This window comes from Callospermophilus lateralis, chromosome 14, assembly GCF_048772815.1.
Source record: "Callospermophilus lateralis isolate mCalLat2 chromosome 14, mCalLat2.hap1, whole genome shotgun sequence".
In the NCBI taxonomy this organism is placed as follows: Eukaryota; Metazoa; Chordata; class Mammalia; order Rodentia; family Sciuridae; genus Callospermophilus; species Callospermophilus lateralis.
Genome location: NC_135318.1, coordinates 86349659 through 86421747, shown reverse-complemented (window position 1 = coordinate 86421747; position 72089 = coordinate 86349659). Strand labels below are relative to the sequence as shown.

Sequence of the window (72089 nt, the reverse complement as noted above, 5' to 3'; positions counted from 1 at the left end):
TGGCAAAGTGATTAACACACATCCAAGTCACGAAAATTCCATGATGAGCAGACAGTGTTCATTTTCTCAGGTCAGTGTTTTGATAAAAACTTAACTCCCATAATATGATTTGAAACAAAAACTCTAAGGTTTATCTCCTGTAAACAGAAGTAACTGGGAGCAAAATTATCCACAGGTACTAAAAAGTTGAAAACTACTAGATGCAGAGAGCAGGGAAAGCGGCATCAAATAGAAGCTGAACAAAGTTCAGCTAAACTTTGATATAGAATGCTGCAAATCCTCCTCAGCAAATATTGCCCTACTAAGTGCAATAATATAAAAAGCAGAATACCAAAATGGGTAACTCCAGTCTAAGCTTGCCAGAGACTCAGTGTCATGACAGGACAATATATGCCAAGGATTCAAGTTCACCAGACACATGATTTCATGTAATCCTGAGAACCACTCTAAAAGGTAGATAGTATTTAAAAATGAACCCCCCCCCAGCATCACTGGAGATTAAAGTACCTGGCCCAAAGTTACACAGTGGTAGAACTTATATTAAAATATAGTGGTGTGATTCCAAACATGACATTCTTCCTTAAAAAAAACTCTATGCTGCCTTTCAGTTATTGGAAAAAAAGTTAAGAATACGTAACAATGGAGAATAAAAAGATAAGCCATGAATTAATATCTTTATGAAAAAAATGTTTTTCTTTAGGAATAGCACTAGATTAAAAGTTTACAAAATGATGAAATCTTGATAATTGGACTCATTCTTGCAATAATTTCTTTTAATTGTCATTCTTGTAAAAAGAGGTTTTCTAAAGCAAAATAAATAAATAAATAAATAAACTGTTCATTTTACTTTAAATAAGATAGCTTGATGTACCTGGGCCACATAACAGTATTTGACTTTTCTCAAAAAATAAAATCAGAATTCATTTAATTTCATGATGAAGTCACACACAGTTTCCTCTGAAATATGGAGGATGAATTTCTATTGAAAACGTTCTACTTTCATCAAAGCCTGAAACTCAATTCTTACCAGGGAATGGGGAAAGATGGACAGGGAGCAGGCATCCATGTGTTTTCAATGGTTAAGTGTTCATGACAACAGGAAAAAATAATGCCACAGCAGTGTGAGCAACACTGTTAGCAGACTCAAAGAGATCAGGAATAGAATTAGTCTAGTGATCAATCTCCTCTTTCTTTTCCTTCTTCCAGACTCATTCTGAGCAGAATGAGGAGGCATTTCAGAAAGCACAGAACCGCCTCCACATCACATTTTATATTTGTTCCTGCACTAATGGGTGGCTGTGTTCTCAGTGCTGATGCTATTCAACAATCCAACACTTTAAATATTTCCTTGAATTTCAGAAACAACTTATTAAAAAGTTCCCAGGAACACACGAATGAGTAAAAATATAAATTTGCATGCTAAGAATGAATACGCAGAAGCAAACCATTACAATGAAATGTTTCTAATTACAAGAAGGAGTTTTACCTTGATTTTATTTCAATACAATTTCTTTAGGAAAGAAACAAATTAACAGTAAGAAATACATTTATTCCTGAATAGCTTTGCTAATTTTTATTATGTCCCTTTTTGTCATTAAACTGAGAAATTACTAAATACTAGGAGGACAATCAACACCCAAAAAATGGCAATAAGAGAGGTGTAATTAGAATATTTGAAATACTAAACCACTAATAAGTATTTTCCATTAGTGTATGTATTTTTATATTATACTATTACATTTTAATTTTGAAATTTTTTTTATAATATGGATATTGGAACAAAATTAGATGAAATTATAGTTAGAATAATTGAGTTTTTTTCTGTTTATACCCAGATAAGGTTTTCTGCTTTTTTAATAACCAATATTAGAGCATAGGAATTACTGGAATAGTACTTTCTTAATTTACTATAAGATTATTCTGGGTTAGAGATTCCTTGGTAATTCCATGATTAACCTGCCTGAGATGATGTCTAAGGAGCTCTATTTGATACTGAGAACTACTTTTTATGTACTGGTATTACAACCAGCATATTTATACTGAGGACCCACCATTACACTCCCAGATCATTTATAGTGAGGAAACTTTGCTGACTTCTGTTCCTTTTTTTTAATATTGAAAATAAAAAGATAAGCCACCCTGCTTGAAAACATGAAATCATCGATTCACTCAACAATGACAAATTCAGAATCTACGACATGCCAGGCACTGTTATAATCAATAGTGATGCAGTAGTAAGTAGAAAAAATAAATATCTGAATAAAAATTTATTTTTAAAAGTATGAGCAGTATTTGCAATGAAAAAACAAATCATCCCAGGTAACCAAGGACTTGAAAAGACAGTGTTGTCCTTCTCTGAAATAGAGTATGAGTCTTTCTTCAATTTATAAAATAAAGGGACTTCATTGTATTCCATTAAAAAATAATAACACTCAGAGTAACTGCTTCTAGTAGGAAACTGGGCTTGACACAGGAAGAAAAGAGCTCCTTCCTTCCAACGAGACAAATTGTGAATAACTTGGCTTTAGGTGTGGTGCCAAAGAGCTGATGATGGGACATGTATGGATGAGGGCACCTTTGCTCTTCTGTGGTTGAGGACAGAGAATTCATCATTCTCATTCACTCCAAACTTAATAGCCTTTCCTCACAAAATAAGCACACCACCAGCACCATTCTTATCATCATCACCTTTGAAAATATAATTTTCATCCCAAGTTAACAAATAAAGATAAAAGAAAGGATTTTTCTAAGGTCCACATTTGGACACAAGTGACAATCACAACTGCCTGGTGCATCCAAGAATGGTCTCCTTCAGGTGCATTCCATCTCTGGGCTGGCTTCCAATCTACGCCTCATCTTTCTCAGCCTCTAGGACTTTTGAACAGAGTTAATCAAAGACAGCAACCTGTTGGTAGCCCTGTTATTTTGCCAGTTTTACCTTGGAGGGGAAATTGTACAAACTGCTCCAGTTCTTCACTATTAACTTTTTACTTTCTTCTTCTAAAAATTGTCCTGATATTCTATCAATAAACAATCCCCTTTGCTTAGTTGGGTTCTGTTCTTTGCAACTGAAAGACCAGGACCAGATGGATATATAGCTGAGTTTTATAAGACTTTTAAAGAATAACTAATATCAACATTCTTCAATCTATTTTAGAAAATAGAAAAAAAGGGAGTATTTCCAAATTCATTCTACAATTCCAATATCACCCCGATTCCAAAACCAGACAAAGACACTTTAAAGAAAAAAAATAACTTCAGACCAATATCTCTAATGAACACAGATGCAAAAATTCTCAATAAATTTCTGGTAAATCAAATACAAAAAACATATCAACAATACAGTTCACCATGATCAAGTGGGGTTCATCCCAGGGTTGCAAGGTTAGCTCAACATATGGAAATCATGAAATGTAATTCATCATATCAATTGACTTAAAGATAAGAACCATATGATCATCTCAATAGATGCAAAAAAAGCATTCAAGAATATACAACACCCCTTTATGTTCAAAACACTAGAAAAACTAGGGGTATCAGGAACATATGTCAACATTGTAAAAGCTATCTATGCTAAGCTCCAGACCAACATCATTCTACATTGAGAAAAATTGAAAGCATTCCCTCTAAAAACTGGAACAAGACAGGGATGCCTTCTCTCACCACTTGTATTTAACATAGTTCTTGAAAAACTGGCCAGAGCAATTAGATGAAATAACTTAAATGGATACAGATAGGAAAAGAAGAACTCAAATTAGCACTATTTGCAGACAATATGATTCTATAACTAGAAACCCCAAAAGATTCCACCAGAAAACTAGAACTAGTAAATGAATTCAGCAAAGTAGCAGGACACAAAATCAACACTCATAAATCAAAGGCATTTCTGTATATCAGTGACAAATACTCTGAAAGGGAAATAAGGAAAACTACCCCATTTACAATAGCCTCAAAAAATACTTTGAAAGCAATCTAACAAAAGAAGTGAAAGACAATTTTACAACAAAAACTACAGAATGCTAAAGAAAAAAATTAAAGAAGATTTTATAAGATGGAAAGACTTCCCTTGTTCTTGGATAGGTAGTATTAATATTGTCAAAATAACCATACTTCCAAAAGCATTATACAGATTTAATGCAATTACAATCAAAATCCCAATGACATTTTTTATAGAAATAGAAAAAGTTGTCATGAAATTCATCTGGAAAAATAAGAGACCCATAATAGCTAAAGCAATCCTTAGCAAGAATAATGAAGCAGGTGGTATCACTATACCAGACCTTAAACTATACTATAGAGCAATAGTAACAAAAACAGCATGGTATTGGCACCAAAATAGACTGGTAGACCAATGGTACAGAATAAAGGACACAGAGACTAACCCACATAATTATAGTTATCTTATGTTAGACAAAAGTGCCAAAAACATACATTGGAGAAAAGATAGCCTCTTCAACAAATGGTGCTTGGAAAACTAGAAATCCATATGCAACAAAATGAAATTAAACCCCTATCTCTCAGCATACACAAAACTCATTAAACATGAGACCCTGTGTCTAATAGAAGAAAAAGTAGGCCCAAATCTCCATCATATCAGTTTAGGCCTCCACTTCCTTAATAAGACTCCTATAGTGCAAAAATTAAAATGAAGAATTTTAATAAATAAGATGGATTCAAACTAAAAAGCTGCTTCTCAGCAAAAGAGAGAGCACTAATAGATAGAGCTCTAATCTCTAGGGTACATAAAGAACTCAAAAAGCCAAACACCAAAAATCAAATAACCCAATCAATAAGTAGAACAAGGAATTGAACAGACACTTCTTAGAAGGTGATATACTTTCAATCAACAAATATATAAAAACATGTTCAGCATCTCAAGCAATTAGAGAAATGCAAATCCAAACTTCTTTAAGATTTCACCTCACTCCAGTCAGAAAGGCAACTATTAATACCACAAACCATAAGTGTTGGTGAGGATGTGTGGAAAAAGGCACACTCATACATTGCTGGTGAGACTGCAAATTGGTGCAGCCAATCTGGAAGTAGTATGGAGATTCCTTGGAAAATGGGAATGGAACCACCATTTGACACAGCTATCCCACTCCTGGGTCTATACCCAAAGAACTTAAAAACAGCATACTACAGGAACACAGCCACATCAGTGTTTATAGCAGCACAATTCACAATAGCTAAACTGTGAAACCAACCTAGATGCCCTTCAGTAGATGAACGGATAAAGAAAATGTACTATATATACACAATGGAATATTACTCAGCAATAAAAGAATAAAATCATGACATTTGCAGGTAAATATAAAGACTTGGAGAAGATAATGCTAAGTAAAGTCAGCCAACCTCCAAAAAAACCAATGCCAAATGTTTTCTCTGATATAAGAAAGCTAAATCATAGTGGGGTTGGGAGGGAGAGCTTAGGAAGATTAGTGAACTCTAGAAAGGGCAAAGGGGAAGGAGGAGAAAGGAGGAGGCAAGGGTTGTAAAAATGATGGTGGAATGAGATGGACATCATTACCCTAAGTTCATATATGAAGACATGAATGGTGTAAATACACTTTGTATACAACCAGAGATATGAAAAATTGTTCTCTATATGTGTAATATGAATTGTAATGCATTCTGATGTCATATATAACAAATTAGAACAAAATTTTTTTAAAAAAAGTATTAGGGCTGGGGATATAGCTCAGTGGTAGGGCATTTGCTTAGCATGAGCAAAGCCATGAGGAGGAGAAAGATGTAACAGGGATAGAAAGAGGAGGAAGAAGAGGTAGAAGAAGGATGAGAAGGAGGAGGGAGTAAAGAAGAAGAAGAGGGAGAAGAAAGAGGAGAAAAGCTATCATAATGTGCTGGGTGGAAAAAGATGTTACATTCCCATCATGGTTCTTTATCATTTCAACCAAAACCACAACCAAAGTTATATCATGAGAGCAAAAATACAATTAAATATTTGTCTTACCAATTGTAAAATAGGTAGGTACAAATAGTAAATGTAAACAGCTTTTAGAGGATATTCCAATTGACCAAGAAAGCTCATAAAAATGCAACTATAGGGCACTGGTGTTGTGGCTCTTGCCTATCATGTGTGAGGCACTGGGTTCGATTCTTAGCACCTACTGACCACTAAGAAAATATTAAAAAAAAAAAATGCAACTCGGCTGGGGATGTGGCTTAAGCGGTAGCGCACTCACCTTGCATGCATGCGGCCCAGGTTCGATCCTCAGCACCACATACAAACAAAGATGCTGTGTCCGCCGAAAAATAAAAAATAAATATTAAAAATTCTCTCTCTTTATAAAAAATGCAACTCTACTGTGTCTAAAATAATATACTAGCTATATTAATAATAAACATTGAATTGGTTATAACTTAGCTTATCTTTTTTGTCAGGAGGGCTTTTATGGAATTCATAGTCAATATATTTTTAAAAGTATATCCAATGAACTCTGAACTAAAACATTACTCTTTCTACATTTTTTATTTGTATTCGTGTAGCATGCAGCAAATTATTAAAGATCATACAACCAATAAGATGAAATCATTTCTTTTAAAAATAGATTCAGGCCAGGCACAGTGCTACACGCCCATAATCCCTATAACTCAGGAGGCTGAGTAGGAAGATTGCAAGTTCATAGCCAGCCTCAGCAGATTAGCAAGGCACTTAGCAACTGAGCAAGACCCTGTCTCTAAAATATAAAAAAGGCACCCTTGGGTTCAAGCCTCAGTACCAAATACATACATATATACACATACAGATATATATACATACATATTTATATATACATACATATATGTACATATATGTGTGTGTGTGTGTGTGTGTGTATATATATATATATATATATATATATATATATATAGTATGTATGTACGTACATACATACGTACATATATATGTATGTGTATACACACAGACACACACACACACACACACACACACACACACACACACACATGTATGGGTTGAGGATGTAGCTCAGGGATTAAGCCCTCCTGGATTCAATCCTTGTACCAATAAAATAAAATAAAATAGGCTTAGTAGTATGTAAGACACTAAGAACCTAAGTTAAAATTTAGTTTTCACTTTTAAGTTTCTTAATTATAGATCCTCTCATTCTCACTATAATGGTTATCTTTGGTATTTCTGCCCTCAATCCCAGAAACAATAGAGAACAGGAGATAGAAGGAGATGACACAAAACATAACTGAAATTGTGGGTAAGTAAGTGGAAGAAGAGGAAGGGCAACACTCTTTATGTTTGGTGATAGATTTGCAAATTTCTTGTGTGTTGTTATGTAAACAAGAGATATCAAAGCTTTTAATTTTTTTTTGTTCTTCAAATTGACCAAATTATATTGTTATATTGTGCACATGTAAAAATATGTAACAATAAATCCCACTATTGTGTATAATTATAATACACCAATATGTTTTTTTTTTTTTTAATTCATTCTGACATCTCCCTGACTGACTTCCCAAGGACAGCAGTTTGGGACTCTACTATAAAAAGACATAGACTCTAAAAGACCAAATAAAAATTAATTAATTAAGTTTCTTAAAAAGACACACCAAAAAAAGACATGGTAAAAGCAGCGAGAATAGGAAGATACAGGTGGTTTTAGCTGCAAAGCATAAGTTCTCATTAGATCCTGTTGAAGGATTACAACAGTGAGATGTTAAGCATTTAAAAGTATGTATTATCTTTATTTGACCTGTACATCACACTATATTAACAATAAATTAACTTCTGAACTTACTTTTACCCAATTCCATTCAGCAATTATCTCCACAGACCAAGAAGGATAAAGTTCTTCCTTAATAAAAAGTAGGTGCTTTTGTTGGTTGGTCACCCAAGTAACAACAAGACAATTTGGAGCAGCCAGCTTTGGAATAGGTATTTGCTTTATTTGCAGTGGTGATAAATAACTGTACCTAAAAATACACAGAAAAAATATGACCAAAATTCACAGCAAAAAAGAAAAGCAGAGAAAGACCTAGATAACATTGTCCCCATTACAAGCCTAGTCTAGCTATTTATTTGTGTAGCTAAATATGAAGCCAGAGTGCCACCTGGTGGGCATATTATTACCCAAAAGTAAAAACTGACTTCATTTTTCTTTGACAAATTTGCCAGACAGTATTGTTTTTTAATCATTTCCAATCACACAATATAACCCAAAAGCCCTGCACAAAATGCTGAGCCCTCTGGTCACCTATCTTCTCACACAACCTCATCTCCTTTCCACTATATTTTAAATCCCCAATTGATCATCCTGTTTTTTTTCTTCCTTTCCAATCAATTCCACTGATCTCTGTGAAGCCTTCAGACTTTCATTTTAAAAGGAATTCATTGTCGTGGAACCTACTGCCATTAAAAGTAGAAAGTCTAGTTTGTATTGACAGAACACTACTAGCTGTATGATACCCAATCAAGTGAATATGCCCCCTTCTGCAACATTCAACACACTCAACAGGAGGGGAAAAATCAGTATCCTAATTCATGGTTACCTCTAGCCCCTATCGCACCCTTCTCTTTGAGACACATGCTATCCACCTCTGCTACACTAATGCTCCTTACTGAATCCATTTTATCCTCACTCTCCATATTCAGTGATTATTTAAGCTCTGAGATCCTTCTACCTCACCATGACATTATCCTAGACAATTTCAGAGCATAGCCCATATCATGTACATGCCTCAACTATATCTAAACAAACAGAATTGTATTTACCTTACTTCAGTAGTCTACTGTGATGCAATAACCTGGACTTTACCATGACACTTGCTTCATCTCTAAAACCAATCACATTAATCTCTTTCCTCCTATCATTTATCTATTTTTTGACCTTAATCAAAGAATCCAGTGCCCTGTACCTCCCCTTTCAGTTTCTTCCTGGCCGTACTTCATCTTCCACAGACTACCAATCACTTCATTACCTTTTCTCTTGTAACCTCAACTCCCATCCCCACCCACTCTACCCTTCAACCTCACAGTTCCTGCAAACCTTCTATCTTATCTCTCTACCACATTGTAATACAGTTTTTTCATACAGGGAAAATCATATAAAGACAAATATAGAAATTGGGTCACTAAAATTCTCAGTTTCTCAAAACTATTAATAATTCTACTAATTATCTTTCATCAAGTACTATAGACCCCCAACACTTTTCAGATTTGTCAAAACTTACTCTTGGCAGATGAAGCTAATTCATAAAACAATAAAAATAAAAATCTTTAGGTTCCTTCAACTGCCCAATCCTCTCTCCTTCCTTTTTATGCCTTTATTTAACTTTATTTATTTTTATGCCTTTATTTAACTATAGAATGACTTCACTTATGAAATTTATGAACCTCCAGATGGGTTCACTTATTCCCATATTTTAGTATCTTGTCAGACCAGATATCCCCTCCTTCTGTATTTCAATATCTCTACTAATTCTTTTCTATTAATCTATAAATATACTTAAATTATTCAATTTAGAAAGAAGAAAGAATAGAGAAGAGGGAAGCCAAAGAGAGGAAGAAAAGCAAAGGAAAAAGAAGCGGGGAAGTGGGAAAGGAAGGATGGAGTAAAGAAAAAAAAAATTCCCTTAATTCATCTCCTTCTGTTTTAGCTAATAACTTATTTTCACTTAGTCTTTCCACACTTCCTCCTTTTACTCCTCAATCAGCTCCAATAAGGCTTCTGCTGCTTTTTCTGCTCTGAAAAAGCTAACCGGCCTCCCAACTGCAAATGCAATGAACATTGGAATCTAGCTCTAATGCAAGGCAACTGTACAAGGTAAAGAATAATCAATGGTTCTAAAATAAAAAAGTCAATGAATGAAAGAATTCCAACCCCAAGCATCCAAGTCTCCTGCCATTAAGAGCAGTTACCTTCCAGAAAACTAATATTTCCCATAATCAAAGTAATGATTTTAGGTGGGGTTTTTTGGGGGGGGGTTGTCTTTTATTTTTTGGAGCTGGGGATCAAACTCAAGGCTTTGTGCATGCAAAGCAAGAGCTTTACCACTCAGCTACAGCCCAGCCCCAAATTAACAATTTTAAGTTACTAATTTTAGCCAGGTACCATGGCATACAACTATAATCCTAGCAAGTTGGGAGGTTGAAGGAGGAGGATCACCAAGTGCAAGCAAGGCCACCTGGACATAGCAAGATCCTGTCTCAAAATTTAAAAAAAATAAAATAAAAAAAGACTGGGGATGTAGCTCAGTGGTAAAGCACCCTTGGGTTCAATTCCTAGTACAATAAATAAACAAATAAATCACAAATTTTGTCACAGTATGAAGACTGTCCAGTCAAAAATTTCAAGTGATGTGGTTTCAATAATTGCAAATGTCTTGATTGCCTTGATTTTATTTAATCGATGGAGGGAGAATATATTCATATTCTTTCCCTAGCTCCAATCTCAAAGCAAAATATCACTGAGCAATATGAGTCCTGTTATGATAGGAAATATGCAACATCACCTACTCTTCAAAGGAAACCCATGTATATATCTTCATGACTTTAGTTTAGGCAAAGATTTCTTAAGTACATCACCAAAAGCACAATTAACAAAAGAAGAAATAGGTAAATTGAACTATATTAAAAATAAAACATTATGCTTCAAAGACCATAATGACAAAGGGGAAAACACAACTCAGAAAATGGAAGAAAATATTTGCAAATTATGTGTCTCATACATAAAGAACTCATACAAATCAACAATTTAAAACACATAATTTTAAAATGTGCAAATAATTTAAAAAGACATTTTTCACAGAATATATACAGATGATCAATATGGGCATGAAAAAATATTCAACATCATTAGATGATGCAAAAAAGCTGTGATACCACTTCATACTAAGTAGAATGGCTTTAATTAAAAAAAAATAGGAAAATAAGTGCTGATAAAAATGTGGAAAAATGAAAACCCTCATTGTTAGAGGGAATGTAAATGGTACAGCCACTGTGGAAAATAGTATGATTTTCAAAATTTAAAGGTGGAATTACCATAGGGCATAGCAATTCTACTCCCAGGTATGTACCCAAGAGAATCAAAAACTGTAAGGGTCTGTCGAAGTGTTGGAGGAAGAGACCACAAGAGACTGGCTTCATGCAATAAGCATAGGGGGATTTTTATTTAGGATCCTGATTCAGCACGCTGAGGCTCCAGGTTCACTCAGGAGGATAGAGCAGCCCAGAGCCCAGAGCAGGGGTTGAACAATGCTTAAGTACACTTTTTGGGGGAGGGTGGGGGACTTTGCATACAGCAGAACAAATCATTATGAGGCGCAGGAAAATTGAACAACAACTCTGAGACATGATTAGCACATTCATTGGTGGGAACAGATTGGGCGGGGGTGATTGGTTACTCCTAAGCAGGGTACACATTCAAACAGATTGGTTCAGGCCCTGTATGCTTAGTGACAAGCTTCACAGGGCCCTACGCTAAATGGCCAGTAGGGTGTTGTCTTAACTGCCTCAGGAATTTCAGGTTCTGGGTGTAGCAGAGGAATTTAACAACAAAATGCCCAGTCTTTTACATTTTAACTCAGGCAGTGCAGCTTAGAAGCAGCTTAGAAATTTTACCCTTTCAAAACATATTGCCCAGAGTTAGCCAAATTATCAAATTTGAAAGTATAAGTCCCTAAGATTGACCTCACCTCTAAAACCAATTGTAATTCTGGTGGTTTCAAAAACTACCTTCAGCCAGGTGCAGTGGCACATGTCTGTAAACTCAGTGGCTCTGAAGGCTAAGACAGGAGGATCCTGAGTTCAAAGCCAGCCTCAGCAAACTTAGCAAGACCCTAAGCAACTCAGTGAGACTCTACCTCTAAACAAAATATAAAAAAAAGGACTGAGGATGTGACTCAGTGGTTGAGTGCCCCTGACTTCAATCCCTGGTACCAAAAAAAAAAAAAAAAAATTAAAATAAGTCAAAGAGTTAAAGACAAATGACAACTAAATGTAATGGATAATCTAGGATTTTATTTTGCTGCAAAGGGTATTTCTGGAATTATTGGGGAAACCTGAATAAGTAACAGTAACATACCAATAACTGCATCAATGTTAATTACCTATTTTGATAATACAATATGATTATGGAATACAATACCTATATTCTTAGAAATATACACTAAAATATTTAAGAGTAACTTTCTCTTAAATTGTAATGCTCGAATTCGGGACCCCCAAAAGACCACCAGAGACCAAGATTGATGTAAACCGCAAAGAGGTGTTTATTGCAAGCTAGCTCGGTCCTCTGCACACACACGCACGCACACACAGCAACTGGTGACACTGAGAGGCCCCAAGCCCAGGGTTTGCAGCAGGTTTATACATTCTTTGGAGAAGGCAGGGACCTCCCCATACATCATAGCATTTCTTAGCAAATCATCACACACCGAGAGAAAATCAAATAACAACTCTAAAACATAATTAGCACATTCACTGGTGGGAACAAGTTGGGTAGGGGTGATTTGTCAGTACCAAAAGGGTATTCATTTGAATTGATTGATTTAAGCCAAGAGGGGTGTATGCGCTGAACTACATGGTTTCTCAACATGTTATCAACCACCATAAACTACTGGGAGGGTCATCTGGCATCCCAGGTATTTCCTGGTCTCCTGCTGATTGATGGCTGCAAGGCGGTTGCTATGAATCCAAAACTAGCCTGACTGAGTCAGGGACACCTGGCACAGGAGATCTCTCTGGTTATTTGTAGATAAACAACTTAGCAGGGTTGGAATGTGCCTAGGAGTGCTCTGTGGGTCATTCCACAGACAAAGGTGATGTCCATTCTTTGAAAAGGCTTTGCTCTGAGGTAGAGGCTGGTTTTTCAAAATAACTCATTCATCCTCAAGTAAAAAAGAGAGATATTGACACAGATAAACACAGGGAGATTTTAAAAAGTGGAAGGCAAAAAAATATTGTTCTGCTCGAATTTGGGACCCCAAAGACCACCAGAGACCAAGATTGATGTAAACCGCAAAGAGGTGTTTATTGCGAGCTAGCTCGGTTCTCTGCACACGTGCGCACGCACACACAGCAACTGGTGACACTGAGAGGCCCCGAGCCCAGGGTTTGCAGCAATTTTATACATTTTTTGGAGAAGGCAGGGACTTCACATACATCATAGCATCCCTTAGCAAATCATCATACACCATAGGAAAATCAAATAACAACTCTAAAACATGATTAGCACATTCATTGGCAGGAACAAGTTGGGTAGGGGTGAGTGGTCAGTACAAAAGGGGTATTTGTTTGAACTGATTGGTTTGAGCCAAGAGGGGTGTACGTGCTGAACTACATGGTTTCCCAACTTGTTATCAACCACCATAAACCACTGGCATCCCAGGTATTTCCCTGTCTCATGCTGATTGGATCCCCACCTAGACTGACTGAGTCAGGGACACCTGGCGCAGCAGATCTCTTCTGTTATTTGTAGATAAACAACTCAGCAGGGTGGGAATGAGCCTAGGAGTGCTCTCTGGGTCTTTCCAAGGACTAAGGTCATGTCCCTTCCTTGGACAGGATTTGCTCTGTGATAGGGCAAATATATATAGAACAGACAAAAATTCTTTGCCTTGTACCTTTTTTTAAGATTTTTTTAGTTGTAGATGGACACAATACTTTTATTTTATTTATTTATTTTTATGTGGTGCTGAGGATCGAACCCAGGGCTAGGTAAGCACTCTAACACTGAGCCACATCTCCAGCCTTGTGTCTTGCACCTTTAAAAGAAAAATATCCTGTTCTCACAGTTCATCAACAAGAAGCATGAGGAAGGGAAGATAACTATGAAGAGTATAAAATTTCAGATAAAATTTAAGTCAAACTAGGAATTGTTTAATCAAGAAAACTGAAGAGTTGGAGGAAACACAAGTAAATACATTCACTAGAACTAAAGGGAAGAATTCTTAAAAGTTTTTAAAACACTACTAAAAGGAAAGATTATCTTAGTAACTAACTGAATGTACCATCACAAGAGGAAACAAAAACTAAAAATGCATCATAAATTAAAAATATAAACAAATATAAGATTCAATTTGCAAAATTTATTCATAGCAGGTTATTGAGGAAAACTGGAAATATTATGCACATATTTTTAAATTTTAGAATCAGATACAGAAGAAGGCAAAAAGTTTTGTCCTGTGACAATACTGCCCAGGGTTATAGAAATAATCCTGAGCTTTACAATAAGTAAAAATTATATATATAGTTTGTTTGTTTTGTCTCTTGGTACTAGGGATTGAATCCAGGGGCATTTTGCCACTGAGCCACATCCTTTTTATTTATTTTTTTTTATTTTGAAATAGGTTCTCACTAATAGGGTCTTGCTAAATTGCTGAGGCTGGTCTTTACCTTACAATCCTCCGGCCTGAATCTCTCTCTCAAGTGACTGGGATTACAGGTATGCACCACTACACCCAGCAAAATACATTACTTTAAACATTCCAGTGCAGTTCAAGAGAATCATCTAATTAAGGAAGTTAAAACTTAAAAATTACTTAAAAGCATTTTAGTAGTTACAGGTTACCTGTATCATAATGTTTATAGTATATTAAATTAGAATGTAAAAAGGACTATAGTTTTTTAAATATTTTTTTAGTTATTTTGTTTTTTTTATTTTTATGTGGTGCTGAGGATTGGAACCCAGGGTCTCACACATGCAAGGTGAGCGATCTACTGCTGAGCCACAACCCCAGACCATATAGTTTTTTTTTTTTGTTTTTTTTTTAATATTTATTTAGTTTTTGGTGATGGAATGTAGGTGGGAAGTGTTGGGACACAGGTTGGCCAAAGAAGAAATCTGGGCACTTACAAGTCAAGTTTGCTGTTCATTAACATTTCTTTGGGATGGGCTATCTCCAAATCTGTTGGGGGCCATTTCTTGGGCTTAATTAACATTTCTTTGGGATGGGCTGTCTTCAAATCTGTTGCTGCCTGTTTCCTGGGCTTTGTTAACATTCCAAGAGTTTCTCAACTTTTCCAGAAATTCATTCTCAACCTGGTCTCCATTTTAGATTTCCCACAATATTAGACCCAATTTACCTAACTACACTGACTACCTAATTGTAAATCTGGCTTCAACAGTACAGGCAACAATACCATTTAGACTCAAATTTCTATCAAAGTGAATTACTTGATCTCACTGAGATCAATTATATAATTAAATGAGTGAGATCAATTACTTGATCTCACTCATTTAATTATATAAACTGAGACATTATAAAAATTATCATTTTTATAATGTCTCAGTTTATATAATTAAATGAGATAATCTATATGAAATGTTGTGCACAAGGCCTGACATACAGCTTGCATAATTACTGATAATATTGGTGATAGGGATCCTTTTGATCTTGGTTCCCCCTTGATAGTCACCATGTGTGAGGAAGGAGGTGGTTGCTAGTAAGATATAGAAATTTAGAAAAGAAAACCGAAACACTGTGCAGCTAAATAGCAGTCATGAAAGACACATCCTTCAGGGGAAAGGAAAAAAAAATTTTTTCTAAGACTCAATGGGCGCCGCCATGTTTCTGTAGGGAAAACATTTCCACAGTGCCCCAGAGCACTCAGCCTATTCCTTGTGGCACAGGACCTTGGGTCTTTAGAGATAACTTTGATGGTCAATCCAGACCTGGTAGAAGAAGCTTCTGAGTGCTCGGAAGGCGGAGAGGCGTCATCAGCACGTAGAGTTCCAGCAAAGAAGAGCAGCGCCTAAGAATTGAGTTGCGCGCTATGTAATGCGTGATGACGTCAACTCCTCCAGTGGAGATTTTAAAATTCAAACCTTCTGGGTGGGCAGAGGCAGAAGCTCTTGTTTTAATGTGTAGTGAAGAGTAATTGCACAAATTACAGAAATTCGCCCGTTGAGCCTTGTCAGGAAACTGGAAGAAAGGTAACTAATAACATTCAGTTCTTTGTTAGTGCGAAACTATTCTGGAGGGAGAAAGTGATGGAGAGGGGCAATCTGTTAGTATTTGCTGCCATGAGAGGCCTAGGTTGAATCTAAGTTCAATAAATTTAAACTAGCAACGATTTTCCCAGGAAGGAGGGAAGACACTAGGGGACTCTGTAGAGAATAGAGACTGGAGGGAGGACAAGAGAGGAACTGTGGAATGTGGGCCCAGAAAAGTAATAAGATCACTATGAATGTACACTTTCCTGGATGCCAGGGCAGGATCTGAGAAGGCTAGTCAGGGTTAATTTTCAGGAATTTTGCTACCATGAATATTCTTGTGAAGGCAAGGATCAGACATTATTCTTTGTATTTCGTGTGTTACCTGACACACTCCCTTGTACATGGTAAGGCAGTTACTAAATTGTGTGTAGAATATTTTAAAATTAACTTAAATAGGTATTCTTTACAGACCTCAGTGTACAGGAACAAGAAAGGGAAAAATTATCTTGATCATGAACCTAGTTGCTTTTATATTTGAGGATAAAGATATTAGTTATTGCCTAGTCTACTTTTGTTCTAAATCTGAAACATTTTTATAATACTGAATTCATGATTGTAGTTCATAAGCATGAAGCGCAGTTCATTTCCCACTGCTGGTGCTGGCTGCCTCTCTATGCAAGAATCAAGATCTCAGGACATGAATAAACAAGGCTTTCATACTCCTCAAACGTAAGTGCTGCCATCTGTGGTCCTAATCTGTATTTTTTTTTTTTTGTCTTGAAAGACCCCAGCCCAGCAACCTTAGGCTTAGTTACAAAATTATTAGGGCACGTCACAAACCTGCAGACAATGTGTTTTTCAGATAATCAGTTAAGTGTGACCGATTGAAAAGGGAAAAACAGGTTGGTTGGGAAAGAGCAGAAAAACAGATTCCAGGGCATGCCTGAATAAACAGGGGCTAATAAGCAGGAACAGAAAAATCAGAGTGCTCATATGTAACTGTCATGTGGTGTAATTCCAGGAACATAAAATAAAAAATAACTTTACCCTTTAGGTAACCTATATGCTGGGTTCAAAATAGCCAATAAGAAACCTGTTGCTTACCGCGCGCGCGAAACCTGCCCCTTGACCCTATAAAAAACCTGTACCCCAAAGCCCGGTGTGCCAGCTCACCGAAGCTCCGGCTGAGGTTTCGCTGAGCACCCACAGGCGTCTGTGTCTGAATAAACCTCATGCGTTTGCAGCCAGTGCCTCGTGCGTCTTTCCTGGACAGGGAATCGGTGGGTCTTTCATTTGGCGAGCCAGCCAGGAGAACTCCTGTAACCCCGTCCGGATCCCTGCCCGAGGAACACCCGATAACCACTGGGAGGTAAGCTGGCCAGTTCGTGTCATTGTGTGTCTCTGTCTATGTCTGATTGTTATCTGTTCATGCGCAGCGTCTGTACAATTACGCGTAATTGCTCTGTATCTGGGCAGCTTGAGAAGGAGTTGACGAACTCAGACTTCTCCCCTGCCACCCTGGGAGACGTCCCAGGGACTCAGGGAGGCCCATCTGGGGGGGCCTCCAATGTTCTGTAGAGTACACTGTACTCGTGGGTGACGGAGGTGACGGTATCCCTCCTCTCCCTAATCCGTTCGGTTTGTGCTCCAGCCGCGCAGCGTTCTCTGTGTCCAGTCTGATATTTGTGTCTGTCTTCTTGCCTTTGTACTTTCTCATTCCATCTAAGACTAACATGGGACCTTAAAACCAGTAGATATCCCTTAACACTTAGGTGGCTTCTTTAGTCTACAGATCCACCATGAGGAGAAAAAGAGTCAAGAGAGAAATTTGAGCTGATCAAAGTACATACCCTCTTCCCCCTTTAAGACCTAAGACAGATAAAAACTGACTCTACTGGAAAGTTAGGAGATATGCCAGATTGCCTGAAATTGGGTCTCTCCAAAGAAGTTAATCCTGTAAGTAAAGGAGAGACTGAGAAACTCCCAGCAGCTGCCAGAGCCATCTTCGCTCTGGGGAATTTTCTCATTCTTTCCCTGCACTGCAAGGATTACTCCACTTGAATGCAGTAAAGTCAGTCACACTGAGACCCTTGATTTTACACCTATAGTTGCCCCTATGTAAAAACATCTGGTCCACTCGAAGGAAAATCTATGGTGCCACTGATAGGAGTCATAATTAAATGAAAGTCCAAAACCTGGAAAGATATTTTCTTATCTAGTTGTCTGATTGTTTCTTGGGGATAATCTAGGTTAAATGTGTGTCTAAAAGATAATTTTTTTGTAACAATCTGGTACCTAAATAAGTTTGAAGCATTGTATAATCTTGCAGTTAAAAGTTGGGGTTAGGTAATTGTGTAGTTTGTGATTTCAGATAATTCATGCCAGAGAACTTAGATACTTAAGATAAAAAAATTTAAAAGAACTCTACTTCCAAGTTGGCAAGTAACTCCCAATCATTCAGTTTTATTTTTTCCATTAATTTTGAACTGGGTAGCCTAAAAAGATTTCACTAGGTGTACCAGTGCATTAATTTGGGCAAGGATAGTAAATTATGATTTGGTATCTGTTCCACTTAGTGTGTAAGATTCAGAAAAAAAAAAAAAAGTTAAATTAAAATGTTGGTCTGGCTTATTAAAATAACATTAAATAGCAACAGTCTTGGAAATATTTAAAGCTTAATTTTGGATATACATGGTAGTGTGTGGTTCTTTTTTAAGATTTTTTTTTTTCCAGGTGATTTAATGTAACTTAGTACTACTTAAAAAACTTCAGAACAAAGAAAGTGGCTTAATGATCCTGAAGGGATCTCTTCTGATGATAGCTTTATATTATTAAGTAAATTCCTATTTTCAGTTTTGTGTGAGCAAGTTTTTCTAGTATAAAAAAAAAATAGTAAAAGTCTTTTTATGGGAACTCAAACTAGATTAAACCAGAGGGTAAATTATATGGCATTTACTAATTACTGACCAGTCAATTTTTTTCTAAGATTTTTGCTTTTTCCTTAAATTTTGTATTTTTTTGAGCTCATGATTTTGATCCTACAGACAAGTTAATGTTTTTCTGATAAGTTCTATTTTTGATCAACTATGGAGTTTTTAAACATTGCAATGAGATATCACCTGAGAAAGCAACAAGGCCTTTGCTATTGTATTGTGTTACACTTGTTACGTGTTATATGTCAGTATGTCTGTATGTGTGTATGTCCGTGTATCATGTAGTGATATGACAATTGACAGATGAGGTGCGCTCATAAAAAAATTTTAAAAATGGATCCAAAATATCTTTGACTCACGTGATTCAAATGGTTCAATTTAAATTGGGTAAACAGATAAAAAAAAAAAACTAAAAGGTTCTAGATATAAATTTAATAAAAAAAAATTTCTGGATAAAAGTCTATATAATTAAATAATTAAAAAGGTTTAAGTAAATAATATAAAAAAGATCTGTGTAAGTTGCTTATAAGTATAAGTTTTTAAACAAGTAATCTTAAAAAATTAAACAGCTGGTTAAACAAGTGCTGTTGTTTTAAAAAATTGTGCTATGTTATCTCTTTAAAAGCTAAACTTGGTTAATATAAAAACATCAATGTAATTGTGGTGCCATTAATATGTTTATATCTTCCAGGTATACAAGTCTGTAAGGTAAAAGCTTCAAAAGAACATTATATCAAACTGGTGTCCTAAAGTTGTATGAAGCACCCATCCCCAGATGACAGCCTGTTTTTCCCCAACCAGACCTCAAATGGAACTGACTTCTAAAAGGAAACTCACGTCCCCCACGTCGCTCCCCAACGTCTTCAAGCCCCCTCATGTTCGACACCCCTTTTCAGCTCTGAAGCAGCAAGAACGAGTCATCGCCCCTTCTCCACACAGCAATAAAGTTTCTAAAATTAGGGGGGGAACAAAGCCAAAAGTAGATAGGTAGTATAGATAGGTAAATCGAGTCAGGTTGGATCTAGGAGGTCAATTTTAAGTTAGTCTGGAAAGTTAAAGACTGTCCCCTGAGGATTACTGTTTACCAAGATGTAGAGCCAGCCCAAATAGGCCCCCAACTGAGGGAACCATGATTGGTTCCCAAGTTTCCAGACAAAGGGGGGAATGAAAGACCCCAGCCCAGCAACCTTAGGCTTAGTTACAAAATTATTAGGGCACGTCACAAACCTGCAGACAATGTGTTTTTCAGATAATCAGTTAAGTGTGACCGATTGAAAAGGGAAAAACAGGTTGGTTGGGAAAGAGCAGAAAAACAGATTCCAGGGCATGCCTGAATAAACAGGGGCTAATAAGCAGGAACAGAAAAATCAGAGTGCTCATATGTAACTGTCATGTGGTGTAATTCCAGGAACATAAAATAAAAAATAACTTTACCCTTTAGGTAACCTATATGCTGGGTTCAAAATAGCCAATAAGAAACCTGTTGCTTACCGCGCGCGCGAAACCTGCCCCTTGACCCTATAAAAAACCTGTACCCCAAAGCCCGGTGTGCCAGCTCACCGAAGCTCCGGCTGAGGTTTCGCTGAGCACCCACAGGCGTCTGTGTCTGAATAAACCTCATGCGTTTGCAGCCAGTGCCTCGTGCGTCTTTCCTGGACAGGGAATCGGTGGGTCTTTCAGTCTTAGGCAAAGAAATTATAAAATGTTTAATATAAAGGTGTAGTCTGTGTAATGTGTTAGTGAATCCTATCTGTTCCCAGTGGTACCTAATTTGGGATCAACAATACTAGGCACTAGGCCTGATACCAGTGTTTCTTAAATTCCAAAATCCTCTTTTATAATTTTTTTTAATATTTTTAATTGGTACATTATAGTTGTACATAATGGTGGGATCTTTTATTATACAGCTTCCTATTTAAGCAGATCCTGTGCTGTGACTTTAAATTTACTGAGATGTTTCCAACTACCAAAGTTCTTCATCAAATCAAAGCAATGTTATTTGCTCTGGTGATAAGCTAAAATGTAATATCAACCTACAGAACAACACTTTTTCAAAGATTTACAGGGAAAACAGTGCCCAAATGAACTTGCTACATAAACTGCATTTTTTTCCTCTAATTGATTTTCTTGCAGTGGACAGAAGAACACTATAAGCCACTGTAGAGCTGTATCAATTCTTCTTTAATACTTAGGTACAAGTTACTTGTGGGCTGTTCTTAAATTATTTAGGTTTAACGTACTGTGAGTTTCTATACTTTTAGAAATGTGAAATATTTATTTTCCTTCTGAATACTTTAACAGAATATTTTGTTGTACATAACATCAAAAGATTTTAGATATTCAATTGTATTAGGTGTGAAAAGGTAACCATCATCAATGTTTTTTGTCTGTAATTCAAATATTGTATATGAAGTGCAGCTACATTCTAACAGTGAGCTTTAAAAGAAAAAAAAAAGTCTCAAAAGTAACTTTCATCCTGTGATTGAATATATCCATTTGTACATTTTGCCTTTTTCTATATATCTGTAAATGTACATATTTTAAGACAAAATCATAATGTAGATAAGATTTTTGTTCTGCTTCTTAATATTTTAGTACTATGATTTATACTTTTAGCTTATCCCTATCATAACAGCTGTGGTTGCTGTTAAAATTTTTCATGATTTTGAATAATTTTATAGGTAATAGGGAGGAGGTATTTATTCCAACATGTTTCCAAAAGTTTCTTGAGCTGATTATTTCTTGTATTTATTTTAAAGTGTTGTTTTCTGTTTTTCTTAAAGCAAAGAGAAACCAGCCTTTGGAAAGTTGAGTATAAATAAACCTGCATCTGAAAGAAAAGTCTCTATATTTGGTAAAAGGTAATGTTTTAAATGATTAACTTTTTAGGTTAAATCTGCTTTAGATGGTAATAAGACATAAATTAACCCATTCAGACTACTATTTTATTGTTACATGTGAATAATTGGAAGTTTTATACCTAGCACTAAAATACTATAGAATCATAGATTGTAAAGTGAGGAACTAATCCCACATTTGAGTCTCATCTTTTTCATACTCTTAATGAGAACTCCAAGGAGCATTTGTTGTATGGGCTTTATCTATCAATATTAGCCATTTAAAATTAATACTGCGAAGACTTTAAAATATATATATTAATTCAATTTAAAATAGCAATAAGACTATTACATAGTAAAGTAAATAATGTGTTTTTCATGTTAAAATACATGTTTACCAAAACAAAACTATTTCAGAGAGAAGAGTGACATTGTTTTCCAGTTTTGCAAATCCCTTTTAATATGTGGTTTTATAGAAGATAGGTAGATTCTCATATCTGCTTCTGAAGTCTATTAGAATATTTTGCATCTTACAGCCAGCCTCTGGAAAACTTTACTATACACTCATGGATAAAATGAGCCAGGCACAGTGGTACATGCCTGTAATCCCAGCACCCAGCTGAGGTAGATCATAGATCACAAGTTCTAGGCCAACCTTAATAACTTAGCAAGGCCCTCTCTCAAAATAAAAAGGTCTGGCCAGACATGATGGCTGGAGACAAAAAACAGTGTCTCCTCACAAGGCAGTTTTGAGGATTGATTGAAGGAGATGAAAATCTCCTTCATTTGTTGAGCATTTCTAAAGCCCAGATATTAAGTGTTTTTCTATGTTAACTCTTAATCTTCAAAGGCAGATTTCCCACAAGAAATAGTGGTAAATGATGATTTGCAGGGAACAATTATGGAGGGGTAAATAAAAGCATAAGAATTTGGGTTATTGAATAAACATGCAGAATAGCTGGTGCAGAAGATCTTGTGGATTCTGTACACATTAGAGGAGAGTGTATGTGTTGTTAATGAAAAGTATCAGTTTATTTTTATCCCTGCCTTACTTTCTATCTAACTTTTCTTTTAACTGTTGTAACTTCATATTTTACATTCTCTCTACTTTATTTATTTATTTGTTTGTTTGTTTGTTTGTTTATTTATATATTTATATATTTAGTACTGGGAATTGAACCCAGGGCATTCAACCACTGAGGCACATCCCCAGTCCTATTGTATTTTATTTAGAGACAGAGTCTCACCAAGTTTCTTAGTACCTCACTTGTACTAAGGCTAGCTTTGAACTCATGATCCTCTTGCCACAGCCTCCTGAGCCACTGATTTTACAGGCATGCACCATCACGCCCAGCTCTCTCTACTTTAAATAATAGAATTCTGTTTAAGTAAATAAAGATTAAAAATTAAATTTTAATGCTTGGTGCCAATGTTAAAAGTAATAATAATAATAATGATGATGATGATAGCAACAACAACAACAACAACTTAGACTTTACCACAGAAAGAAATATCTTTGACTTTTAAAACTATGTTTCCAGAACTAGTGGACATGTATCCCGGAATAGTCAAACTGACATATTTTCCAGTTCTGAAAAAATCAAGGACCCAAGAACACTTAATGATAAAGCATTCATTCAGCAGTGTATTCGACAACTCTGTGAGGTATTTTATAACCTAATAATAATTGTGAATTTTCTTTTAGGTATTTTCCAATAATTTTACTATGACAAATATTTGATGTTTCATAAAAGTTATTGTAGTTTCTTACAGAAAATGGTTATGCATATAGTGTATGCATAAAATCTCTACAAGTTCCATCTATTAAAGATTTCCTGAAGATCTTCACTTTTCTTTATGGCTTCCTGTGCCCTTCATATGAACTTCCTGACACAAAGTTTGAAGAAGAGGTTCCAAAAATCTTTAAAAACCTTGGGTATGAACATTATATTTCTTAGTCTGGGGAAATTATTGGAACCTAAAAACCAAATTCAATAAATTTAATATTTGAGTTAGAAAAGTAACATGTTTTAAGATGATTATTGTGAACAGTACATATAGAATGAATAGAAGAGGAATTATACTGTGGATATATTAGTCTGTTTTGTGTTTGTACTGTATAACAAATACTGAAACAAAGTAACTTATAAAGAACAGGCACTTATTTAGTTCATGGTCTAGTGGGTTAGAAAACCCAAAAGCATGGTGTCAGCATCTGCTCTGCACCTTGTGAGGGCTGGATCATGACATGGAAGAGGGTATCACATGGCAAAACAATACAAATGTGTCAGAGAGATCTGACTTTTATAATAAAGCCACTCCATCAATAACATTCCTCTAGATGGATTAATCCATTCATGAGGGCTCTGCCAGTCACCTCCCAAAAGTCCCACCTCTGAGTATCATTAACATCTGACTTTATGGATTAAGTTTCCAATCCATGAATTCTGGGAGATGAACATTCACACCACAGCAGTAAGTTAGTACAGAACTGCATGTGACAGAGCATGAAGCCCTAAACTGCCGAAGTGATGGGGTAGAAAGTACAGGCTGGTTACCACAGGGTTTTTTTAAAATAAATATTTTATTTAGTTGTAGTTGAACACAATACATTTATTTTAATTTATTTTTATGTAGTGCTGAGGATCGAATTCAGCACCTTGCACATGCTAAGCGAGTGCTCTACTGCTGAGCCATAACCCCAGCCCTGGTTACCACAGATTTCATGGAAACAAAAACAACACCATTGAGGTCTAATGGAGTGAATATGAATTTGGAAAGGGCTAAATAGGGTAAGCACAGTGTTGGATTTGGGGATGAGTAGTTCTTACAGGTGGTTTATTGAATTTAGGGAAACAAAAGATCTTTTGATAGGACTCCAACATGCTGATTATAAATCAAATTCCACATATTAAGGGTTTATAGATACAAATTAATCTGCAGAGAAGAAACCCAAAATACACAAAATCATTTTGGAGAGTTAGATGACTAGCACAGAACAACAACAAAATATTTTCTAAACAAGTTAAAATAATGGAATGTGGGGAATTTTAGAAAAGTAACATCTTGCTTAATTTGCCCATTATTTTTACCATATTAATATAAGCTTTTTTTTCTCCCCCTGCAGGTATCCTTTTGCACTATCCAAAAGTTCCATGTACACAGTGGGAGTCCCTCATACCTGGCCTCACATTGTAGCAGCCTTGGTTTGACTAATAGACTGCATCAAGGTATTTGGTTTTACCTTTTAAATGTACACATAGGAAAGTTTGGGTTTTTTTCTCTCCCAGTCTTGCTTTTGCCACTTATCTCAAGTCTGCTTCAAAATTTTCATTTATCAAAGTACATTTAAGTTCCTGAGACTATAGGTGAGGGAGATAAAGTTCATGTTGGCAAAGAAGCTGGGATTACAAGTTCTCCCCACTATACCCAGCTATTCCTTTAATTTCCCTTTTTAGAGTTCCTCCATACACACAGTTGTCAAGATTAAACAAATCAAAACCTCACACACTCTAGGCAAGCACTCTGCAACTAAACTATACTCCCAGCCACATTGTTTTTAATAGTTGGCAACATCACAAGCAAAAAATAAATAAATAAATAAATAATATTTCCACATTTGCATTTTGTGCTATTTTATTTGTTTTTGTTGTTGTCATTTGTTTTAACTGTGTTAGGGACCAATTCCAGGTGATTGTTAGGTAAACAGTCTATCATTGAGCTATATCCAACCCAAGATTGCCATTGTCTAGTTTAAAAATAATTCATTTAGGGCTGAAAGTAGAGCTCAGTGGTAGACCACTTGCCTAGCATACATGAGACCCTGGATTCCATCCCTAGCACTACAAAATTAAATAGTAACATATAAAGAAATTAGCCCCGTCTATATTATGCCCTGGCTTTTCCTTTTGATATTATGTACTATGTTTTGACTATTCTGAATTATGAATTTTCATCTAGTCTAATGTAGTCTCTTCCTTTTGTAGCTTCTGAGTTTCCTGTCCTACTTAGCAATAGAATTCTTAAAACCAGTATGGCCCCCTGACATTTTCTTGGTCATCAAAAGCCCTTAAGTAAATGTAAGTAGGCAGTGGGTGGATGGATTTTGACCCAAGAACCATGCTAGTACATGGAGCATCAGCAGTTGTCAAAAAAACATACATATATATATATAAATCCAATACCAGCATCTATTAATAAAGCACAAATTATTGGACTTTATATATAACATTTATACATTTAACTTGTCTCACATACCCCGTGGACATGGTAATCACCTCTGCATTCTTGCTATCAGATATCCCTATTAGCACTGGAATACTTCAACCTTATTTGCCTAAGCATCTTAGGATTTTGTTATGTGGTTGTGAGATAACATCTTCAGATTTACAGGAACTGCTGTGACTGGTCTGAGAGAGACCTCTTTTTTGGACAGTACTAGGATGTCCATCTAGGGCCTCACACATTCCAGACAATCATTAGAGCACTGAGCTTCATTCTCAGCCCTTTTTATAACTTATTTTGAAACAGTCTTGATAAATTGCCCAGGCTGGACTCAATTTTGGGATCCTCCCACCTCAGCTTCCTGAGTTGCTGGGATTACAGTCACTGCATCCAGCTAGAAAAAGAGATCTCTTGAGATGCCTCCAAGCCCATTATTTAGGTTGGAATCCCCTCTTTCCTATCTTGCTTTTCTCAATGTGATAAAATTGAACACTGCAGCAACATAAAATCCATGAGACACTATAGGTTTCTTGTTCTAATTGTCTTTCCCATTTAATCTTAGAAATTTTAGTCACACCTGGGAAGTTCTCCTTTATTCCCTGGTGTTTTTTTGTTGGTTTTTTGTTTGTTTGTTTGGTAGTTTTAATGCCTCCAGTTATTTTTCCTAGTACTTTTATGGCTTCTTTGTGCTTTTCTTCTTCTTCTTTTTTTTTTTTTTTTTTTTTTTTGAGACAAGGTCTCACTGTGTTGCCCAGTCTTGTCTCAAAATCCAGAGCTCATGTGATCAGTCTCCCAGATAGCTAGACTCCAGGTGTATGCCAATGCACCCAGCTTTGTGTTGTTTGAAACCTTTATCCCTCTGAAATTTATTTTAGCTTAAGAAAGAGAAAGCATTTTTTTAAATAACTCACTCACATATCTTAGTAACATTTACTGAGTATCCTATTGTTTCCCAACAATTTGGAACTGTTCTTAATGTATTCCTAGATCCGTTTTTCTTTTCTCCTATCCCTACAACATGAGCATTCTAATTGCTTTGCTTTCTAACATATTTTATGTAGTAGAGGCAGATTTTTATTGCTTTTCACAAGTTATCTAGCTATTCTCAGATCCTCACTTTTAAAGCCATTTTGCTTTTGCTCCCCATTGACATCACATTGAATTCATAGATATATTGGAGGGAGGGGATTTCTATCTTGACAATATTCAGCCTCATCGTGTGGAAAAGAAGTCAATCTCTTTTTTCCTATCTCTTTTGCTCCTTCAGTTTTATTATTTAGTTTTAATGTATTAATATAGAGATAATGGTTTTCATGTTGAAGTTCATCTGCTTTAATCAGGAATGGGTAAAGATTGTTGTATGCTTTTGCAAGATCTATAGAGAGTATGCTTTTCCTCTTGACCTGGTTTCCTAATAGCCTCTGTTTGTTCATTGTTTATTATTCTTTTGCTACACTCCCAAATTGCTTGTTAATATTTCGTAAAGTTTGGTTTCTTCTTTCCTTCTCTCTATGCCTCCTTTCAGAGCTTGGCACATAATCGGTTTGAGTGGCTGTAGTTTAGAAAGTCCCCCATCTCCTCTACTGATGTCCATGAATTGGAGGGTTGTATGTGTCCCTAGAGTTCCCTGGTAGCCTTTGTTTAATGATCAAGGGAGCAGAGCCTGATTTGTCTCATATCCCTCTGCATGCTTTCTGCCTGAAGTTTCACAATCTTGAGAATTAGTAGTATTTTGAAAAAATGTAATCTTTAGCTGAAAAAAAATTCCTCTAGTATATTTGCTGTACTGGAGACTGAACTTGAACTTAGGAAAATTTCTATTAAACCATAAAATGTTATGCGTTAGCACTGGGTCACATCCCAGCTGTTTTATTTTTTATTTAGAGATAGGGTCTCACTAAGTTGCCTATGCTGGCCTTGGATTTTATAATTATTCTCCTTTATCCTCCCAAATTGCTGAGATTACAGGTGTGTACCATCATGCCTAGCTATATTCCTTTTTATTTCTGTACAATTTCAAGTTCCAACTATTTCAACCAAATCTTCTCATTTTGAAACTCTCAGTCCTTGAAGTTGAGGCTTCTATAGATCCTGGAGAATCTGTCTGTCTCTGTGTATGGCTCTCCTTGAACCTTGCAGAGTAGTAACAGTTTTCACAAGGGCATTTGACAAGCCAACAGGAACTTCTTTATCCTGATGACAAGGTAGAAACTTCTGTTGTTTTCTTGGGCTCTGTCATACATGTCTCTCAGACTTCATTAAACCAGACTGTCACCTTAGGCCCTGTCAATGAAAGACAAGACAAAGAATGAATTGATAGAGCTCCCTGCATCCACCCTAGACATACAGAAAGTCTTTAGTGCCTTGAGATTAGGGAAAGGGTAGAAGGACAGGCAACTCTGGGCTAAGAACAGTGTCTTTCCAAAATCTTGTATATAAGTCCCAGGAAAAGAAAATTTCCCACTAAACACCACTTTCATTTATTACTTTCAAATTTCAATAACTTTAGTATTTCTGTAATTTTATTTTGTAAAATTCAATTTAAAGTTCATATTTATACATGAGATTTACCAAAATTGAACTCAAAAGAAATAATTGTTAGTTCATCTTTTCTATGGCAGTTCTGATTTGGATTCTTAGAGTTACATTAAAATGTGTATATTCTCAACAGATTAATAGCTGTATAAGGGTCACATGTTTTTTCTCTATGGAGAAGAACTAAATATGGAGCACTTCTTTCCAAATTTTTAAGGGATTTTTTTTTACTAAAATTTCAAGGATCATGTTTTAAGATTCAATATAACATTCCAGGAAAACAAACTTTCAGCCATGCAATTAAAAGCTTCTAAAAATGACACTAAAAAACAAATTTCAGCGGCCAAGGTGGTGAGTTAATGGTATAACACTTGTATAGTATATATGAGGCACTGGGTTTTATACCTGGCACCACATAAAAATAAAATGAAAGGTATTGTGTCCACCTACAAAAAAAAAAAAAAAACTATTAAAAAAATGATCCAGGGACATTAGAGCACACCTGTAATTCCAGCAGCTCAAGAGGCTCAGGCAGGAGGATCACAAGTTTGAGGCCTGCCTTAGAAACTCCATGAGGCCCTAAGTAACTTCATGGGATCCTATCTTAAAAAAAATAAAATGGACTAGGAATATAGTTTCATGGTAAAGAGCCTCTGGGTTCAATCCCCAGAACCACCCTACCCTAAAAATTGACAAACATGAAAGCCATGTTTTTCACATCTAGACAATCAACTTACTATGTTGTTTATTTGCTAACTAGATACATACTGCCATGAAAGAAAGCTCACCTTTATTTGATGATGGACAGCCATGGGGAGAAGAAACTGAAGATGGAATTATACATAATAAGGTAAGATGTTTTATGTTATATAAGATTTCTTTTCCTCCTCTTATAGAATGAAAATATTAATGATATTTTAATGTATTTGTTAATATAAAGGATAACAAATTGAATCCTAGAATATTGCACATAGGTTCTTTATTTTGTTCTGACTTTTTAGTTTAGGCATATTGTCACTTAGAGTTACCATGCACTTTTTATAGAACTATATACTTTTTTTATACAACTATATACTTTACTGGAACCTAAGCTGTGTGACAAGCCTCCCCTCCCCCATTTCCTAAAATATGCCAATCTATATATCTAAATGGAATAAATACTAGATCCAAGGAATAACTTTTAAATGTTGAGATTATGCACTTGTGTTCCCAGCATACATAAAAGATCAATTACCACACGGGCCCCTAGAAGAAGAGCTTTCTATCTCTAATTTTATCTTTCAATCTTTGAAACCTTTATCACGAAAAGAGAGTGGAAATAATTTCATTCTCATCTTTTATTACTGCCTGGTCAATAGTTCAGAGATATATCACCTAATGTGGTATTACTGCCCATTTTTTGAGCAAGAATATGCATGTCCTTTACTACATCAGCAGTGATCCCAGCTGGAACTGCTTCTGGAAAGCCTTTGATCTTACCCTAGAGAGAGTTCTCCCACATTGCAACATATGTGCTCAACTACATTTAGTTGTACCTCAGTTTCACCCAAATATAATTAACACCTATTAACTGTTAAATTTCTTGACATTCATCCAAAATGTTTAAACCATTAAAAGTTATTCTTCCCATCAGAGCTATTGTTTCAAATGATTAAATATAGAAAAACACTTTGGAATCTATAAAGTGCTATTTTTAATTATAAAGAGTTTTCACTGTATTAAATTCACCAGATTCTGATCCTCAGCTTTGTGGGTCTGTAAACTCAATTTTTTTTTTAAACTGTAAGATTAAAATTGAACAAGCTTAGGGAAACTGATTCATTATTACTAAAAATCACAAGAGACTGATTTGAAGTAGAATGGAAATATATTATTTTATCATCAGTGGTAAGTCTGTCCAGTTATAGGAATACTTGTACTGCCTATTTAAGGTACTCCTTCCATAGCAACCAAGTAATGAGAAAATTGCTTGTAAGCAAAGAATTAGCACAAAGGGAATTGCTTTGCCTTCTAATAAAAATACTCATTCTCAGGAACCAAAATGCCTGATGACTTCAAAATAGAGTGTTACTTTCTCTTGGATAAATATTAAAAATTTTGATGTTCTAATATTTAGATCTCTACTTACCAGGCTGTTTTTGAGCTGGAAGTTGCGATGTAATTATAGCAAGTTTCCTTGTTTTTTGAGCTTGAAATTCTGAAGATATTTTAAAGTAGAAAATAAATATTTATACTTCCTATTTATACCTGGCCAGTCATGACATGAAATGTAAAAAAACATTGCCTTATGTTCTGCTGTGGATGTACATTCCTGAAGAATAACCAGGTCAATTTCAGTTTTACCACATGAGAAAGGAAGCAAGATAATTGACACATTTTTTTTTTTTAAGAGAGGAAAGTTTCTAGTAATCTAATACTACATTTAGAAGTAGCATGCTGAGTATGTACAGCATATAGGTTTCTGTCTCTTAATCATACAAATTTATATAACTACTTAGTGTTTCTGACTTCTTTTTTATTCAGAATAAATTTTTACTTAGAAATGTGCAACAAACTAACAGAATCATGGCTTTGTTTTTAAAATTTGCTTTACCCAACCAGTTATTTTTGGACTACACCATAAAATGCTATGAGAGTTTCATGAATGGTGCTGACAGCTTTGAAGAGATGAATGCAGAGTTGCAGTCAAAGCAGTGTAAGTGTTCTCACATCCAGTGTGCTTGCCTTCAGTCATTTACCTCTGTTCTTGGTATTGTAGTTTATTTTGCCATATCTAATGTTCATAAGAGCTCTGTACTTTAAATGCATACAGATGCCTGCAGATTTTTTCTTTGGTGGAGAAAAGTAGTAGTGGTCTACAGAATACTGGTGTTGATGTCAGTCCTAAAGTTGCTTAGTGACTGTGAACTCAACAAAAATCTTCATCACAATGACAAAGCTTTGCAGGATTAGATGGCAGTATAATACCAAACACAACGAGCAGCATTGAAAGTAATTAATAAATGTTATTTCTCTAAGTAGATAGTATCCCTCTTATGTCTTTGCTTTAGTATTTGAAAACTTAAAGCACCAATTAGTCAAAAGACCTAAAGTCTCATTTTAAATTCATAGAAAGTTAGCAGATCATTGTATTTCTAAATAAAGAAATATGTTTGTATTCAGTATAATCTGGTGACAGCCCAATATTACTGGCTAACTCTAAAATGATCCAGGGACATTATTTTATATTGTTCCTTAAGTTAGAATTACCTTGTATATAAAATGTCAGAGAAAGGTAAAATAGATTAAGAAGCTGTTCCTTCAAAAACAATTGAGTCAATCAAAACAGGATAATATCACCTCGCCACTCATGGCATGAAATGTAAAAAAAAAAAAAAAAAAAAAAAAACATTCCCTGATGTTCTGCTGCAGATGTACATTCCTGAAGAGTAACCAGGTCAATTTTAGCTTTACCACATAAGAAAGAAAGCAAAATAAATAACACTTTTTTTTTAAGAGAGGAAAGTTCTTAGTAATCTAATACAAAATGCATCTAGTGAGTTACTTTATATTTCTGTATGTAATTAAGCATATAAATTAATTCATTTACTCATTCAAATTTTTGTTGTATATCTAGTATGTGTTAGGCATCATTTAGACACTGGGGATACAGTAATAAATATGAGATTAAAAGAATCCTTGCCCCTATAAGATTACATTCTAATAGAAAGAGAAGTAATAAATAAACAACTATAAATCAAGCGGTGATTAGTGCTATGGAGAAAAATCAAGTAGGGTATGGGGAATAGAAAGTATAGTGCAGGGCTGGGATTGTGGTAGAGCACTTGTGTAGCATATGTGAGGTACTGGGTTCGATCCTCAGCACACACATAAAAATAAATAAAATAAGGATATTGTGTTCATCTACAACTTGTCCAGTGGAGCTACCCAGAGGCTGAAGCAGGAGGATTATAAGTGTAAGGCCAGTCTGGGCAAAACTTTGTGATTTGACCAGAGGGATAGAAGGCAAAAAATATTGTGGCCTGAGTCTTATGAAGTTTTTTGGGTTTTGTCTCCAGAGGATTTATATAATGTAGATGCTTCCAAGCTGGAATCATTAGCAGCAAAAAACAAAGCATTGAATGAACAGATTGCAATATTGGAACAAGAGAGAGAAGAAGAGCCAGTTAGTAAATGCGTTTATGTACTTCCTTGAGAGCTCTTATAGATTCTTGGTCTCCTTAGAGAATACTGGCTGTTTTTATCAAAAATTTTTTGAATGAGCTAACAAAGTAAGCTTCTTAAAAGTTAAGTATTATATAGAATAAATTCCCATTGAAAACATGTTTGGTATCTATGGAGTTTTTTTCCCTTGGGATCTATCAGTCTTTGACTAATGGTCTTCAGAATATGATGAAAGGTTTCTACCTTTTTACATAAGACCAGAAATAGCTTTTGAACAAAGTCCCCATGGTATATATCTCCAAGGAACAATATTAATAAGAAGCCTTGAGTTTTATAGTTACTATAAAAAGGAATAGTAATATATCTGACTTACATATTATCCTAAGTGTTTTCTAAAGACTAAATTAAAATACTGATATTTTAACTTTATTTTGTGTATTATTAATGAAGCACCCAGGACCCAGGCTGTTCTATAAAATAAACAATTTTAAATGATTGTGTTTTTTTTTTGTTTGTTTGTTTGTTTTTTATCTTTGGCCCTTGTGGGGATTTTTTGTTTTGTTTTTTTCTATTCTAAACTGACTTATTGAAAAGTCCATGTCCTTATATAGGTAATAATAATATAGTGTTCTTTCTATCAGGCATACATGAGCAATTTGGAGTTTCATTCATCCATTCTGGACCAGAAATTAAATGATCTCGATGAAGAAATTGCTAGAGTAGGTAAGCACAGCTAATGCTGAAAGAAATAATTCAGATGAATACTGTCCCATATATGCCAAGACCTTTGTTATCTATATCTATTTTGCTTCTATGGTAAATTTTTATAGCTGGTTACCACGTTTCCAATGCCTTTTCTGTTTTCTGAAGCTTCTGTAACAAATAACTACAAACTTGGTAGTTTAAAACAATAAAAACTTACTCAGTCTATAGTAGTTACTGATGTTGTATGTCCAAAAACCAATAGCACTACCCTCCCCCCAAGGACTTAGGGTGAATCTGTTCCTTGCCTCCTCCAGCTTTTGGTATTGGACAGTGTTCCCAAGCTTGTGTAAACATCACTACATTCTCTGATTCTCTGCCTTCATTTTTATATTGCCTTCCCTGTTCTTCATCTTTATATTACCTTCCAATGTGTCTTTTTTTTTCTAAAGATGATGAGATGGAGTTGCCAGATTACCTAGGCTGGCCTTAAACTTGCTATCCTCCTACCTCAGCCTCTCAAGGAACTGGGATTAAATGCTTGTGCCACTATGTTCTGTTTTCTTCTGTGTGATGTCTCCCTCTGCTTTGATGTTACAAGGATGCTTGTGATATTTAGAGCCCACATGCATAATCCAGGGCTATCTGCTTGTCCCAGTATTCTTAATCACATCTTCAAAAATCCTTTTCTAAATAAAGTAATATTTACAAGTTCCAGAGATTAGGACTTCATATAATTGTGTCACCATCATACAACCTCCTCCACTTTTTCAAGCACAAGCTCTCTAAAGAGAGAACACATGCTGCCTGATATGAGTGTGTGTGGTGTGTGTGTGTGTGTGTGTGTGTGTGTTATTTTATATTTTTTCGATTCTGCTTTGTAATTAATAAGCCAGACTCTTGATCTCTGCCTGTTTCAGTGTGCTCTGTCTTACTCTCCATTGCTACAAATAAAAGCAGCTCAGCAGCTAAATCTGAAAATAAGATGAAAAGATGCAAATACTATAGTTCTCAAGAAGCAAAAGCACAACTAAAGAAACCTTGTTTGTATCCTGAGTCTCCCTATCCTTGTTTTCATAAACACATATCCATCTTAATTGTAAAATTGGCAAATACTGTGGCACACGTATTTGATAGCATCTAGAAGGAGAGCAAAGGAAGGTATCTACAAATCACAAAACTGTTGGGCTACAGTTTAAAAGTAAATACATGAAAAATTATCCTATTTACTTTCTTAGGAATTGGCCTTCTTGTATTTTATTTTAGGATTTTATAAGTTGAGTCTGTACCATGCAGAAATTATATAGATAATCCTCAGGTATTTTGATTTAACTCAGTCTATGGAGTATTGATCATCTGTCAAATCAAGGCTTGTAATTATCCCAAGAATTTGCTAAATCAGTTTTTTTTTCTAAATGACTGTGATTATGTATGTTTAATTTGCTCTATACAAACTAAACTAGTCACTATCCTTTGTTTGTTCTCCATCATGACAAGGAACCATAACTAATTTATTATTCTAACAATATTTGTAATGTAATTAAGTCAATACTTTCTAACATTAATACAGTCTGTTCCTTATTAGCATATAATTAAGATAATTGTCATATTTCCTACTTATGAAAACTTTTTCCCAAAAGTTGCAAACTGAATAGATAAAAGAGTAATACTTCAGCTATCATTTGTCATTTCAAAGTGGTTTAGTTTGAGAGATTAATTTTTTAACAATTAACCTAAGATGTCTTAATTCTTGGGAGTATTTTAACTTTCTTGATTATTTAAAGCCATTTGCAGCCAAGACTGTAAAAGATATATTTAAACTCCAAACATATTTTTGAACAGGTATTTGTGATAAATACATAAAGTTTTTCCTAAATCAACATTAATTTATTTTAAGTTCAGATGAGGAGCTTCCCAAATATTGGGCTTGGGCTACAGATAGGTTATAACAAAGTTGAGCCAGACATGGGGTACATACCTGTAATCCCAACAGCTCAGGAGGCTGAGGCAGAAAGATCACAAGTTCAAAGCTAGCTTTAGCAACCTAGCACAGCCCTGCAACTTAGCAAGAACTTAGTAAGACCCTGTCTTAAAAAAGAAAAAGAAAAAGAACTGGGGATATGAGTAAGTGGTTAAACAACTCTGGGTTTAATTCCTGGTACCAAAAAAATGACATATTGGTCCTGTCAGCATTCAAGATGATGTTCTTTACCCAGTTAGTCAACTCCTTCCCTTTATCCCAACCTGTTATAAAAATATTATCATATCTATGTAAGGCATGAGTCAGGATGTTGGAAAATACTGATTTATTTAAATAAACACTTTTATCTTTTTAAATATATTTTAGATATTCATGGACCATTTATTTATTTATCTATCTATCTATTTATTTATTTATATGTAGTGCTGAGAATCAAACCCAGTGCCTCACACATGGTAGGCTATGCAAGTGCGCTACCACTAAGCCAGAACCCTAGCCCTAAAAACTTTATTTTAATGAAATAAAGTTTTTATATTTGTGGATGTGTTTTTTCTGGCTATTTGAAGAGTCATCTATTGGGCCTGGAGTTGTGGCTCTGTGATAGAGTGCTTGCCTAGCATGTGTGAGGTACTGGGTCTGATTCTCAACACTGCATACAAATAAATTAAAAAAAAATAAAGTTGAATTTTTCTTAAAAAGTCATCTATTAAAAGCATTTAAATGAATATTAACAGAAACAGACTACCCCTCTTACCCCTCTTAAGTACAAATATTCTTAATTGTAATTATTATATATTAGGTTACAGTTTTTTCATATACTACTTTCTGAAAGCCATAGTAAGACAATAGAGAAATAAGACACTAACAGAATTTTAACTGTATTATTTCTAAGAATGTTATTAGCAAAGTGAGACCTAAATTAGCCAAAAGAAGAAGAAATATGTATATACACAACTTGGATAGTTAGACATCAGTCCTGTTAAATAATGGCATCAGTTTTCTTGTAGTAATTGAAGAAGTTAAAAGTTTGTTTTTTTTTTCCAATTTAGAACTAGAATGTGAAACAATAAAACAGGAGAATGCCGTCTACTGAATGTTGTTGATAACCAGAAGTACTCAGTTGCAGACATAGAGAGAATAAATCATGAAAAAAATGAATTGCAGCAGACCATTAATAAATTTTCCAAGGAGCTGGAAGCTGAACAACAGCAGTTATGGAATGAAGAGTTAAAGTATGCCAGAGGAAAAGAGGTGGTAAGTCGTACCATTTTTGGTGGCAACTCATCAGAGTTGAACTTTTTAAAGGTCTGTTCCAATTAGGAAGAACTTGGAGGATAGACTAAATTGGCTAAAGAGGTAAAATTGTCTAACATTGACATTTAGCATGACTAAAATACTCATTACTTTTATGTCAATTCAGTAACACTTTCTCACAGTCATATTTAAGGTATACTGTATTTTATAACAGGGAACAAAGAAATAAACAAAATAATCTCTCTTAAGACCATGAAATAATTTTCATAAATCCCATCTGAAGAGGAAGAAATGAATCTCTCTTCATCTAACTATTCACTCTTCATACAATTCTGTAACAGCCACTGTGTGCCACTTACTCTGCTGAGCATAGGGGAAATAAAGATAAAAATGTAAAGACTCTTCCATCAAGAAACATCTGACCTAGCCCAGCATAGTGGCAAATACCCATAACCCCAGCCTCTCAGAAGGCTGAGGCAGAGATAAAAAAAGTTTGAGGCCAGCCTCAGCAACTTAGCAAGACAGTGTTCCAAAACAGAAAATAAAGATGACCGGCCATGTAGGTCAGTGGTAGGGTTCCCCTGGGCTCAATCCCCAGTGCAGCTCTGCCAAAAAGGAAGAAAGGAATCTCCTTATATTTTCTATTGTGAGATCAAATTCTAATAGATATTTGCACAAGGTTTTAAGGAAGCATATAGTATAACTAACCCAGATTTAGTGTGCATGATGTGGGGAAATGGATGAGAAGGTTTTTAGAAAAGGCTTCCTTTAAGAGATAACACTTCAAATTGAATTAGGAAATATAAGAGTTAACATGGCAACTCTTTTGTGCTTGAATTTGCAAAATTGGAATATATGAGAAAGCTCAGACTAAGCAGCCTAATGTACAAGCTTTTCTTGTAGTTTAAAAGACCAAACTTTTCTTGTAGTTTATAAGACCTGAAAACTCTCAGAACTTAAAAATTATAAAGAAATATAATCACCTCTTCAGAAAAGTGTTTTTTTTTGGCAATGTGAAAAATGTGTTGGAAGGGAGCAAAACAGTTAAATAAGGATCTGTATCAGTAATCTAGGGAGAAATTACAAGCTAAATTTAGGTAATGCTAATAGGGATTCTAAGAAGTGAGTGGATTCTAGCTACTTAGGAGGTACAGTAAATGAGATAGATGAAGGAGAAGGGGAGCAGCCATGTGTCTAGCTTGCACAGTTGGGTGAGTAATAGTACCACTCACTTGGGAATAGAAGAGAAATAAGAAATAAGTCAGGAATGGGGATAGATGTATTGTTTATATGCGGCATCCAGGACATAATAAATTATTGTATATATGGGTTTAGATTTCAGCATAAAAGAACCAAATTACTTAGCCTAAGCTTAATTTTATAGATAATACTTTAATACTTTAGCCAACATTGTTGATAAAGTAGACTTTCTGGCCATATGAATTTCTAGGTAATGAAAAGTTACTCTTATTTTTGTAGGCAGTCTTCATTATTCCTGCCACACTTAATTTTCAAGCATTCTTTACTCTTGCTTATAGTCTATTAGTTCCAGTTATCTTTTCTTTTTTCTTTTTTATTTTGTAAAAAAGGGTTTAAAGGGCTTTTTTTATTTAATGGAGAAAAATAGAGAGTAGAGAGTTTCAGACTTACATTTTTTCTTTAAAGTTTTTTATTCTTTAATTTTCATTTATAATGTTTGCTTATTGGTAGATTTAGTTTGAAAATCTAAACCTCAATGAGAAAAATTTATCATTTGATTTTTGTTCCAAAATGATGATTTTTTTTTATCTTATAACCTCTAGTAATTTCCTTTTTACAGTTTTTTTTTTAAATTTTTAGTTATAGTTGAACACAATATCTTTATTTTGTTTGTTTATTTTTATGTGGTGCTGAAGATTGAATCCAATGCCTCATATGTGTGAGGCAAGCGTTCCACCAGTGGGCTACACCCCCAGCCAGTATTTATTACACATTCATCACATGAAAAAAATTGTTAAAGCACAGCAGCTTAGTTTTCCCTAAGAGGGAAATACTAGTTTCTATTCCTGGTCACATTTATAAACTGCATTATAGACATAATAAAAGAGATTTGGGTTTTTTGGTTTTGGTTTTTGTTTTGTTTTATTGTTTGCGGTGGTGAGGTTCAAACCCAGTGCCTCTCAAGGGCTTTATCACTGAGCTACATCCTCAGCCTGCAGATAATTTCTTGAACATTCAGATTTTAACTGATTTATGGAAAGTGTGAATTTTACATACCGATCTATATGAATCTCAATATGAAATGGACAGTTCAATATTAACAAAGCTTTACCTTGTTTCTTTACCATGTTTTACATAATTCTGCTCTTTCCTTAGCCATCTGTTTCCTTTCTTCTTCCTGACATTGCTAGGTAAACTCACCAGTTGTGTATCAAGGAGAAAAGGGGAAATTTATAGGAAATAGGTGTTGGAGTAGTAGCTCAGTGACAGAATGCTTACCATATGTGAGTCTGTGGGTTCAATCCCAACAAAGAGAAGGAAAGGGAGATGGCCTTTAGTAGTAAGACAAAGTCTTCAGACCTAGCCTAGAATTTCATAAACCTTGGGTTTAGCCTGGATTTGCCACTACCCACCTATGTGACCTTGTCATGTCATCTAATCTCCCATAGTCTCCATTTGCTTCTTCAGGAAATTAAACATGGTTAGACTTAATCAGTGTATCTGAAATTAATTACTTCACTATACCTTATTTCACCAGCACTGTACAGTAAAGGGAAGTTATGAATTTCTGATCTAGGTGAAATCTAAGTTTAATAAACTACGATTAGTAGTTGGATGACTAGGCTGAATGGAGGAAAAAAATGAGGAATTGGGAAAGCAGTCAACTGGGGATGAGCCAGAGCAAGGCCATGGACAGTGCAAACAAAACTTAGAGAAGTGGGTTCCTAAGAATTAGTTAAGAGAGATATTAAAGGATGGTGACAGTACACAAAAGATCAGTATGAACATTTCATTCATTTATCATCCCACTCTGGGACTAATTTTTGTTTCACATCTCAACTCTGGTATTAGCCTTCTGGAGTTCTTTGTTGAGATGGACTTTGTACTAAATCTATATTCATCATGAAAGAGTGTAATAAATTTTTGCTGTGGGAATTGATGTAGGAAAGAGAAACTAGAAACACGTGTGTCACATATTTGCTTTCCGTACAGTTTAAAGAAAAGAACAGAAGAAACTACTCCCAGCATCATTTAGCATAAGGACAAATAGAACTACATACTTTAATGATTCCAAGAGAGCCAGTATATTATAGTAAAGTAATAGAAATGATTTCCTAATTGATTATTATAAAAATCTTAATATACAAGTAGTATTGCTTTGAGATCTAATACTTTTTTTGAAATTAAAAAATATTTGCATTGCATTTCTTTACTCAAACTTTCTGAATATATAATAGTTATTAAAAACCAAGTACATATTAAATGGAGAAAGCACTATAAAAATAAGTTGCCTAGAATCTGCAATTCATTCAATCAAATAGTAAGCATCTACTGTATGCCAAGCATTGTTGTAAATACAGTAGATACAGCTGTTTTCATGGTGATTACATTCCAGCAGTGAAAGTGAGTGATTTATTTTGTCAGTTAATGATGATTGCTATAGAAAAAAAAGAAAAGTGAGGTTTGAGAAAAACCATGGGGTCTACATTAGAAGCGAGAACTTTCTGATAACATAATTTAAACAAAGCCCCAGTGGAAAGAGGGAGGACAGGAAATGTGACATACATTACTAAAATATTTTTATCAAAACAGTTAAGATAGCATTTTGAAACTTAAATAATTACATTTCACTTATTTTGAATAAATTAAGTGTTTTAATTTGTACATTGACAAAACTAAGGTTTTTATTTATGTTTCATAATTTCTCTGTCTAGCATTTGGAAAAGTAAGTATTAGTTATAACTTAAATATGGACACTTATTCTTAACTGTTTATCAGGTAAATGTAAGAATAGTAATATAATACTTAATTATAGGCTTAAAATTATTCTATAGATTTAGTATGAATAAAACCTTTCATTTTTTATGTATTTTTAAGTTGCAACCCTTATTACTAAAAATTACTAAATCACTAAACTACTAAAAATAGTCATAAAATTTTATTTAAAATTGCAGAAATGCCATTTGACAACCATATGAAATAGGGCTACTTTATTTTTAACATTTCTTTTTGTGTTCTTTCCTTAGATTGAAACACAATTAGAAGAATATCACAAACTGGCTAGAAAATTAAAACTTCTTCCTAAAAGTGCTGAGAATTCCAAAGGTTATGACTTTGAAATTAAGTTTAATCCTGAAGCAGGCGCCAACTGCCTCATCAAATACAGGGCTCAAGTTTATGTAAGTAAATTATGAGATTGTTATCTGTGAGAATTTGAACTTAAATATGTCCATATCCCAGGACTATAGAGACAGAACTTCTTGGTCTTCTTTCTTCTTGGTGGTAGAAATCTTGTCTTTGTTATAGCTCACTCTTCAAAGTATAAAACCTCTTCTTCTCTAGCTACTTTATTCAACTATCCAGTAAGCAATTAATGTATATACAAGACAAACACCAAGACTACACAGACAAGCATGACAACCTTTGCTCCTAGTCCCCTCATGGGAGAAAGATTGAATGAATGACAAATATGTGCTCTATTAGAAGTCTTTACAAGATATAATGTGATTGGTTTTTCCCAGGTAGCAATAAAACTCCACAGAGATGGTGACCATGTAATGAAATCTTGAAAACTGAAATATTCATGGGATGGTGTGTGAAAGGCCCAAGGACACACAGGAAAGCATAAGATGTAATAATGCATTAAGGAATACCAGCAGTCAACAATGAGAAATCTATGCCTAATTTTGCAATATGACCAAGGAAATAATTTTGGGAAGAAAAATTTTAGTTTGCTCTATGACAATGTCTTACTTATTCATAAATTTTAATATTTTATTAGCCCCTTAAAATGCCCTCTTTCATGATAATTACATTTTGGGGGGGATTGTTTTGTTTGTTTTTTGTGGGTGTGGGGGTTATTGGGGATTGAACTCAGGAGCACTCAACCACTAAGCCATATCCCCAGCCCTATGTTATATTTTATTTAGAGACAGGATCTCAGTGAGTTGCTTTGTGCCTCACTTTTGCTGAGGCTGGCTTCTGTCCCAGCCTCCTGAGCTGCTGGGATTATATGGGTGTGCCATTGCACCCTGCTGATACTTAGTTTTTTGAATAGAAGGTTGTCAAATTTAAAAGCTATGCACTTTTTCCCTTGAGAATTATTCAACAAATATTAATTGAATATATAGTATGTTGCAGACCATAAAATACGTAGATAAAACCTTTACTTTCCTGGAGATTAGTTTATTAGTGTACTGAAATGGGTTAAGTTAGACTTAGCCAGATATAGTAGTACATGCCTATAATTTCTTCTACTCAAGAGACTGAGGCCGGAAGATTGCGATTTCAAGATCAGCCTCAGCAATTTAGTGAGCCCCTTTCTCAAAATAAAAAATTGACATGCCTGGGAATATAGTTCAGTGGTAGAGCACCACTATTTAAAAATTTACCCCAAATTTTTAAAGACCACCATAATGGCCTATGAGTTTTTCTTTTGGAATGATGGAATGTTTAGAACTAGGGATATGTTTACATAGCATTGAGAATCTCTAAACGCCACTGAATTGCACACTTAAGTTTTTATTTCAGTTTTACCATCTTAAAATGTGAATTTCACCTCAATAAAAGAAAAGCATAATGAGAAGCAACAAAGTAGTGATGACATTAAAATCTGTAGGACAGAAGACAAACATAGAAAAAAGAAGTTGAGAATGATAAAACTAAAGAGGAATAAGAGAAATGGATCTATCTGGAGAACATAGCATAAAAATACAACCTACATATAAATTGTTTTCAAAAAATTACTGCAGTAAGGTGGGCATGATGTAGCACACCTATAATCCCACCTGTTCAGGAGGCTGAGACAAGAGAATCACAAGTATGAGGCCAACCTCAGCAATTTACAGAGGTCCTGAGAAACTTAGCAAGACACTGTCTCAAAAAATACAAAGGGCTAAGCTAAATCGTATGGCATCCCTGGTTTCAGTCTCCAGTACCAAAGAAAATAAGAAGAAAAAGAAGAAAGATTACTTCAGTAAACCTAGTGTACCTACAAAATGTATGGAAGTGAATTTCCAGAATAGATGAGTAATTCTTTAACTTTGCAGGTATTAAAAACCAAAAGCGAGTTATATTCTACAGGTATAGAAATTACATTAAAAATAGTTTTATTTTCTTAGTAATGTTGTATTAAATTAAAAATATTAGAGCTTTCCAGGCACATACCTTTATAATCTAGCTAGTCAGAGGCCAAGGCAGGAGGATGACAAGTTCTAAACCATCCTGGACAACTTACCAAGCCACTGTCTCAAATTATTTTTTAAAGGGTTGGGGATGTAGTTCAGTGGCAGAATGTTTGCCCAGCATGCACAAGACCCTGGGTACAATCCCCATGATAGAAATCAATCCCTGTATCACAATTTACATATTCCACATAAAATAAATTTTATAATTACCTTTCACTAACATTCTCATGTTTTGTATAGGTACCCCTCAAGGAACTCCTGAATGAAAATGAAGAAGAAATTAATAAAGCTCTGAATAAAAAAAATGGGTTTGGAGGATACTTTAGAACAAGTAAGTAATGAAACTTAGATTAAAGCAAAAATAAGTTTTTTTAAGCCTAATATTAAATGTGATTTGTGGTTTCTAGTTGCCAAGGAATTAATTTTTATTTAAAAAATTCTGTAAAATGAAAGTTGGTACAAACTTGACTGAAATATTTGAAGTAACTTATCAAGTAATTTAAATATCCTAGGCTTCTTATATCACTATGATATAGTGACATGAAACTAGATTTTATTCCCTTTTGGGGGTGTAAGAGAACTACAGAATTCCCTCTTTACTTGAAATAATATTCTTTTTTAAATCTAAATGGATTTGAGGTGTCTATGTTTAAAGTATGTATGTGTCATTTATGGTGAGGCTAACCAACTGTGATGAAATTAGAGGTTTCTTTTTGCCAAGTATTTCTTTCTAGATCATGGAATTTCAGGAGAACTTAAATGCTAATAGAAGTCCATTTAGTTTTCAGAAAGTTCCTGCTTCTGAGATCCTTGAAACAATTATGAAACAATTCCAAGCCAACCACCTATATCCCTGAAAATGACCTGCTATTATATTTAATAACCTTTAAAGTAAACATTGCTGTAGTAGTTGAGAAAAGTTAAGAAGTTACTTCCCAAACACACTAGAGTGTGTTTTTATGACACCAAACAATTAAAGAAAGCCCCTAGTTGTTAATTCAACTCTTCAAGAACTATTGTGTAGGCTGGGGATATAGCTCAGTTGATAAGAGTGTTTTCCTTGCATTCACAATGCTGTGGGTTCAAACCCCAGCACCACAAAAAAGAAAAAAAAAAACTATTGTGTTCTGACTAGGATTCCTGGATAAGAATGAAGTCTTATCTTTTCTCTAAATAGAAATATGTTTATTTTTTTCTTACTTAGAAACAAAACCTATTATAGTTCACAAATAATTATTCTAATAACCCACAGAAACTCATTTTTTAAAATTAAAAAATTCTGTAACAACTCACTTTGGCTGAGCACAAGTGGTGTACGCCTGTAATCCCAGCAACTCAGGAGACCCAGACAGGAGGAATTCAAAGCCAGATTCAGCAAAAAAGTGAGGCGTCAAACAACTCAGTGAGATCCTGTCTCTAAATAAAATACAAAAAATAGGACTGTGGGGGTTGGGGTTGTGGTTCAAGGGTAGAGCGCTTGCCTAGCACAGGCAGAACTCTGGGTTCAATCCTCAGCATCATATAAAAATAAATAAATAAAAGAAAGGTATTGTGTCCAACTACAACTAAAAAAATAAATATTTTTTTTTGGAGAGAGAGTGAGAGAGGAGAGAGAGGGAGAGAGGGAGAGAGGGAGAGAGAGAGAGAGAGAGAGAGAGAGAGAGAGAGAGAAAGAGAGAGAGAATTTTCTTAAATATTTATTTATTTATTTATCTTAGTTATCTGTGGACACAACATCTTTGTTTGTACGTGGTGCTGAGAATTGAACCCGGGCCGCACGCATGCCAGGCGAGCGCGCTACCACTTGAGCCACATCCCCAGCCCCCCAAAAAAATAAATATTAAATTAAAAAAAAATAGGACTGGGAATGTGGTTCAGTGGTTGAGTGCCCTGAGTTCAATGCCTGGTACCCCAAAAAATAAAAAAAGAATTACTTTGAATTAGAAAGTTAAAAAACAAGTTTGAAACTCCTCAAAAAAACAAGTTTGAAACATTATTGAGTAATTTGGGATTTATGAAATATTAGACTATGGGAAGGTTTAGACTGTATACAAGGTGTGTTGATTATTTGAGACAAGGTCTTTTTTAACCTGCTTCAGTTTGATTTTCTTTTTTTGTTGAAATGGACATTAAATCTGAAGAACCTCTAAAAGATGAATTCCAAGCAATAGGCGCCTCATGACTAAAACAACTTTCAGAATGACTTGAAACTTGAAAGACTTTGAGCAGGAAATCTTGGGGAAAGAAAGTTTTATAAAATGCCTACTATAGTCTAGGCCTCATGTTAGTATTCTAAAGATAAACCTACCCTTCAAGGGCTCCCACTTGGAGAAAAAGGCTGACATTTCTGCAGTTATGCTAATCAGATTTGCATTTTTGCAAAACCCTTTAAGTTATGGGAAAATGTGGCTTAGAAAGGATGCAACTGAAAATGTTAAGAGATTAAACCAAACTATTCATAGTAGAAACAGAGGAAAAGGGACATGTTTAGGAAGTGTTAAGAAGGTAAAAAATTCCAAGGATTTAATGACCAAGCTTGGAGAAAAAGAAAGTCTATAATGACTTCCAGATTTCTGGTATGGGCAACTGAATGGACTATAGTGTATTACCTAGAGGAAGAAAAGTGAGAGAAAAGTTGAAGCAGTAGATTCAGAGCATGAGAGAGACCAGGGCTTAAAATAGTTTTAATAGTCTTTAGCACACATATGATACCTGAATCCATGGATGTGGGTGATATTACTTGGAATGTGTAAATAAAATATCAGAACATTGAATCCTGAGAAACAAGGACATTTAAGGGATCAAGAAAGAAAAAAAAACATTCTGGAAAAAATACTTAGAAAAAGTGGACAAGATAGCTAGAGAGTTATTTATTTTGGAGAGAATATGTAGTAGAAGCCAAAATATGGGAGATTTTAAAAAGAAAGTAATCAGTAATACCTGATGCTAATGAGACTAAACACTTAAACCTTTTTTCAGTTTGATAATAGTCTAATCAAGATAAGATGACATAGGATGAAATAGCAATTGGAAATAGTAAAGATCATACAGAAATTAATAAATTAGAATAATGAAGCTAATCAATCTGAAAAGTATTTACAGATAATTGCCAAAACTATTCAGATAAAAGAAGGAAAATGTGAAGTAAGAAGTAGACAGTTTATAGAGAGATGGTGGAAATTCATTTGAATTACAGAGTAACTCATGTAAACAAAAATCTTACTGGAAGGGCTAAGGATGTGGCTTAGTGGTAGAGCTCTTACCTAGCATGCACAAGGCCCTAGGTTGTATCCCCAGCATGGCAAAAATAAAAATAAAATAAAAAGGATTCTATAAAAATCTTATCTTTAAAATTGTTTTTTATCAAATTGAATTACAGCATGAATAATATAAATCTCAAAATTAACTCAAAATAAAATGTCAAAACAATTAAGTAACCAGAAACAAAAGTACAGAAATAATTAGCTCTCCAAAAAGATTTCAATAACAGGTGATTTTTACAAAAGTTCATTGTTTTCAATTATTGAAGGTCAGATGATTTTCATGACATGTAAAATGTTAAAAAGCACAAAGAGACCTAATTCATTCTTAAAGGCTATTGTATAACAAAACAAAAACATCACAAAAGAAAGTCAAACCAATCACACTTACAAACCATGGATGTGGGTGATATTTCTTAGAATGTATAAATTAAATAACAGAATATAGAATACTAAGCAACAATGATATTTAAGGGATCAGAAAAGGAAAAAAAGATTCTTTTTATGTTTTATATTCTTACAAATGCAAATGTACAGGTAAACTTAAATATTTGCCACTGAATTTTAATTAGTAAATATTTTCTTGAGTGTCTCTGTGGCTGGTACTATAATTAGTGTTGGTAGTATATTATACTACAACTTTTGCCTTTTCAATTGAAAAGACAGGTATGAAAACAATTTCTTCTATCATAACATTTTTGTAGTATAAATAAGCTGTGTATTCTTATATTACCCTAAGATAAGCAAAGGAGTCTTTCTGAAAGATGCAGTAACTGAACTGAGCTAGGACTTCATTAGTGGATACACAGAAATTTACATGTGTGCCCTAATTAAAGGCCCAGAAACCAAAGTACACAGCTTGTTAACAAATTACAAGAGTGTTAAGTGTGATAAAAGAAAAGCCTGGGGAAACAATAATCTAATTATTATTAACTTGTCCTTACTTACTGGTAGAATTTTTATTCTATAGGCAATGGGGCCATTGAAGATTTTTAAGTAAGAATGATAATCACCTATGCATTTGGCATTTTGAAAAAATAGATGAGGTTCATGAGCCAGAAACATAGACTTAGGAGACTAAACTATATCCTGTGTAATAAATGATAAGGACCCACAACAAGGTACTACAGTGAGGATGGAGAAAAGAAATTGGAAGGCGGAGACAACAGAATTCAGTACTGAAGTGAACAGTTGGATGTGAAGGCTAGAAAAGTGAAATAAAGAATGTTTAGGTACATTGTATCTGGCAAATTGGCATGTGATGTTGTTCTTTACCTTGATATTTAATGAGAGAGAGGTACAGAACAGAATTGTTGCAGTCTGGGATATGCTGAGTTTCGGGTCTCTGGGATATCAAAGTGTAAAATCAGTATGTTTATGTATGTATGTATATTTTAGCAGGCAGGTTGTTAAAGTCAAATGATCTCCCAGATGCGATGTGAGAGAGCACTCTCCCAAGTGAGCAAGTGAGACTACAGCCAGGATCAGAATCCTGGAAGAACATCTATATCCAAATTATGAATAGAAAAAGAAATGTAAAGGAATGTGAAGAGGGACTTTCCAAGACTTAGAGATGAAATCAGGAAATTCTATGGTCTTAAAAACCAAGGAAAGGCTTTTTAAAAAGAAGCTATTAGTAACCACAATTAGTACTAAAATGACAAATAGAATTAAATATCTGAAAGGTATCCATTGGCTTTAGAATTTAAGATGTTACTGAAGAGCCAGGGGTGTGCTTAATGATAGAGGACATGCTTAGCATTCCAGAACCTGGGTTTGATCCCCAACCAACCCACCAGCCTGGATTGAAAGGGTTGAGGGGAGGAAAGAAGTTACCAGTGACATTTGCAGAAACGGCTTCATGCAGCCAACAAGCCAGAAACCATATTACTGTGAGTTGAGGTATGGATAATAGAAAAGGAGATATAGTATTATGAATATATTTGCCTTTGTGGATTACTCCACATTACAGTACTACCAATATTTGAATCAGAAAAAAGGATTTGGAACAGTAGTAAGAAAAGAGATGTGTAGAAAAGGTTTCTGGTTTTTGTGGTTTTGTTTAGTTTTGCCAGATAAGGGAATTGTTTGGTTTTAATGATGTGAGAGGGAGTTGAAGGGAATGAGGATAAAGTTTAAATATTAGGAATAAAAGAATGCACATTAAAAGAAGGAAAACCCTCACACTATTATGTTTATTAGAGGCAGGAAATAATGGAATTTCACATTGGTGGTTTCTGTTAGTGATTAAAAAAAGAGAAACTCATCTAACTGAAGTAATTATGGTATCTTGGATTATCTTGAGCTCTTTATTAAATGAATGAGGAAAATACTAAAAAAGTATGCCGAATATTTTTTCTTTATTTTTTTCTCTTTGCCTCAATGAATATTTTTATAATTAGGGGAAAAATGTTTAATAGACATATCTTTGGTAGAGTTGATACGGAAAGTAGAAACTGATAAACATGGTTTTGACCAGCCCTGAGAAACTATTAGGATGTCCTTTCGTCTTATTGCAGGTGAATTTAACAAAACCACTTATTAACTTGTTAGTCCCTTCAAAAATAGCATGTACATTTAGAAGACATCTTTTTAGTTTGAACATCTAGTTTTGATTTCTGACCCTATGCTAACTGTGTGAACCCAAGCAAAGAGCATTCTTTCCAATCCACTCCTCTCGTATGTAAAATAATTAAATAACATTCTGTATATGGGATTGTCTTTAATAAGTATAATTATTTTATTACCTTATCTTTTGCCAAATAAACTAAGCTATTCCAAAAAAACATGTTTTTTTAAGTTTCATTCTTGTATGTGAAGAGTCATCATCTCAAAAACAGAAAAAAAAGCCTGTCAGCTCTTTTTTCTATTTCCTGTGGGAAATATTTTCTTGATCTACCTGAAGAAAACTTTTAATCACAGCCATCAACTGGTATCAGCAGTTATCAAGAGGAAAAGAACTTTAGACACAGTTCTTCAGTTTGGGTTTCAAATTATTTCCAAGGTCAAACTTCAACAAGATTAAATATGATAACCTTATTAATCTTTCAAAAGAATGTATAACTATAACCAAATAGCAAGTATTATGCAATAAAATTAATATAAAAAATTTCTCTTAACATCTCAGAGAGTGAACGCACAAATAGGAAGCTACATATATATGAAGTATATAAAATATAAAGTATATAAAAAATCTAGACAGCAAAAATAATTTATACTTATGAATATGTTGATATAATAATATTAATAATATGTAATAATGTGATGTGTATAATATTTATATAATATATGTGAGTATTTATAAAACACTCCCACAGCCACCACTAGAAGTACATATTAGTACTTTGAGTTTTTTGTTTTTGTTTTTATTTGTTTTAGGTTTGGTTTTTTGGTTGTTGTTTTTATGTTTTGCTTTTTGTTTTTGTGTTTTGTTTTGAGTTGCTAGGTATCAAACCCAGGGCCTCACACATGCTAGGTAAGCACTCTACTACTGAGCTACATTACCAGCCCTAGTAATCTTATTTTAAAGTTTCTTTGGAATCTGTTCCTCTTTGGAGAATAATAAAATGTTTGGACAAACAATAGATTGGAAGTCAAAAAAACTAGAAAAAATAACATTGATATAGTTAGTTGATTGAGAATATATAAGTTAGCCAGTCAAAGTGGCTCATGCTTGTAATATCAGCTCCTTAGGACCCTGAGGTAGGAAGATCACAAGTTCAAGGCCAGCCTAGGCAACTTGTCTCAAAAAATGAAAAAAGGGCAGTGGGTGTTGCTCAGTAGTAGAATTCTTGCCTGTAGAGCCCTGGATTCAATCCCCAGTATTGCCTAAACAAATGATAACAGAAAGAGAATATAAAATTATATGATATGTTAAATTTCTTTGATGAATAGTTATGATTCTCAACCAAAGTTTTATTCCCCAAGTTGAATACAATGATAACAGAAAGCAAGAGAAATGTGAGAACACTGAAAGAGGAAGTTCAAAAGCTGGATGATCTTTACCAACAAAAAGTTAAGGTAAGAACTTGGCTAATTTGTTCAAGTTAGCCAAAACTGTGTCATGATTGACTTACCATATAGTCTAACATTAAAACTGAAATCTTTATGTTTGATTGTCTTCTCTTAAAATTTATTGTAAATCATTTATCCTGTCCTTTAAAGTATATTTTTCTGGATTCAGGTTATTTCACCATAGAACACATCTGGTATTTTATACTTGCATATGTGATTAAGTATTCTTACAAGACAAAAGCATATTTTAAACATATGTCTTCTACCTTTTTATAGAGATTCAGTGTTATATACTCCTAAACTTGAACACCAGTAAAGTCTTATAGTATGCATAATTGCCCATCAAGAGTTATTGTGTTGCTGGGTGGGATTAAAAACAACAACAAAAAAAATAGTCACTGCATGCCTGTAATTTCAGCTGCTTCAGAAGCTAAGGTTGGAGAATGGCAAGTTTAAAGCCAGCCTCGGAAACTTAACCCGAACCTGTTTCAAGATAAAAAGAATTGAGGATGAAAACTATTTTCATGAAATCTAGAAGGCAGATAAAATATTAAGATTGATTCTTAATTACTTTATATGTCACCCCCTGACCAGAATTTTACTTAGAGAAGTATTCAAATGACTCTGTTCATTACCACTTAGACAATTTAAGTGAAATTTTGAGCTATACCATCACTAATGCCAGCAAAGTATCAGGAATTGAAAACTTTTCTTATTCTGTATATTTGGAACCCATGCATTTTGTTGTTGTTGTTGTTATTATTGTTATTGTTTTGTTTTTTTAAGTAGTATTGAAAGACCCACCGATTCCCTGTCCAAGAAAGACGCACGAGGCACTGGCTGCAAACGCAAGAGGTTTATTCAGACACAGACGCCTGCGGGTGCTCAGCAAAACCTCAGCCGGAGCTTTGGTGAACTGGCACACCGGGCTTTGGGGTACAGGTCTTTTATAGGATAATGGGGCAGGTTTCGCGCGCGCGGGAAGTGACAGGTTTCTTATTGGTTATTTTGAACCCAACATATAGATTACCTAAAGGGCAAAGTTGTTTTTCACTTTATGTTCCTGGATAAACCTCATGACAGTTACATATTAACACTCTGGTTTTTCTGTTCCTGCTTATCATTATCAGTTCCTGTTTGTTCAGGCATGCCTTGGGATCTGCTTTTCTGTTCTTCCTCAACCATCCTGTCCCCTCACAATAGACTACCCTTAACTGATTAACAAATAGACCTCTCTTTACGTGGGTTAGCAACACGCCCTGATGGTTTCACAATGGGGCCTGGGGTTTCTGGGCTGGGGTCTTTCAGTATCAGAATTTTAGAAAATTTACCACAAAATATGATCTATATGTGAGATATTTAATAATAAATTTTGTTTTATCATGTATGCTCCATGACAGTGCTTAAGTTTTTTCTCTGAAGCACTTAAATGAAAGACTTTAGGATACATACTTTATCTTCAAAAACCTAGAAATTGTATTTGGGCTTATTTGTGCACAGTTAATGCCATTGTGAAATAATGACCTAAAAAATTCAGGTTTGTAGAAAAAAATGTCAAAAAGAAAATAAAATAGTCACACTTGAAAATTCCAAATTAAAGCTATACAGACCTTTTGAAAAGGTCACATCTGTGTTATATTTATAATACAGAATTCCCAATGGCAATTGTGGTAAGCATCCTGAGAATACAAATGATGCAATCTGGATTATTTTAAAATGCTTTATGTACTTTTTAAAATCTACCTTGAATATATGGAATATGAATATCAAAAACATGTAACCATGACTTTATCCTAATAGGAAGCTGAGGAAGAGGATGAAAAATGTGCCAAAGAGCTTGAGTCCTTGGAGAAACATAAGCACCTGCTGGAAAGTGCTGTTAATGAGGGCCTCAGTGAAGCTATGACTGAGTTAGATGCTGTTCAGCGGGAGTAAGTTCATCTCATCAAGATTTATTTGTTTATTAGTTGCTTATAATTTCTATATGTCTATATCTATTTTTTCCATTAATTCCTATTTGTGGTGGAGAGAGTGGTGAATAGAACTTAAGCAGAACAACTTAAAATGTTAGATACATTCTTCTACTGTTATAGTAATTGCCCGAAGGAAATGATTCATTTTAAATTTAATTGATTAGTGAATTTTAATCCCTGAAAACAAAATAACATTTTTAAAAAATATTTATATTTTTAGTTGTAGTTGGACACAATACTTTTATTCCATTCATTTATTTTTATGTGGTGCTGAGGATCGAACCCAGGTCCCCACACATGCTAGGCGAGTGCTCTACCAGTGAGCCACAATCTCAGCCCCACAAAATAACATTTTAAATCAATTCAAATAAATTTGACTTCTTGATAGTGAATTTTAATAAGCCCCACTAAACTTTTTTAAATTTCCTAGAAATTATGTGTATTATATAGTAAAATGTGATTATACTATAAATTATAGAGTCATTGTTCTGTAATACAACTTATACTTTGCTAATAATTGCCATGCTGTGCAAAGTAATGCAGTAAAAATTATAGCACTTATAGGAAAATTGGTATTAGGCACAACACTCAAAAACTACATCAGTGACACACATAAGCAAATAATGATGACCTAATAAAAACTTTTAGCATAACTGTAGACATGTTAAATACTTATGAAATATGCAATTGCAAAATAAACATGGGATCTTTCACCTTAAAAAGACATACAATTTGCTTTGAGAAATGGGGATTCAGTGGGTTGTAGCCTCTGAGTTGTTATGAGGAGGTAGAAGGAGATTTATCTCATATGGAATGGGAAATTTTATAACACTGGTTGTGGATGCATGTCATGATCACATTTGCAGTGAACTGAGAGAGTACACTTTTGAAGTATGTGCTTGTGTATATTTTGTGTGTACCTTAATGTCTGGATACAGCTGGGTGCAGTTTTCAACATTCATCAAATATTTCTCAAGTAGAAAATTGGCATAAGCCAGCACAAATTTGCATTATTCTCATATCCCTACCAGATTTTTGAAATTAATTTAAAGCTGCATAGGAAGAATTTTAGCCAAATTATGTATTAACTATAAAAATGTTGCATTCTTCCTTTGAAGAATATTCTGCTTTTTTGTGATTACATTGTGCAACCTAAAAAAAAGTCAACATACTAAATAATTAATCCATAATATTCTGTGTACATTGATATGAATATATACATTTTTCAAGTCTTATATGGCCCTCAAATAACTAAAAGACATCTCACACTGAGGTTGCAAGGACAATACTTGAGAAAGTGACACATCTTCATTTCTTTATTTGTAGTCTAGGGATAAAACACACAGTAGAGGTTTATTTGATCTCTATTTTGTTTTGAATTTGAATTCCTAAAGTTAAGATTTCTACTCCCCTCTTTGCAATTTTCTGTCTTCTCTTAAAAGCATTGTGTTATAGTCCATTTGGAGACTTAGGTAAGCTCATTTAGGACTGAGGATGAAGCTCAGTGGTAGAGCACTTGCCTAACATGCACAATTCCCTGCATTCCATCCCCAAAGCCACAAGATAAATTTTTGGTGCTTTTGGTTTTGTTGGCTTACAAAGCATCTTTGAAAAATATTATTTCTTTTAATGATTGATAACTAGAACTAAAGGAATTACATGTATAGTAAGCATCACAGACTAATCACAGCTTTGTTTTATTGAATATGAAAATAGGAAGTGTGCCAACTAGACCTGATATATTAATTTATTTTCCAGACAACTTAAAAAAAAAACGTGTTTTTTTTTTTTACCATTAATCATTTATTTTAATTTTGCAGCTCTGTCATTTTCTCAGTATGTTTTAAAATTATGATGACACCATAATGTGCACAAATTGACCTGGATGAAGGGGAAACGGATCCACTACTTAGAGAAGTTACTGAAGTACATTATTAGAGCTTAATTAATGCCAAACTGATTAAATTTGATTGCATTTTGCACAAAAATATTTTAAAGATTTTTTTCTTCCTACATTATATTTTATTTTTTTTTAAATTTTTTTTTAAATTATTTTTTATTGTAGGTTGTTCAAAACATTACATAGTTCTTGATATATCATATTTCACACTTTGATTCAAGTGGGATATGAACTCCCATTTTTACCCCGTATACAGATTGCAGAATCACATCAGTTGCACAACCATTGATTTACATATTGCCCTTCTGGTGTCTGTTGTATTCTGCTGCCTTTCCTATCCTCTACTATCCCCCCTCCCCCCTCCCCTCCCCTCTTCTCTCTCTACCCCCTCTACTATAATTCATTTCTCCCCCTTATATTTTTCCCCCTTTCCCCTCACTTTCTCTTGTATGTAATTTTGTATACCCCTGAGGGTCTCCTTCCATTTCCATGCCATTTCCCTTCTCTCTTCCTTTCCCTCCCACCTCTCATCCCTGTTTAATGTTAATCTTCTTCTCTTGCTCTTCGTCCCTACTCTGTTCTTAGTTACTCTCCTTATATCAAAGAAGACATTTGGCATTTGTTTTTAAGGGATTGGCTAGCTTCACTTAGCATAATCTGCTCTAATGCCATCCATTAAAAAAAAAACAAAAAAAAACGTTTTTATTCTTCAGGTACCAACTAGTTGTGCAGACTAACAATGAAGAAAGACAAAATGTCAGAAATAACTTGCAGCATCTTTTAGAAATGATTGCTACACATGTAGGGTCTGTGGAGGTAAGTGTGAAATTCTTTAAAACTTTAATATATTTCTGCTCTGTCTCTATAGGAATTAATATAGTTAATTTTATTTATATGAAAATATCTTAGTAAAAATTTGTCAGAAAAATTCTGTCTAATGGTGTGACCAGGGAATATAAGAGAATGTGTGTGCATTTTATAAAGTAATCTGTTTTGTTCACATAAATGACATACAATAATATTTTCATATCAACAATCTATAATGGTATTGCATAGGGCCATGTTCAACTTAACAAAAATATATGAGAACATTTGGGATTTAATTAAGATTGAGAAGAAAGATCATATGTTTATAATAAGTGTTTTTCCTTTCTGTAATTTCATGTAAATGCAGAATAAAGTATTTCTGAAATATGAGGTTTTGCCTTATCCCTAGCTTTCCAATAGCTTAGTAGTATACCAATAAAACTATTTATCCAGTGCTGAGGCTGTAGCTCAGTGGTAAAATTCTTGCTTCACATTTGTGAGGCACTGGGTTCAATCCTCAGCACCACATAAAAATAAATAAAGATACTGTGTGTTCATTCACAACTAAATAAAAAAAAATAACTATTCACCAAACTTATAATGCCAAGCCCTAAAAGCTAAGATAAATTCCTGAACCATAGAATTCCTGGGTACTTATTTTGGGTGATAATGTATTTCCAGTTGAAAATGGCTTAAAAAAAATACTCATCATATCACCTTAATAGGCTTTCGTTTGTTCGAAATATGAGCATATGCTGCCCTACTTCCCATCATCTCTCCTGAAAGACCTTGAAACTGCTGCTTTCAAAACACAAGTGAGAAAGAATTAATATCCAGAAATATGATGGCCTTTAAAAATAAATAAAAATAGTGAAAGACCCAAATGAAAATTTCACAAAAGCACAAATGAAGCAATAAACATGAAAATATATACCATATTCCACATTCAAGAAGTTGGCCAAAGCCTGGAGCAGTGGCACACACCTGTAATCCCAATAGCTTGGGAGGCTGAGGCAGGAGGATCATGAGTTCAAAGCCAGTCTCAGCAAAAAGCAAGGCACTAAGCAACTCAGCAAGACTCTGTCTCTAAATAAAATACAAAATAGGACTGGGCATGTATCTCAGTGGTCAAGTGCACCTGAGATTAGTCCGCAGTAAACCCCCCCCCCAAAAAAAAAGAAAAAGAAAAGTTGGCTAAAGATTAATGTTTAATAATTCCCAATGTAGAGAAGTTCTCATTTACTGCAGTGGTTGTATAAATTGATATAACAGTTTTAGAAAACAACATGGCAATCCTTAATATAACTATGTACCCTGGGTTTATTTTTTTTAATAACTTTATTTTATTTATTTATTTTTGTATGTTTTCTGATGGTCGAACCCAGTGCCTCATATGTGATAGGTGAGCACTCTACCGCTAGGTCACTGTATTGAGTTGAATAGTGCCACCCAGAATTCTTGTCTTACCACGATCTCAGAATATAACATTATTAGGAAGTAGAGTCTTTGCACAGGTAATTGGTTGAAATCATATTGGATTAGCACAGGCCCTAAATCCACTATCTGATATCCTTATAAGAAATCCATATGAAACAGAGGTAGAGATTAAAGTGAGTGATGCTGCTATAAGCTAAAGAGCACTAAGAATTTCCTGGAACTGCCATAAACGGAGAAGAAGCAACAAAGGATTCTCCCCTGTATCCTTCAGAGAGCACCATCCTGCTTACATCTTTTTTTTTTTTTTTTTTTTTTTTTTAGAAAGAGTGAGAGAGAATGACAGAGAGGGAGAGAGAGAGAATTTTAATATTTATTTTTTAGTATTTGGTGGACACAACATCTTTGTGTGTATGTGGTGCTGAGGATCCAACCCGGGCCGCACGCATGCCAGGCGAGCGGGCTACCGCTTGAGCCACATCCTCAATCCTCCTGCTTACATCTTGATCTCAGGCTTCCAGCCTGAAGAATTATGAGAGAATAAATGTCTGTTATTTTAAGCCACCTAGTTTGTGGTGATTTTTTTATGGTATCATTTACAATAGCAAAAAATAATAATAATAATAATAACATGGTATGCTAGTATCTTATGATTGCTAAAACTAATTATCACCAACTTAATTAATGTCTTAAAATAGCACATGTTCATTACCTTGCAGTTAGGGAGGTTAGAAGTCTAATGTGGGTTCACAGGGCTGCAGCCCTTCAAGGGATTTAGGGTAGAATCCATTTCTTTCCTTTTTCCAGCTTCTAGAGTTCCTTACAGTCCTTGGCTTGTAGCTCCTTCTTCTATCTTCAAAGCCAGCAGCAGGGTAGATTTCTCCTCTCTTCCCTCTTCTGTTTTCTTCTCTCTCTGGCTCTGATACAACTAATTCCCTCTTATAAAGACCTTGTGGTTACATTGGGCCTACCAAGATAATGCAGATTAATCACCTATTCTTGAGATTCTTAGTTTTAAAAAAGAAAATTAAAAACTTTTTAATCGCATCTGTAAAGTTCCTTTACCATACACAATAACATAGCCACAGGTTCCTGGAATTAAGGCATGATCAGCTCTGGGGAGATCATTGTTTTCAGCCTGCTATATCTGGAAATGAACAAAAAATTACTAATAGAAAGATAAGAAAATGTTGATTCAGTCATATTTAAATGCTATATAGCATTATATGAATAATCTATAGCTAGTACATCTGTGCACTAAGTGATCTTAAAATACTGAGTGAAAAACATGTCATAGAATATTATATTTAATAATTTCCAATAAGCACAAAGGTTGAAACCAGCACCCACTAAACCAAGATAGTCATGCATTGTATGACAGAAACACATTCATAGAAATATTTTTAGGCAATTTTGTCCTTTTCTGCACATCATATAGATCCCTACACAAACTAAGATGTAATTAGGTAATATATAATCTTATGAAACCACCATTATGTGCACAATACATCATTGTCCAAAACATCATTATGTGGTACATAACAACCTATTAGAGACACATACATATCTCTCTATGTGGTAAAAGTATAAAGAAAGTCAAAACATTCAGGCAAGTAATATCTCTAGGGAAGAAAAGAGGGGATCTCATTAAGAAAGGACACAGGGCCAACATACATGGTAGTTACAAGAATATTCTTTTTATTTCTATTGTTAACAAATATTTCACTCTTGTTTGTAAATTTCACACTTTGAACAAATTAATGTTTCTACATTAACAATTTCTAATTGTTTCTACTAGAAACCTCTTGAGGAGGAGATTACTAAAGTTGATAGAGAATATGAAGAATGCATGTCTGAAGATCTCTTGGAAAATATTAGAGAGATTACAGAAAAATATAAGAAGAATGCTGCTCTACTTAAGACTTCTGGTGAATGAAGATCAAGTGCTGATTATCCTTTATAAAAATAGTTTATTAACTGAAAATATGTAAAACCTGAAATTATGATAATTTCTTGATCATTTTTAGATGCAATAGCCAAGTTTTATATGTACCTATAGTTAATATAGTTAATAAAACTACATTTGTACAGTGTTTTTTTTTTTTTTTTATATGTCTTTGCCTAACTTCAACTGGTGAGAAGATAGGTAGTGTGGTCTAAATCAGAAATTAGCCAAGTACCCTGTGAACCAAATCAGACACAGTCATTCATTTACATTTTGTCTGACTGTTTTCCCACTCTAGTGGCAGAGTTGAGTATATACACAACAGAAATCTTGTGATCTCCAAGGCCAGAAATGTTGACTCTAAAGTCTTTTATAGGAAAAGATAACTGACCACTTGTATAAAGTATACATGGTTAGTATTGCCTAATTTTGAAACTTTTTGTTGTTTTTGTTTTGTTTTTGTACTGGGTATTGAACCCAGGGACACTTTAACACTGATCCACATTACAGGATCTTTTTATTTATTTATTTGTTTATTTCTTTGTTTGCTTTAATTTTGAGACAGGATCTCACTATGTTGTTGAAGCCAGCCTCAAATTTGTGAGACTCCCTAGTTCCTGGGAATACTGGCATGCACCACCATACCCAACTAAAACTTCTTAATGATGCTGGACACACAATAGTTCAACCCACTTCTGGTTTACAGCTGTATGGCTTTCCAAGAAGCTGAAGTTCATCTTTGCTCTTAAGCAGAAGAATATGCAATGTTAGTTAAGGGAATTAAAGGAAACAGAATTAAAGGAAATAACAAAATAATTTAGCTCAAACCCTCATTTTAGAGAAGCTCTGATTCATCTCAGGTCACACCTGGTAGTAGTGGTAGACACAACATTGGAACTTGGTTCTGGTGCACAATCTGAAATTTTAGATACAAGAGCCATGAAAAGTGAATATTCCCAATGCTAAGGAAGTTGTGTTTAGGATGGGGAATTTTTTAAACAGGTCTCAGTTGTTAGGCAATTCCTTAAATTGAACTGGCATCTGCCAGTTTATTTTTTCAGTACTATTTAAAATCTAATGTAATTCAGAACAAAAAACATGATAAAAAGAAAGGCATGAGAACTTGCAATGGAATTACAATAAAGGCTTATAAAGGAAGGCATTCAGCCTAAGAGCACAATGAACAAAGAAAGATCATAGTTGGAGGATAACTAATAGATATGACAAGATTAATGATTACTAGGTATTCTAGAATCTTGACTTACAGGATCCAGTAGAACTTTCTTCAAAAGAAATGGTTTGTGCATTGTGCAATATGGTACCAGCTCCCATAGTTATTTTTCACTTAGATGGTATCTGTGGCAAAAGAGACAAGAGCCTTGACACTCAAACTGAGTGGGGGGTGCAGCAGCATCACCATCACCTGTGGTCTTGTTAGAAGTACAAATGTTTGACCCCACTCAAAACCAACTAAATCAGAATCTGCATTTTTATAAGAGTATTAAAAATAAATTTTGAAAACATGTAAAGTTTTCATAAATTATGACATACCTGTAAAATGTTCATTACAATCAAGCTAATGAGCATCTATTACAACCAGAGTTTTCTTAATGGCTTTTCAGAATTTTTCCTCTTACCTCTGTAACTCCCCACCCCACCCAATCCTCAGGCAAGTACTGATCTTTCTATTACTAGGGATAAAACTCAAACTATAGATAGATATAAAACTATAGATAGATATAAAAACTATAGTGTTTACTGGAATTTTATACAAATAGTTATCAAAAAATGTACTTTTCAAAAAAATTTTAATTATTTTGTTTTAATTAGTTATATATGACAGTAGAATGCATTTTTACACTTTGATGTATCATACATAAAAGGGATATAATTTCTCATTTTTCTGAGTGTACATGTTGCAGACTCATATTGTTCATGTAATCACATATATACAACAAGTAATAATGTCTGTTTCATTCTAGTATCTTTCCTATCCCCACATCCCCTCCCCTTCTTTTCCATCACTTCCCTCTACCTAGTCTAAGGTAACATATTCTCTAGTGCCCCCTGCCTTATTATGAATTAGCATCTGCATATTAGAGAAAACATTCTGCCTTTGGTTTTGTGGGATTAGCTTATTTCACTTAGCATGATATTCTCCAACTCCAACCATTTGCTAGCAAATGCCATAATTTTACTCTCTTTAGAGCTGAGTAATATTCCATTGAATATATATATATATATATATACCACATTTTCTTTATCCAAATTCATCTATCTAGGTTGGTTCCATAGTCTAGTCTATTGTGAATTGAGCTGCTAAAAACATTGATGTGGCTGTGTCACTATAGTATGCTGATTTTAAGTCCTTTGGGCATAAACCAAGGAGTGGGATACCTGGGTCAAATGGTGGCCCCATTCCCAATTTTCTGAGAAATCTCCATAGTGCTTTCCATAAAGGACACCTCATTATGTTGGCCAGGCTTATCTCAAATTCCTGGACTCAAGTGATCATCCTTTCTCAGTCTCCTGAGTAGCTGTGACTACATGCATCTGTCACTATGCCTGGTCCATGCACTCTTGCATGGTTTCTTTCACTCCAAATATTTTGAGATTTATGCATGTTCTGTGTAACAGTTGTTCATTCCTTTTGAATTAATACACTCAGGTATCAAACCTATTGAAGGTCACTGGGTTATGTTATGGTTAGGATATAGTTTCCCTCCCAAGGCTTCCTGTGGTGAAATTTAACCCCCATCAGGAGAAATTAAGAGAATGGAAACTTAGTCCAACTTTGCTGCTTAGAGGCAGGACTTTTGGGAAGTACTTAGGTTTAGATTAATAATTTAAAATCATTAGGGTACAGCCCCTATAATTGAATCCTTGTGGTTTTATAAGAAAACAGACCAGAGGATGTACATTTACATGTTCTCTGTCATGTAATACTATGAGCTGCCTTTGGACTCTGCAGGGGGATGGAGGGGCTGTCATCCAATAAGGCTCGTAGACCTGTGCCTCTAGAACCATCTGCCATAATAAACCTGCCTCAGGGACTGGGGGTATATCTCAGTTGGTAGAATGCTTACCTTGCATGTATAAGTCCCTGAGTTCAATCCCCAGCACCACTAAAATAAATAAATAAATAAAAATAAACCTGCCTCGGGTATGGCATTATAGTGATGAAAAGCAGACTAAAACAAATTATTTAAAATTTCTGGCTATTACAAATAAAGCCATTATGAACATTCACATACAAGTATTCCTATGGATATATGCTTTCATTTCTCTTGGGTAAAATATACACAAGAGAGCTCCAGTAACAAATGTTTGGGGCTCTAGGATAAACTCTTGCTATCTGTGCAGAAGTGCACACCAGTTAAGAAACAGCTGTTGGCATATTACAGAGGTCTGGTAAAAACAACACATGAGCATGCGACAGTAAGTGCCTATGTATACTTCCCATTGTGACCCTTGTCATAATGTCAGACCCAACAGCCCATCACAAGATAGAAATAGTACCTCCAGGATTAGTCTGAACAAGACCAGAGGGCACAAATAAGCTGCCTAAGAAAGTTGAGGCCTTCTTTCCCCTGCAACAGTTGCACCAAAGCTTTCCCCCTAATTTTAACCTATGGACATCACAGAGTCCTATGCAACTAGCTGAAAAAGCAGGAAAAAGGTCCCAAGCTTGGCTTACAGATGAATTCGCCAGTTCTATGTGGATTCCAAGGAGAAAACTCTCAGCAGGTACTTTGCAGCCACATTAAGAGGTGACCCTGGAAGCCTTCCAGGAAATATTTTCTTAATGGGTTTTCTTCTTGTAGAAGTGGCCTGAGATGAGAAGACATGGAGATTCTCAAATAGTGGCCAATGGATTGGCCATGGCCCCAGGGCCTAGAAGGCATAGAGCTGATGAAAAAACAGGAGTCAGTTTTATGTGTTAGAGCCAAGTTTACAAACCGAGTTGGCACAAAGTGAAGACTTCTGCATCACATGTCAATACCCACCAGAAAACAGCTACAATAGAAGAGATACTGACAAAATCACTCAGTCAGTTGAAGTTAAGCAAAACTGATGTAATTGGACACCCACATGGCCATGCTTCAGAAATGGAAGTCATATGTATGCCCAATAGCCAGGATTCATATTTACAAGATTGATCTAGTGACCTACTTCTGAATGTTCATCTTGTCTGCAACAGAGAATGATACTGTGCCTCTGATAAGTATTATTCCTTAAATAGACCAAATGACCATTTGATGACAAGTTGACTCCATGAGTCCTTCCATCCTAGTAAGACTAGCACTTTATCCTCACAAGGATAGATCACTATTATGGGAAATGAAACACAATATATTAAAACATGGAATATTACTAAAGTAAAACCCTGAGGAAAATTCATAGTTTTAAATACACTTTTAAGAAATAATTAAGGGCTGGAGTTTTGGCTCAGTGGTAGAGTGCTCACCTAGCACATATGAGACACTGGCTTACATCCTCAGCACCACATAAACATAAATAAATAAAATAAAGTTATTGTGTTGATCTACAACTAAAAAAAATTAAATAAATAATTAAGAATCTAACTCAAATTTTAGGGAAAAACATGAAACTAATTGAAGCAAAGCAGAAGATAATTATTAAATAAAAAGCAAAAACTAGTCAGTATAAAAACAGACATACTAAGTTTAAAAATAATAATTGAGATGCCCTTTTCTCCCCATGGAATCTCAATCCCTACCATTATATGGGGTTTAAGGAATGCCTGATCTGGAAGCAATGAATTCCACATATATAACATTGGTCAGTGAAAGAAATGTAGGAGTGAATCCATGACAATGGAAATATTGACTATCATATACTGACCTAGAATGTCTGGAACAGACTTCTAAAGATGCAAGTGATATGCATGTTTGGAGAAGTAACTGAAGGCATCCCACAATATACAACCCAGGGGCTGTGGTTGTGGCTCAGTGGAAGAGTACTTGCCGAAGCACTGGGTTCAATTATGACACCACATAAAAAAATACACAAATAAACAAGATAAAGCTATTGTATACATCTACAACTAAATGTATATATATTTATATATATTTATACAACCCAGTTTTGGGGCTGGGGCTGTAGCTCAGTTTTGGAGCACTTGGCCACACATGTGAGCCACTGGGTTAAATCCTCAACACCACATAAAAAGAAAGAAAGAATGATATTGTGTCCTTCTGCAACTAAAATATATATATAAATACAACCCAGTTTTAAATCGCAGTCCTCTATATGGGCTTTATTCCCAGTAAGAAAAATACATGGGGGTTAAATCAAGTAGTGGAACCAAGATTTGTTCTATATAACATTAGTCTCCATGATCCAATGGTGATTTTGTGATTCCCAAACTCTGCAGGATTAAAGGTCCTATTCCCAAAGTAGACATATTCTTGCCCAAAGTACCATAAATCTGCCTGTTACAGCTACCATTTACAGCTGCCACCACAATACTTTGGACTTCATGTGCTTGGAGAGCAGGAGAAAAATAAAGAAGGCACCAACATGTCAGAGACAAATTACCTATTCACCAAGGAACTAGACCAGCTTTTGTACAATGATGGCAGAACCAGGTGATCCAATGAGCACTTCTAGTATGCTCTTGCCTCATTGTGACTTTGAACAAACAAGTAGAACAAACCCAAAAGAGAAGTGCATTCATGAACTTTAAGTCATAGCATTGAGTAAGCCCAGTTGGCAGTTGGGAGTAAGGGAACTGGGGATGGAAAATGAAAGAGAGAGAAGATGAAAGCTAGTTATGGCCCAGAGATCAACTGTAGGAATAGAGGCTGTCAATCTTCCTGCTAACCCCACTCTCACATCTCTTAAGAAATGCCCATGGAAGAGTTATGCCCTAAGCCTGTGAGAAGTGGATATGTTTGGCGAAGTGTGGCTCCTATGAGAATGTGCCTCACAGATTTGCCAACAGGGAGCAAATTGACTTTGGCTCAAGAATTCCATTATAGCTTTCCACAGCTTCCTCAGAAGACTCAGCAGTATATAAAACTTTAACCCAATTTTCTCTCCCTCCCCTTCATTGCTTTGTGGTTGGATAAATTTCTCAGATTTTCTGGCACATTTAATCCACCTTGGTTTGTTTCTAGGAAGACTTGCACTAAAAGATTTATAAATTAGAGAGATTCTTTTTCCATAGTACTGGAGAGTGCACCTAGTAGTTCTCTATCCTGAGCTACGTCCTCAGACATTTCTGGTTTTTTTTTTTTTTGTTTTTTGAAATAGAGTCTAAATTGCCAATGCTGTCCTCAAACTTGGAATCCTCTGTCTCAGCCTCCAGAGTTGCTGGGATTGCAGTCATTTGCCATTGCCCAGATGGGGAGGCTCAGCTAAAAAAAGCTGGGCATATTTTTCTTTCTTTTTTTTTTTTAAATAATTTTTAGTTGTAGTTGACACAATACCTTTATTTTATTTATATGTGGTGCTGAGGATCGAACCCAGGGTCTTGCACATGCCAGGTGAGCGTTCAACCACTGAGCCACATCCCAGCCCCATATTTTTCTTCTTGCTGAAAGCCCTTTTGGTTTTTTTTAGCTTTGCTTCATAAAAGTCTTATGGGGGGGGGGCGGTACCGGGGATTGAACTCAGGGGCACTCAACCACGGAGCACTCAACCACTCCCCAGTTCTCTTTTGTATTTTATTAAGAGACAGGGTCTTACTTGAGTTGCTTAGTGCCTCACCGTTGCGGAGTCTGGCTTTGAACTCACAGTCCTCCTGCATCAAGATGCTGGGATTACAGGTGAGTGCCACCTAGGTATCTTTGCACCACCTAAGTATCTCGTCTTATTATAAGTGTGTCTTTTCTTCTATTCTACTTTCTATGTGTTTGTGGTTTGTATATAATAAAGATATTGATTTCTACATATTTATCTAATTTGTCACAAATTTACCAATCTTATTATTCAATAGTTATGTTGTGGTTGAATCTCTTGGTTTTTTAAATTATAATTCCTGCAAATAGTAACAGCTTTACTTACATCTTTTACTTATACTTCCAATTTCCTTTTGTCTAATTTTCTTCGCCAGTTGATCAAATACAAGAATGCTAAATACTAGTTGTGAGAGAGACCATTCTTGATTTTTTCCTAATTTTAGTGATGATGCTTTGAGTGTTGTCTCATTAAATCACAATCACAACTTTTGTGATAAATGATATATATGCTGATAAGGAAGCACCCATTTTTTCCCTCATTTTATTATAGTTGTTGAATTTTATCAAATGACTTTTAAGCATCTATGACATTGCTATATATATGTTTTCTCTCTGAAGAGTTTGTATGATTATATTCCTAGCACATTAACTATTCTTGCATCGCTAGAATAAATCCTATGAGATAATGGTGTTGCTTTCCCTTTTTAACAGAAAGGGTCTCACCGACTTGCCCAGGCTAGAGTACACTGGTTATCTACAGGTGCTGTCCCTCTACTGATACATAGTGTGGACAACTTATCAGCCCAATAGAAACTTGAACTTCTGAGTCTGAGTGATCCTGCTGCCTCAGCCTCCTAAGTAGACGTGCCATTGTGCCTAGCTGTATTTATTTCTTTTAATATGCTCCTGGACTCTCTTAATATCTTATTTGAACTTTATTTTTTGAATTGATAGTCATAAGTAAGCATGGTGATATGGTAGTTTTTAATTTTTGTCAGGTTTTAGTACCAATATTATACTCACATCAAAGAAAAAAGACATTTTTTTTTACAAATAACATAAAATATTCTGGAATAACTTAAAAATATTAAAATAATATGATTTCTTTTTTTTTCTTTTTCTTTTTTTTTTTTTGGTGCCGGGGATCAAACAAAGGGCCTTGTGCATGCAAGGTAAGCACTTCACCAACTGAGCTATATGCCTAGCCCTAAAATAATATGATTATTTAATTTGGTATAATTTTATATCTGAGTGGGTTGCTTTTTAAATATGTAGTTCTTGGGCAATTTTTCCTAGGTTTTGATTTGTTTTGTTTGTGGTACTGAGGATTGAATCCAGGAGTGCTCTACAACTGAGCTGCATCCCCAGTCCTTTTTTTTTTTTTTTATTTTGAGACAGGGTCTTGCTAAATTGCTGAGGCTGACCTCAAACTTGTCATCCTCCTGCCTCAGGCTCCCACGTTGCTGGGATTACAGGCATGCACCATTATACCCAGCTTTATCTGGTTCTTCTAGAACTCAGTTAAAGATTTTGTTTCAAATATCTTCTGTAGATTTGTAAACTGTATTATCTTTTACATTCTTTATTTAATCCAATTTCTAAAATTGATTTGCACAGAACTCAACAAAGTAATCTATTGTGATTTTTTTCCACATGGTTCTAGAAAACAATAAAACAAAATATATGAATTAATAATTTATGCAAATTATTAAAATTTAAAAATTAAACTTTTTGCTTATTTGAACTCTCTCCTTTTTCCTAGAATCAAAATGCTAATGATTTCTCTATTGATGTTTTTAACTTAATACTTGTTTTTTTTTAATTGTAGATGGACACAATACCTTTATTTATTTATTTTTTATGTAGTGCTGAGCCCAGGGTCTCACACATTAGAGGCAAGTGCTCTATCACTGATCCACAACCCCAGCCCTTGTTTCTGTTTTATAACTGGATAAATTTTTGCTTTTTTTCTGTACTAATTGACTTCTGCTTTGCTTTAATTTACTGGGTTGGTTTTTCCTTTCTAATTTTTGAGTTAGATTTTTATTTTTTTTAAATGGTGCTAAGGCTTAGACTCAGGGCCTTACACATGCCAAGGATGCTGCCCTGTACCACTGGCTATATATAGTATAGCCTCACATTCTTTTTTTTTTTTTTCAGAATTTTCTCTGTGGGATGTCACTTGGGATGACTTGCTTACCCATTTAGTAGGCAAAAGAGATCTCCCAAGTGGAACAAGTTGAAATCAATAAAAATGATTGTGAAGCAACTTAGCAAGGCATCCAGGAACTCAGGCAGTCCTCCAAGGAATTTGCAAAATGATAACATCACCAAGCAGGTAGCGAACACCTGTAATCCCAGCAGCTCAGGAAACTGAGGAAGGAGGATCGCAAGTTCAAAGTCAGCCTCTGCCATGGCGATGCACTAAGCAATTCCATGAGACCTGTCTCTAAATAAAATATAAAATAGAGCTAGGGATGTGACTCAGTGGTTGAGTGCCACTGAGTTCAATCCCCAGTACCCAATAATAATAATAATAATAATATGAGTAGAGTGAAAGGGTCTTTCAACTACAGTCCTGTCAACTACTTGGCAACTACTTGGGATCTGGTCAATGAAATTGCCAAGCAAGTGGTATGTAGTTAAATTTGGGATGGTAAAATGGCTCATGCCAATGTGGTGGTGCAGCCTGTCATCCCAGCGGTTTGGGAGGCTGAGGCAGGAGAATCATTGGAAGTCAACCTCAATAAAAAGCGAGGCACTAAGCAACTCAGTGAGACCATGTCTCTAAATAAAATACAGAATAGGGCTGGGGATGTGGCTCAGTGGTAAAGTTCCCCTGAATTCAATCTCAGTACCCCTCCCCCACCAAAAATGCTTTTATCAAGCAACTGAGTTTGCAGAGGACAAGTGGCACCACTCTTCTGTGAGAGGGGTATGGTAGTGGAGTTGTTTATTCTTTACAAACCTAACAACCTCTGACTAGAGAGAAAGATATCAGCTCTAAAGCAGGAGACTCCACCCACCAGATTTGTGCAGGATTAAGGAACAAATGGGGAAGGCCCATTACTGGAGTGCCTCTGAGGGGGAGGTGACAGCTCCTTGTTTGTGGAGGGTGGGATAATAAGTAGCTCTCCACTGACAGCCTTTCCAACTCCTGAGAAAGGAGGGAGATACCCATGCTAAGCCAGTCTGTTCACTAGTAGAAATTTTTGGGTTACTCTGTTTAAAAGAGGATATGAACCAGAGCAGTGTCCTCGCAGAAGGGTGTCATTGTGGGAAAAACCACTCCTTCCTTATCTTTCATCTTCAAACATAGAATGAGTAACTATGTTATGCATTAAAGAATAAGTTATTTATATGGACACTTGAGAAAAGCTTCATTTTGCTCACAAAAAAAGAAAGAAAGAAAGAAAGAAAGAAAAAGAAAAAAGAATGCACTGAATTGGAAGATAAATAAACTAATTTTAAATTGGAATCCCTAGATATCAGTCAACTTCAGTAGGGAAAATGAGAGAAAGTCTTTTTTGAGTTGGTTTTCCAGGAAAGGTCTAAGTCATATAAATCCTGGAAAAGGAATTCTAATTTCTACACCTACAATCTTAATGCATCCACTTCTGGAATGGGGTATGAAGAAGTGGAATAGGGGCTGAGGATGTGGCTCAAGTGGTAGCGTGCTCGCCTGGCATGCGTGAGGCACTGGGTTCGATCCTCAGTGCCACATAAAAATAAAGATAAGATATTGTGTCCACCTTAAAAAAAGAAAAAGAAGTTAAATAACTATTTACTTGAGATAGTCCATTTTCAGGAGAAGAAGAAAAGATGTGGAATGAAATCAGGCTGGAAATGAAGTTGGCTGTGGAGAAGGCAAAGGCTGGTTGGTTGTCTCTGACATATCAGCCTGGAGTCCCCAGATGGAAGGTAGTGAGCAAGGGGTGGATCCTGAGAGCAAAAAATCCAAATATTCTACATCTGTGGATAAAGAGAGGGTGAGCAGGGCTGGGGATGTGGCTCAAGCGATAGTGCACTCACCTGGCATGCGTGTGGCCTAGTTTCGATCCTCAGCACTACATACAAACAAAGATGTTGTGTCTTCCGAAAACTAAAAAATAAATATTAAAAAAATTCTCTCTCTCACACTCTCTCCTCTCTCTCTCTCTCTCTCTTTCTCTCTCTCTCTCTCTCTCTCTCTCTCTCTCTCTCTCTCTCTCTCAAAAAAAAAAAATAGAGGGTGAGCAATTGAGCAACTGGGACCCAAAACCAGCTTGTTCTTGGGTCTCCCCTTAAGTAAATGTAAACGTATATCCTGGAGCAAAGAAAGGGAAATTGGGGAGTTTTGTCAAGCAAATGGGAAAATGTGGCTTTGAAGAGGAGAGGCAGGAGACTCTAATTCTATGGGACAGACACTCTGAGAATTAGAGAAGCCAGCCAGAACTAACAAAAGCTAGTTAAAGCCCAGTAGCTATCTTACTCACAGATACTAGTTGTTTATTGAACTTACTGTTGCAACAAGAAAATGGTCATGAGATATCTCTGTCAGATAGAGTGGGGAGGAGCTTGTTATAGTGTTGGAGTTTGTGTGGGTTGCTTGTAAGAGGAGACTGCTAGTTTTTGCAAGTTCAGTATACCCTTTATTAAATTTGGTTAGAAACATTGTTTTGTTAGCCTTCTCCCTGTCCTATTGAAAACATCATTCATTAGAGTCTGACTCTTAGCAGAATCTGGCAAGCTCTGCTTGGAGTTAAGAGTGCTGGTTGGAGAAAGTAATTTGACTGAAGAGAAGGCCATGGAAAAATCTCTGTAGGGGGCTGGAGTTGTGGCTCAGTGATAGAGTGCTGAACTAGCACATGTGAGGAACTGGGTTCGATTCTCAGCACCACATAAAAATAAATGAAAAAGGGCTGGGGCTGGGGCTCAGCAGTAGAGCACTCATCTCACATGTGTGAGGCCCTTGGTTCTATCCTCAGAACCACATAAATAAAATAAAGGTATTTTGTTCACCTACAACTAAAATTTTTTTAAAAAAAAATAATGAAAAAAATAAACATATTGTGTCCACCTGCAACTAAAAAATAAAAATTTAGGGGTTAGGGTTATGGCTCAGAGGTAGAGTGCTTGCCTAGCATGTGTGAGGCCCTGGGTTCGATCCTCAGAACCACATAAAAATAAATAAACAAAATAAAGATATTGTGTCCAACTAAAACTAAAAATCAACCAACCAATCAATCAATATATAAATAAGTAGATAGATAGATAGATAGATAGATAGATAGATAATACAAAAATGTAGACACTGGGATTGTGGCTCACTGGTAGAACACCTGTCTGGCATGTATGAGGCACTGCATATGAATAAATTAAATACATGTCCATTGACAACTAAAAAACAATTTTTAAAAAATTTTAAAAATCTCTGTAGGGTTGTAATTCACGAAGAGTAATCCATGAACAATTCTACATAGGCAGAAGATAATGAGAACTATGACTTGTGTGACATAGATGGCCACTGAACAATAGTTGAAATATCTAAGGTGAATCTTCCTTCAGATACATTATCTCTTTTCTGCAATCTCATGGAAGTGTTCTCCTGTGAGAAGATTTAGAGACAAGGAAGAAGGCTAGGAACATGGGGAGAGAGTACCACGATCATACCCTGTGTTAGAAATTCCATGTTTCCCCTTCCTGTTGTGGTTGGCTTTGAGCTAGAACACCTTGAGGAATTTGGCTTTGAGTTGCAACATTTTTTCTCTTAGGTTTGCAAAGTTAGAAGCAATATACTATTTAGTATTGACTTGTTCCCTTCATTCCATAAAAGCAGCAAGGTTGAACCAATTTAGTATTACAAAAGCATTCTTTAAACTGGAAATGGTTCAGATCTTATGGATCTAAGAAACTAAAATGCTCAAGGTGACCCTGTAAACTCTCTCTCTCTCTCTCTCTCTCTCTCTCTCTCTCTCTCTGTGTGTGTGTGTGTGTGTGTGTAATCTAGGTAACAACTGAATCTGGTTGAAGGCAAACTGGCATTCTTTATTTATGCTACTTTTGAGTGTGTTTCAAACATTAGAAAACGAAGTTTAAATGTGATTATGCACTGAATATACTACCTGGCACACAGTAAGCACTCAATATCAATTAGAGACAATTAGCATCATCTTTATCATTAAGATCTCTAAAGTCGAAACTGAGATTAATTAGTTAAAATGACAAAGAGGTAGCTTTGAACTCAATATAAGAAAAAGTTTTTAACAGAGTTCTTGAAAAATGAAAATAAAGTGTCTTCTGAGTTGATGGCCAACAGAATATTCCTAATGTCATTAGTTTACATTTCATGAGCACTTTTAACAGGGCAGAGAGGTCCTCATTTAATCTTCATGACAATGTCACAAGTTAGGTATACTCACTGTCCCCACTGGAGCTGTGCCATAAGAGACTGATGGCTTGGTCAAGATGTTGCAGAAGAGGGTCAAGGTAAATGGTTTTGCTAGTTGCCCTTTACCCACCCCTATAACCCTGAACTCCTCTCATTCAATGAACATGTCACTCATATGAATCGTGCAGTCTGGCAGGCTGGGCTGCTCACACTCACACTCATCCAGGGAATAGAGAAAAACTCTTACTTATGGAGAAGTCTTTTAACATCACCTTTCTCTCTCAAGCAGAAGACTAAAACATCACCAGAATTTAATTACCTGTAGACTAGTGATGATATGATCAAGAAAATGCTACATTTCAATGACTCCATTTATCCATCTTCAAATTCCCATAAATTAGAAGGAAACATTTTCCCTAGGCTGCCATTTGACCAAGAAATGTCTGTGGCATATCTTTGTCAACATGTTTCAGAACATAAATCTAAATTACAAAACTAAAGTTGGTATAAAGGCTGTTGTCATATATTATATCACTTGGAAAGAAATATTGGTGACCTTATCCAGTATGACTGTTATAATAGTAACAAAAATAAATCTTGGAAGATTACACTTCTGGTCAAAGTAGTAAAATGTGACCTATTCTATTCAACATTGACATTTATTATATAATTCATATGTAAAAAACTGCATTAAAATGATATTAAAGCCCTGATTAGAAATGAGAATGTTGAAGAACTTCAGAAATTAGATT

The 72089-nt window shown here is 35.0% G+C and overlaps 1 pseudogene; it reads left to right on the top strand.

Moving 5' to 3' along the window:
• The first annotated feature begins 16539 nt into the window (after window positions 1-16539).
• On the top strand, window positions 16540-58251 carry LOC143380638 (kinetochore protein NDC80 homolog; annotated as a pseudogene).
• Window positions 58252-72089: the final 13838 nt, after the last annotated feature.